The sequence below is a fragment of the Nerophis ophidion genome, unplaced genomic scaffold (genome assembly GCF_033978795.1).
Source record: "Nerophis ophidion isolate RoL-2023_Sa unplaced genomic scaffold, RoL_Noph_v1.0 HiC_scaffold_331, whole genome shotgun sequence".
NCBI classification, from domain to species: domain Eukaryota; kingdom Metazoa; phylum Chordata; class Actinopteri; order Syngnathiformes; family Syngnathidae; genus Nerophis; species Nerophis ophidion.
The window spans coordinates 1-54,543 of NW_026907252.1; the positions used below are offsets into that span (position 1 = coordinate 1).

The 54,543-nt window shown below is 49.1% G+C and overlaps 6 long non-coding RNA genes across 6 annotated transcripts; all 6 read left to right on the plus strand.

Annotated features, from left to right (window-relative positions):
• Positions 1-481: 481 nt before the first annotated feature.
• Positions 482-6,431, plus strand: LOC133548014 (uncharacterized). The gene is made up of 7 exons (XR_009805702.1): positions 482-1,158; positions 1,913-4,526; positions 4,604-4,909; positions 4,990-5,080; positions 5,170-5,295; positions 5,405-5,675; positions 5,763-6,431. It is a non-coding gene; the product is annotated as an uncharacterized LOC133548014 (long non-coding RNA).
• Positions 6,432-7,010: 579 nt separating this feature from the next.
• On the plus strand, positions 7,011-12,960 carry LOC133548012 (uncharacterized). The gene is made up of 7 exons (XR_009805700.1): positions 7,011-7,687; positions 8,442-11,055; positions 11,133-11,438; positions 11,519-11,609; positions 11,699-11,824; positions 11,934-12,204; positions 12,292-12,960. It is a non-coding gene; the product is annotated as an uncharacterized LOC133548012 (long non-coding RNA).
• Positions 12,961-13,539: 579 nt separating this feature from the next.
• LOC133548011 (uncharacterized) lies at positions 13,540-19,489 on the plus strand. The gene is made up of 7 exons (XR_009805699.1): positions 13,540-14,216; positions 14,971-17,584; positions 17,662-17,967; positions 18,048-18,138; positions 18,228-18,353; positions 18,463-18,733; positions 18,821-19,489. It is a non-coding gene; the product is annotated as an uncharacterized LOC133548011 (long non-coding RNA).
• A 579-nt stretch (positions 19,490-20,068) lies between these two features.
• On the plus strand, positions 20,069-26,018 carry LOC133548010 (uncharacterized). Its single transcript, XR_009805698.1, has 7 exons — positions 20,069-20,745; positions 21,500-24,113; positions 24,191-24,496; positions 24,577-24,667; positions 24,757-24,882; positions 24,992-25,262; positions 25,350-26,018. It is a non-coding gene; the product is annotated as an uncharacterized LOC133548010 (long non-coding RNA).
• Positions 26,019-26,597: 579 nt separating this feature from the next.
• Positions 26,598-32,547, plus strand: LOC133548013 (uncharacterized). Its single transcript, XR_009805701.1, has 7 exons — positions 26,598-27,274; positions 28,029-30,642; positions 30,720-31,025; positions 31,106-31,196; positions 31,286-31,411; positions 31,521-31,791; positions 31,879-32,547. It is a non-coding gene; the product is annotated as an uncharacterized LOC133548013 (long non-coding RNA).
• Positions 32,548-33,126: 579 nt separating this feature from the next.
• On the plus strand, positions 33,127-38,712 carry LOC133548015 (uncharacterized). The gene is made up of 7 exons (XR_009805703.1): positions 33,127-33,803; positions 34,558-37,171; positions 37,249-37,554; positions 37,635-37,725; positions 37,815-37,940; positions 38,050-38,320; positions 38,408-38,712. It is a non-coding gene; the product is annotated as an uncharacterized LOC133548015 (long non-coding RNA).
• Positions 38,713-54,543: the final 15,831 nt, after the last annotated feature.

Below are 54,543 nucleotides of genomic sequence, written 5' to 3' on the forward strand. Positions count from 1 at the left end.
GGGTTGGTGACCGCTGGCCTGATCCCGGTTGTTAAGGTGAGTTCCATGTTGGTAATGGTTTGTGGTTGGATGTCTTTATTAACATTATTTTGATGGTGCACAATTTTAATAATGTTATAAATGATTTTAGCTTTGAGGCTAAAATCGACATCCTGATTGTCAGGGGGAATTTCCCTGGGGGGGCGGTTAGTGTCAACATTCCTGGTAATGTTGGGGCGTTGACCCCGTCCAAAACCAGGTTTGTCAGTCCTGTAAGTCCTCCTGGGATTGGGAGGCTCATAGTGTGCAGGTCTGAAATTTACCCTGTTTTTTTGGGGTCTATTATGTGCAGGATATTGGAAATATTGAGGTTGGTGGCCTCTGAAAAAATTGTTTTTATTTTTTTGAAATGTATTGTGTTGATTTTCCCACCGTGGGGCACCATAACGCTTGCCACGCCGGCCGCTGTTACTCCTGTCACGAGAGGCGTTGCCCTGGCGACGTGTGTTGTTGGTGGAGTAAACATGGCGGCGTGTGTTGCGTGTGGGGTAATCGCGGCGACGTGCGTCGCGTGTAGGGTAGTCCCGGCGACGTGCGTCGCGTGTGGGGTAGTCCCGACCACGTACGTCACGTCTCTCACGCGATCGGTTGCCGTAGCGACGCGTGTCGCTGCGGAGGCGCGCCCGCTCGTCCTCCTCCTCTGCAGGATAGCCACGCAGCACCTCCGCGTAGCTCCTACGAGGCGGTTGTTGACGATGGTCCGCAAAATGATAATCTCCATCATCATAGCGGCCGTATTGTTGTTGAGGACGAGGGGGCGGAGTCATCTCGCGCCGCGATCGCTGTTTACGTCCGCGAGGACGGACGAGGACCCATTCCTCGTCATGCCACGCCGCCATTTTTCGACAACCGACAATGATATATAATATAAAATAGGTTTTGTGTGTAAAAATATAATAGGAATGAAGGTAGGTAGGTAGAAAGAAAAAATAAATCGATAGAAAAGAAATGAAATAGAAAGACTCCGGCGCGCTTCAGTGACGTCACGTCAGCGCAAACCGGATGTCCTTCGAAAAAAACCACAGAAGAAGAAGACCAGCTTCTTCGAAGGAAAAATAATAATATAAAGAAAATAAACAACTAAGGGCGGTTCTATGAAGAACGATGGAATACTCCAAGGTAAGGAGTTTAATAAATAAAATTAAATAATAAAAGCGTGTAAACTGAACGTAAATTAGCGAATCGTCGACGGACTTTTCGCCTCGTGGGAAGAGTTCCGCACGGCAAAAAAGAGAGAAAGGAGGAAAGGTAGAGAAAGTAGTGAAAAAGGTGAAAAGCTAATAAATTGCAAGTCTCTGATAATGCAACGTTTCGGCACGAATGTGCCTTCTTCAGGCTGAGACTTGTCTAAATGTAAAATAGGAAATAAAAGCGTCGGCTAGTGTGCAATGAGAGAGATGTTGCTCGTTCGATGGTTGGCTGTAGACTGAGGCTGATTGGCTGCTGAGAGTGAGGTGGAGTCGTAGCTGGCGAAAAATAAACAGAAAAGTTTTGAGCGATGCAAACTGCTCAGCTAAAATCATCCATGCAGCAATAATTGGCACCCAGTAACAGCATTGACCATGTATATGGTCTATTATATTATATATTATTATTAATAGTGAATAAATAAATAAAATAAAATAAAATAAAATTAAATAGGCAAAAATAGAAAATAATAAGATAAAAATAAGGAAAATTCACTATTAATAGCACAACAAAACTGAGCCGAGAAAAACTGTAATTGTGACTCCAAACGGAGTTCGAACAAGTCCAAAATATTTTTTTGGAGAAATTTTTTAAAGGTTTTTTAGTATTTTTTTGTATTTTTATTAGGTTTTTTGATTTTTTTGGAGATTTTAAATATTTTTGTATTTTTTTGGTATTTTTTCAGGTCGTTGGAGTACAGGGACATCCGGAGCACTCCCTGCGCCGGGTACGTCCGTGTAGCTAGGTCCATGACCCTGTAACCAAGGTAAGTATTTTAGTATTGTTTCTGTGTCTTTTTGCCGTCGTTGGAGTAAAGGACCACGTCCGTTACCCAAGGTGAGAGACATGACAATGAAGGTAAGTATTTTTGATGTTGTTGTCCTATGTTCCTTCTTTGATTTTGTTATTGTTTTTTACAGGTACTCGTGGGAAGACCAGGACCTCCGGGGCATCCCCTACGCCAGAGACGTCCGGATTCCCAGGTAAGTAGTGAGGTAAGTATTATTACCAGAAATGATGTGTATATTGGTGCGGATGAGAGGTGGAACCAGGAGGGTCCCCAATGGGCGGAGCGCGAGCCGTGTGTGGACCAGAGGCACAGGCGGGTTAGGGTTGGGGTTGGGGTTGGGGTTAGGGTTAGAGTTAGGAGTTAGGGTTAGGTATAAAGAGAAGGAGAGATGGGTAGGTGTTAGGTGTAAAGAAAAGAGAGATGGGTAGGTTTTAGGAGTGAAAAAGGAGAGTGGTTAGGGTTAGGGTAAGGGGTGGGGGAAGGGCGATAAAAGAGTGTAAAAAAAGAATATAAGAGGGGTGTGCACGGTCCGTCTATGGCCCAGCGGGCTCGCACTCACGCCTCATTGAGGCCCCCCGGATGCTCAGTCCCCAATTTGACAATCCAGAGGCGTTCCGCCCGCCTGCGTTGGGCGGTACTCCATCTGGAGTTGCTCTGGATGACGCATGCTCGGACAGAAGCCCACCCGTGCTGGATAAAATGTTGCACCAGGTGGGTGGTGGTGTTCTTCTGCCGAGTGATGTTATGTTTATGCTGGTGAAAACGGGTGGCGATGGTGTTACCCGTTTCACCCACATACATAATATGGCATCGCTGGCAGAGGATGACATACACGCAGTTTTGGGTGTGAGCGTCACCCCTGCACAGCGGCCGGAAGATCTTGCCGTTCTGGCGGTTGAGCAGCCAAGGGATGTGCCGCACGGGGGCACTGCTCCGGCTCGGGGGTGGATCTCTAGGAGAGGAGATCCGTGCCCTAACCAACAAATCACCCAGGTTGGGATTTTTACGGTAGGCAGAAACCAAGTAGTGGTCCTGAAGTCTGCCGCTAGTTTCCACGAAGGCCTTAAAATTGTCCTTAATGTTTTTGGCCACCTGTACCGCCGCAGGTGAAAAGGTCGTGATTAGTGGGATCATGGATTGACCAGGGGGAGGCTTCTTCGGGTCCAGGAAGCACCTGTGCTGCTCCCTGAGGAATGACCTAGAATATCCCCTCTTCCTCAGGGCAGCGAACAGGACCCCCATGGCCGTAACAAAGTCCTCCCGCCTGGTGCAGATCCGGTGAAATCTCAGTAACTGAGACTTGACCAAACCCGCATAGGTGTGGCGGGGGTGGAAGCTCCTTTTATGGAGGAGAGCATGGGTGTCAGTCTGTTTGAAAAATACTTTGATGTCTAGATGGTGTGTGGCGGCAAAGTCGGGGCCCTTGAAGGTGGTTGTGTCCAGGAAGTCCACAGACGTAGGGCTAGTGGTGGATTTGATGGTGATACTGGGGTTGTGAGTGTTCAAGGTGTGGAGGAACACCTCAAACTCCTGCATGGAGTGGGTCCACACCCCCCAGATATCATCTAAGTAGCGGAAATAATGTAGGGGCTTGATACTGCAGGCAGCGAGGGCGGAAGTCTCCCATTCGGCCATGAAGATGTTCGCGTAGGCTGGGGCAAACTTCTTCCCCATGGCCGTGCCCTTGATTTGTAGGTAAAAACGGCCGTAAAATTCAAAGTCATTTCTTCTGAGGTTAATATCGAGAAGCTGCAGGAGTTCTTTCTCGGGCCTGCTAACATCCCGATATTTGTGAAAAATATTTTTTACGGCTTGGATGCCTTGGTCGATGTCTATGTTGGTGTATAAGCTGTCTATGTCAATGGTGAATAGAGTGGCATCTTGGGGAATAACTAGGTTTTTGATTTTTTCGATGAAGTCGTATGTGTCCTTAAGGTAGCTGTCATGTCGGGTAGAGAGCGGGGTAAGATAGAAGTCAATATATTCTGCCGTTCTGTAAGTCTCGCTGCCGCAGTCGGAAACAATCGGCCTGCCTGGGGGAATTTCATGGGGTCGGCTCCACTTGTGTGGCTCTTTGTGTATTTTGGGGAGCAGGTAAAACCTGCGGGGCCGGGGGTCCGCTTCGCCCAAAAGGTAAGTCTTTTGTTTGTCGTTAATAAATCGTTTTTTAAGCAAATTTTTGATAATGTGGTCTGTCATGGGAATAGTTTGGGGGTAAATGGGTGTGGTCAAAGGTAAGTAATAAGTCGTGTCGTTCAACTGTCTGGTGCCCTCCCAGACATATTGAGACCTATCCATAATCACCACTGCGCTTCCCTTGTCTGCCGGTTTTATGACAATGTCTTTATTGTTTTTGAGGCTGTGGAGGGCCTCAGTTTCGTCCCGGGTGAGGTTGGGCGCCACCGTGAGGGCGCAACCCGACAGGAGCGATGGGTGTTGATCCGCCCGGACCAGCATGTGGACCTCCGGAGGTAGCAAACCCGGTGAGGGCTCCCATTCGGACCTCGAGGTGAAAGGTCGCGGCCCGAGGGACCCTTGCTTTTCATAATACACTGCCAATTTAATACTCCTATGGTATTCCTGCAGGTCGTATTTGACTTGATGGTGCCACTCGGGACTGAGGTTGACGGACGGGACAAAAGTGAGGCCTTTGTCGAGGAGGGAGCGCTGCGAGGAGGTGAGTATAAAGTGTTTTGATAAGTTTACGATGTTATTGTTGGTGGTGGTGTTGTTGTTGTTGTTGTTGTTGTTGTTGTTGTTTGTGTTTCCCCCCCGACAGGTCGGGTTTTTGGGGACGCCAAGTTTAAATGGTGCAGCCAGTGCTTCAGCATGTGCTTGGCAGTCTCCTCAGTCCAGTGCAGGTTATCCCTTCCTGTAGCAAACTCATCATGGGTGAGTGCCGGGATGAAGTGATAATTTTTGTGTATATAAGTGTTTATTTTTTGGAGGTTGTTTTTGTGTTCCTCGGGCAGGGCTTCCGAGAAATTAATCAGGGGGATAAAGATTTCGGCGTTGGGGAAGACCGTTTTGGCCACCTTGAGGGCCCTTTGAATTTGCTTAAAGGTGGTGGCCTTCGGATTTTGTTCCTTGTTATTAAGGCCGAAAGATAACACTACCATCTCCACTTCGACACTAATTTTTGTTTTTTCAAGGATGGCCTCTGCATGCCGAAAGTTGGCGCCTGGGTAGCTGTCCATCTGAAGGTCCTGGAGACGGACAGGTGGAAGACGACTGATGTTGGAGTCACCAATCACCAGGACCTTCTTGTCGACAGACAGGTGCCAATCAACTAATTTGCGCGTTGTACTAATGTGCCTGGTAGGGCCCCTACGCGGACTAATTGGTGTGTTTAACTGAGTGGTATCTGTGTCCTCTGTCGGCTGGGAGGCCGAAGTGCCGGTTCTAGGCCCTTTCCGGATTCCCGAAAAAAATTGGGACCAGCTGGGACCCGCTTCAGGAACCGGAGTACGTGGAGGAGGAGTGTCCACGAGGGGCACGTCCGGAAGAGGCGCGTCCGGGAGGGGCGCGTCCAGGAGGGAGGCCGTCGGTGAGGGTGGTCCCGGTGGGCCAGAACTAAGTTGAGACCAACTAGGAGGCGTGTCAGGGGGCAGCTGGGACCACCCTGGAGGCACCTGAGGGGATGACGCCGGCTGCTCAGGTAGGAAGTTGGAAGTGTCTGGCTGGCCAGGCGTCCCTTGTGCACTGTCCGCCACATGGACTAGAACTAATGGATTTTGTTCCCCAGATGGCGGTGGCGCGTCCGAGACCGCAGGAGGGACCCTGACTTCGGTCTCGACCCGCGAATGCGGCCCGGGTGGCGGGACCAGGGGAGCCTCGACAATGGAATTGTCGGGAGGACTGCTGCAGGGCTCCTGGGGTCGTGCCATTCTCTGGGGCCTGGATGGTGCTGTGGCCAGAGAAGAAGGTGACAAAACCGGGAAGGGGACCGGGGTGACAGGTCCCCTAGGACCCGGAACCGGTTCCACCACCGGGGACCAGTCCCCGACCACCGGATCGGTCATGGTGGACGCCGTGGCGCGCGCAGGAGCGTGCAGGGTTGGAACCGCCAGCGGCATGGTGGACACCGTGGCGCGCGCAGGAGCGTGCAGGGTTTGAACCGGCAGGGTTGGACCCGGCAGGGGCCGCAAGGGTTGCACCGGGGGGTGCACTGCATCCACCACCATTCGGGTGCTGGACGGGTCCAAGCGGACTGGTGACCCCGTCTGCTGCGATCGTGCGGGACTCCCCCCCTCGTCCACGGCACGAGCGTCGACACAGATCGAGATCACCAGACCCTCGGCCAGCCGAAGTGTCTCGGCGGTCAATCTGCGTCCCAGGTGTGTCCTGGCCCACGCCGAGGCCACCTGGAACGGGTCCTGCCAGTTTTGTCCAATAAAGACACTCAATTTACTAATTTCAGTTTGCAGCGCTTTATTGTAATGATCTCTGAGTATTTTGACTGTTGTTTGTGCCCAATTATGTGCATTGTTTTTAATTAAGGCTTCCGTGTCCGGGTTGGTGACCGCTGGCCTGATCCCGGTTGTTAAGGTGAGTTCCATGTTGGTAATGGTTTGTGGTTGGATGTCTTTATTAACATTATTTTGATGGTGCACAATTTTAATAATGTTATAAATGATTTTAGCTTTGAGGCTAAAATCGACATCCTGATTGTCAGGGGGAATTTCCCTGGGGGGGCGGTTAGTGTCAACATTCCTGGTAATGTTGGGGCGTTGACCCCGTCCAAAACCAGGTTTGTCAGTCCTGTAAGTCCTCCTGGGATTGGGAGGCTCATAGTGTGCAGGTCTGAAATTTACCCTGTTTTTTTGGGGTCTATTATGTGCAGGATATTGGAAATATTGAGGTTGGTGGCCTCTGAAAAAATTGTTTTTATTTTTTTGAAATGTATTGTGTTGATTTTCCCACCGTGGGGCACCATAACGCTTGCCACGCCGGCCGCTGTTACTCCTGTCACGAGAGGCGTTGCCCTGGCGACGTGTGTTGTTGGTGGAGTAAACATGGCGGCGTGTGTTGCGTGTGGGGTAATCGCGGCGACGTGCGTCGCGTGTAGGGTAGTCCCGGCGACGTGCGTCGCGTGTGGGGTAGTCCCGACCACGTACGTCACGTCTCTCACGCGATCGGTTGCCGTAGCGACGCGTGTCGCTGCGGAGGCGCGCCCGCTCGTCCTCCTCCTCTGCAGGATAGCCACGCAGCACCTCCGCGTAGCTCCTACGAGGCGGTTGTTGACGATGGTCCGCAAAATGATAATCTCCATCATCATAGCGGCCGTATTGTTGTTGAGGACGAGGGGGCGGAGTCATCTCGCGCCGCGATCGCTGTTTACGTCCGCGAGGACGGACGAGGACCCATTCCTCGTCATGCCACGCCGCCATTTTTCGACAACCGACAATGATATATAATATAAAATAGGTTTTGTGTGTAAAAATATAATAGGAATGAAGGTAGGTAGGTAGAAAGAAAAAATAAATCGATAGAAAAGAAATGAAATAGAAAGACTCCGGCGCGCTTCAGTGACGTCACGTCAGCGCAAACCGGATGTCCTTCGAAAAAAACCACAGAAGAAGAAGACCAGCTTCTTCGAAGGAAAAATAATAATATAAAGAAAATAAACAACTAAGGGCGGTTCTATGAAGAACGATGGAATACTCCAAGGTAAGGAGTTTAATAAATAAAATTAAATAATAAAAGCGTGTAAACTGAACGTAAATTAGCGAATCGTCGACGGACTTTTCGCCTCGTGGGAAGAGTTCCGCACGGCAAAAAAGAGAGAAAGGAGGAAAGGTAGAGAAAGTAGTGAAAAAGGTGAAAAGCTAATAAATTGCAAGTCTCTGATAATGCAACGTTTCGGCACGAATGTGCCTTCTTCAGGCTGAGACTTGTCTAAATGTAAAATAGGAAATAAAAGCGTCGGCTAGTGTGCAATGAGAGAGATGTTGCTCGTTCGATGGTTGGCTGTAGACTGAGGCTGATTGGCTGCTGAGAGTGAGGTGGAGTCGTAGCTGGCGAAAAATAAACAGAAAAGTTTTGAGCGATGCAAACTGCTCAGCTAAAATCATCCATGCAGCAATAATTGGCACCCAGTAACAGCATTGACCATGTATATGGTCTATTATATTATATATTATTATTAATAGTGAATAAATAAATAAAATAAAATAAAATAAAATTAAATAGGCAAAAATAGAAAATAATAAGATAAAAATAAGGAAAATTCACTATTAATAGCACAACAAAACTGAGCCGAGAAAAACTGTAATTGTGACTCCAAACGGAGTTCGAACAAGTCCAAAATATTTTTTTGGAGAAATTTTTTAAAGGTTTTTTAGTATTTTTTTGTATTTTTATTAGGTTTTTTGATTTTTTTGGAGATTTTAAATATTTTTGTATTTTTTTGGTATTTTTTCAGGTCGTTGGAGTACAGGGACATCCGGAGCACTCCCTGCGCCGGGTACGTCCGTGTAGCTAGGTCCATGACCCTGTAACCAAGGTAAGTATTTTAGTATTGTTTCTGTGTCTTTTTGCCGTCGTTGGAGTAAAGGACCACGTCCGTTACCCAAGGTGAGAGACATGACAATGAAGGTAAGTATTTTTGATGTTGTTGTCCTATGTTCCTTCTTTGATTTTGTTATTGTTTTTTACAGGTACTCGTGGGAAGACCAGGACCTCCGGGGCATCCCCTACGCCAGAGACGTCCGGATTCCCAGGTAAGTAGTGAGGTAAGTATTATTACCAGAAATGATGTGTATATTGGTGCGGATGAGAGGTGGAACCAGGAGGGTCCCCAATGGGCGGAGCGCGAGCCGTGTGTGGACCAGAGGCACAGGCGGGTTAGGGTTGGGGTTGGGGTTGGGGTTAGGGTTAGAGTTAGGAGTTAGGGTTAGGTATAAAGAGAAGGAGAGATGGGTAGGTGTTAGGTGTAAAGAAAAGAGAGATGGGTAGGTTTTAGGAGTGAAAAAGGAGAGTGGTTAGGGTTAGGGTAAGGGGTGGGGGAAGGGCGATAAAAGAGTGTAAAAAAAGAATATAAGAGGGGTGTGCACGGTCCGTCTATGGCCCAGCGGGCTCGCACTCACGCCTCATTGAGGCCCCCCGGATGCTCAGTCCCCAATTTGACAATCCAGAGGCGTTCCGCCCGCCTGCGTTGGGCGGTACTCCATCTGGAGTTGCTCTGGATGACGCATGCTCGGACAGAAGCCCACCCGTGCTGGATAAAATGTTGCACCAGGTGGGTGGTGGTGTTCTTCTGCCGAGTGATGTTATGTTTATGCTGGTGAAAACGGGTGGCGATGGTGTTACCCGTTTCACCCACATACATAATATGGCATCGCTGGCAGAGGATGACATACACGCAGTTTTGGGTGTGAGCGTCACCCCTGCACAGCGGCCGGAAGATCTTGCCGTTCTGGCGGTTGAGCAGCCAAGGGATGTGCCGCACGGGGGCACTGCTCCGGCTCGGGGGTGGATCTCTAGGAGAGGAGATCCGTGCCCTAACCAACAAATCACCCAGGTTGGGATTTTTACGGTAGGCAGAAACCAAGTAGTGGTCCTGAAGTCTGCCGCTAGTTTCCACGAAGGCCTTAAAATTGTCCTTAATGTTTTTGGCCACCTGTACCGCCGCAGGTGAAAAGGTCGTGATTAGTGGGATCATGGATTGACCAGGGGGAGGCTTCTTCGGGTCCAGGAAGCACCTGTGCTGCTCCCTGAGGAATGACCTAGAATATCCCCTCTTCCTCAGGGCAGCGAACAGGACCCCCATGGCCGTAACAAAGTCCTCCCGCCTGGTGCAGATCCGGTGAAATCTCAGTAACTGAGACTTGACCAAACCCGCATAGGTGTGGCGGGGGTGGAAGCTCCTTTTATGGAGGAGAGCATGGGTGTCAGTCTGTTTGAAAAATACTTTGATGTCTAGATGGTGTGTGGCGGCAAAGTCGGGGCCCTTGAAGGTGGTTGTGTCCAGGAAGTCCACAGACGTAGGGCTAGTGGTGGATTTGATGGTGATACTGGGGTTGTGAGTGTTCAAGGTGTGGAGGAACACCTCAAACTCCTGCATGGAGTGGGTCCACACCCCCCAGATATCATCTAAGTAGCGGAAATAATGTAGGGGCTTGATACTGCAGGCAGCGAGGGCGGAAGTCTCCCATTCGGCCATGAAGATGTTCGCGTAGGCTGGGGCAAACTTCTTCCCCATGGCCGTGCCCTTGATTTGTAGGTAAAAACGGCCGTAAAATTCAAAGTCATTTCTTCTGAGGTTAATATCGAGAAGCTGCAGGAGTTCTTTCTCGGGCCTGCTAACATCCCGATATTTGTGAAAAATATTTTTTACGGCTTGGATGCCTTGGTCGATGTCTATGTTGGTGTATAAGCTGTCTATGTCAATGGTGAATAGAGTGGCATCTTGGGGAATAACTAGGTTTTTGATTTTTTCGATGAAGTCGTATGTGTCCTTAAGGTAGCTGTCATGTCGGGTAGAGAGCGGGGTAAGATAGAAGTCAATATATTCTGCCGTTCTGTAAGTCTCGCTGCCGCAGTCGGAAACAATCGGCCTGCCTGGGGGAATTTCATGGGGTCGGCTCCACTTGTGTGGCTCTTTGTGTATTTTGGGGAGCAGGTAAAACCTGCGGGGCCGGGGGTCCGCTTCGCCCAAAAGGTAAGTCTTTTGTTTGTCGTTAATAAATCGTTTTTTAAGCAAATTTTTGATAATGTGGTCTGTCATGGGAATAGTTTGGGGGTAAATGGGTGTGGTCAAAGGTAAGTAATAAGTCGTGTCGTTCAACTGTCTGGTGCCCTCCCAGACATATTGAGACCTATCCATAATCACCACTGCGCTTCCCTTGTCTGCCGGTTTTATGACAATGTCTTTATTGTTTTTGAGGCTGTGGAGGGCCTCAGTTTCGTCCCGGGTGAGGTTGGGCGCCACCGTGAGGGCGCAACCCGACAGGAGCGATGGGTGTTGATCCGCCCGGACCAGCATGTGGACCTCCGGAGGTAGCAAACCCGGTGAGGGCTCCCATTCGGACCTCGAGGTGAAAGGTCGCGGCCCGAGGGACCCTTGCTTTTCATAATACACTGCCAATTTAATACTCCTATGGTATTCCTGCAGGTCGTATTTGACTTGATGGTGCCACTCGGGACTGAGGTTGACGGACGGGACAAAAGTGAGGCCTTTGTCGAGGAGGGAGCGCTGCGAGGAGGTGAGTATAAAGTGTTTTGATAAGTTTACGATGTTATTGTTGGTGGTGGTGTTGTTGTTGTTGTTGTTGTTGTTGTTGTTGTTTGTGTTTCCCCCCCGACAGGTCGGGTTTTTGGGGACGCCAAGTTTAAATGGTGCAGCCAGTGCTTCAGCATGTGCTTGGCAGTCTCCTCAGTCCAGTGCAGGTTATCCCTTCCTGTAGCAAACTCATCATGGGTGAGTGCCGGGATGAAGTGATAATTTTTGTGTATATAAGTGTTTATTTTTTGGAGGTTGTTTTTGTGTTCCTCGGGCAGGGCTTCCGAGAAATTAATCAGGGGGATAAAGATTTCGGCGTTGGGGAAGACCGTTTTGGCCACCTTGAGGGCCCTTTGAATTTGCTTAAAGGTGGTGGCCTTCGGATTTTGTTCCTTGTTATTAAGGCCGAAAGATAACACTACCATCTCCACTTCGACACTAATTTTTGTTTTTTCAAGGATGGCCTCTGCATGCCGAAAGTTGGCGCCTGGGTAGCTGTCCATCTGAAGGTCCTGGAGACGGACAGGTGGAAGACGACTGATGTTGGAGTCACCAATCACCAGGACCTTCTTGTCGACAGACAGGTGCCAATCAACTAATTTGCGCGTTGTACTAATGTGCCTGGTAGGGCCCCTACGCGGACTAATTGGTGTGTTTAACTGAGTGGTATCTGTGTCCTCTGTCGGCTGGGAGGCCGAAGTGCCGGTTCTAGGCCCTTTCCGGATTCCCGAAAAAAATTGGGACCAGCTGGGACCCGCTTCAGGAACCGGAGTACGTGGAGGAGGAGTGTCCACGAGGGGCACGTCCGGAAGAGGCGCGTCCGGGAGGGGCGCGTCCAGGAGGGAGGCCGTCGGTGAGGGTGGTCCCGGTGGGCCAGAACTAAGTTGAGACCAACTAGGAGGCGTGTCAGGGGGCAGCTGGGACCACCCTGGAGGCACCTGAGGGGATGACGCCGGCTGCTCAGGTAGGAAGTTGGAAGTGTCTGGCTGGCCAGGCGTCCCTTGTGCACTGTCCGCCACATGGACTAGAACTAATGGATTTTGTTCCCCAGATGGCGGTGGCGCGTCCGAGACCGCAGGAGGGACCCTGACTTCGGTCTCGACCCGCGAATGCGGCCCGGGTGGCGGGACCAGGGGAGCCTCGACAATGGAATTGTCGGGAGGACTGCTGCAGGGCTCCTGGGGTCGTGCCATTCTCTGGGGCCTGGATGGTGCTGTGGCCAGAGAAGAAGGTGACAAAACCGGGAAGGGGACCGGGGTGACAGGTCCCCTAGGACCCGGAACCGGTTCCACCACCGGGGACCAGTCCCCGACCACCGGATCGGTCATGGTGGACGCCGTGGCGCGCGCAGGAGCGTGCAGGGTTGGAACCGCCAGCGGCATGGTGGACACCGTGGCGCGCGCAGGAGCGTGCAGGGTTTGAACCGGCAGGGTTGGACCCGGCAGGGGCCGCAAGGGTTGCACCGGGGGGTGCACTGCATCCACCACCATTCGGGTGCTGGACGGGTCCAAGCGGACTGGTGACCCCGTCTGCTGCGATCGTGCGGGACTCCCCCCCTCGTCCACGGCACGAGCGTCGACACAGATCGAGATCACCAGACCCTCGGCCAGCCGAAGTGTCTCGGCGGTCAATCTGCGTCCCAGGTGTGTCCTGGCCCACGCCGAGGCCACCTGGAACGGGTCCTGCCAGTTTTGTCCAATAAAGACACTCAATTTACTAATTTCAGTTTGCAGCGCTTTATTGTAATGATCTCTGAGTATTTTGACTGTTGTTTGTGCCCAATTATGTGCATTGTTTTTAATTAAGGCTTCCGTGTCCGGGTTGGTGACCGCTGGCCTGATCCCGGTTGTTAAGGTGAGTTCCATGTTGGTAATGGTTTGTGGTTGGATGTCTTTATTAACATTATTTTGATGGTGCACAATTTTAATAATGTTATAAATGATTTTAGCTTTGAGGCTAAAATCGACATCCTGATTGTCAGGGGGAATTTCCCTGGGGGGGCGGTTAGTGTCAACATTCCTGGTAATGTTGGGGCGTTGACCCCGTCCAAAACCAGGTTTGTCAGTCCTGTAAGTCCTCCTGGGATTGGGAGGCTCATAGTGTGCAGGTCTGAAATTTACCCTGTTTTTTTGGGGTCTATTATGTGCAGGATATTGGAAATATTGAGGTTGGTGGCCTCTGAAAAAATTGTTTTTATTTTTTTGAAATGTATTGTGTTGATTTTCCCACCGTGGGGCACCATAACGCTTGCCACGCCGGCCGCTGTTACTCCTGTCACGAGAGGCGTTGCCCTGGCGACGTGTGTTGTTGGTGGAGTAAACATGGCGGCGTGTGTTGCGTGTGGGGTAATCGCGGCGACGTGCGTCGCGTGTAGGGTAGTCCCGGCGACGTGCGTCGCGTGTGGGGTAGTCCCGACCACGTACGTCACGTCTCTCACGCGATCGGTTGCCGTAGCGACGCGTGTCGCTGCGGAGGCGCGCCCGCTCGTCCTCCTCCTCTGCAGGATAGCCACGCAGCACCTCCGCGTAGCTCCTACGAGGCGGTTGTTGACGATGGTCCGCAAAATGATAATCTCCATCATCATAGCGGCCGTATTGTTGTTGAGGACGAGGGGGCGGAGTCATCTCGCGCCGCGATCGCTGTTTACGTCCGCGAGGACGGACGAGGACCCATTCCTCGTCATGCCACGCCGCCATTTTTCGACAACCGACAATGATATATAATATAAAATAGGTTTTGTGTGTAAAAATATAATAGGAATGAAGGTAGGTAGGTAGAAAGAAAAAATAAATCGATAGAAAAGAAATGAAATAGAAAGACTCCGGCGCGCTTCAGTGACGTCACGTCAGCGCAAACCGGATGTCCTTCGAAAAAAACCACAGAAGAAGAAGACCAGCTTCTTCGAAGGAAAAATAATAATATAAAGAAAATAAACAACTAAGGGCGGTTCTATGAAGAACGATGGAATACTCCAAGGTAAGGAGTTTAATAAATAAAATTAAATAATAAAAGCGTGTAAACTGAACGTAAATTAGCGAATCGTCGACGGACTTTTCGCCTCGTGGGAAGAGTTCCGCACGGCAAAAAAGAGAGAAAGGAGGAAAGGTAGAGAAAGTAGTGAAAAAGGTGAAAAGCTAATAAATTGCAAGTCTCTGATAATGCAACGTTTCGGCACGAATGTGCCTTCTTCAGGCTGAGACTTGTCTAAATGTAAAATAGGAAATAAAAGCGTCGGCTAGTGTGCAATGAGAGAGATGTTGCTCGTTCGATGGTTGGCTGTAGACTGAGGCTGATTGGCTGCTGAGAGTGAGGTGGAGTCGTAGCTGGCGAAAAATAAACAGAAAAGTTTTGAGCGATGCAAACTGCTCAGCTAAAATCATCCATGCAGCAATAATTGGCACCCAGTAACAGCATTGACCATGTATATGGTCTATTATATTATATATTATTATTAATAGTGAATAAATAAATAAAATAAAATAAAATAAAATTAAATAGGCAAAAATAGAAAATAATAAGATAAAAATAAGGAAAATTCACTATTAATAGCACAACAAAACTGAGCCGAGAAAAACTGTAATTGTGACTCCAAACGGAGTTCGAACAAGTCCAAAATATTTTTTTGGAGAAATTTTTTAAAGGTTTTTTAGTATTTTTTTGTATTTTTATTAGGTTTTTTGATTTTTTTGGAGATTTTAAATATTTTTGTATTTTTTTGGTATTTTTTCAGGTCGTTGGAGTACAGGGACATCCGGAGCACTCCCTGCGCCGGGTACGTCCGTGTAGCTAGGTCCATGACCCTGTAACCAAGGTAAGTATTTTAGTATTGTTTCTGTGTCTTTTTGCCGTCGTTGGAGTAAAGGACCACGTCCGTTACCCAAGGTGAGAGACATGACAATGAAGGTAAGTATTTTTGATGTTGTTGTCCTATGTTCCTTCTTTGATTTTGTTATTGTTTTTTACAGGTACTCGTGGGAAGACCAGGACCTCCGGGGCATCCCCTACGCCAGAGACGTCCGGATTCCCAGGTAAGTAGTGAGGTAAGTATTATTACCAGAAATGATGTGTATATTGGTGCGGATGAGAGGTGGAACCAGGAGGGTCCCCAATGGGCGGAGCGCGAGCCGTGTGTGGACCAGAGGCACAGGCGGGTTAGGGTTGGGGTTGGGGTTGGGGTTAGGGTTAGAGTTAGGAGTTAGGGTTAGGTATAAAGAGAAGGAGAGATGGGTAGGTGTTAGGTGTAAAGAAAAGAGAGATGGGTAGGTTTTAGGAGTGAAAAAGGAGAGTGGTTAGGGTTAGGGTAAGGGGTGGGGGAAGGGCGATAAAAGAGTGTAAAAAAAGAATATAAGAGGGGTGTGCACGGTCCGTCTATGGCCCAGCGGGCTCGCACTCACGCCTCATTGAGGCCCCCCGGATGCTCAGTCCCCAATTTGACAATCCAGAGGCGTTCCGCCCGCCTGCGTTGGGCGGTACTCCATCTGGAGTTGCTCTGGATGACGCATGCTCGGACAGAAGCCCACCCGTGCTGGATAAAATGTTGCACCAGGTGGGTGGTGGTGTTCTTCTGCCGAGTGATGTTATGTTTATGCTGGTGAAAACGGGTGGCGATGGTGTTACCCGTTTCACCCACATACATAATATGGCATCGCTGGCAGAGGATGACATACACGCAGTTTTGGGTGTGAGCGTCACCCCTGCACAGCGGCCGGAAGATCTTGCCGTTCTGGCGGTTGAGCAGCCAAGGGATGTGCCGCACGGGGGCACTGCTCCGGCTCGGGGGTGGATCTCTAGGAGAGGAGATCCGTGCCCTAACCAACAAATCACCCAGGTTGGGATTTTTACGGTAGGCAGAAACCAAGTAGTGGTCCTGAAGTCTGCCGCTAGTTTCCACGAAGGCCTTAAAATTGTCCTTAATGTTTTTGGCCACCTGTACCGCCGCAGGTGAAAAGGTCGTGATTAGTGGGATCATGGATTGACCAGGGGGAGGCTTCTTCGGGTCCAGGAAGCACCTGTGCTGCTCCCTGAGGAATGACCTAGAATATCCCCTCTTCCTCAGGGCAGCGAACAGGACCCCCATGGCCGTAACAAAGTCCTCCCGCCTGGTGCAGATCCGGTGAAATCTCAGTAACTGAGACTTGACCAAACCCGCATAGGTGTGGCGGGGGTGGAAGCTCCTTTTATGGAGGAGAGCATGGGTGTCAGTCTGTTTGAAAAATACTTTGATGTCTAGATGGTGTGTGGCGGCAAAGTCGGGGCCCTTGAAGGTGGTTGTGTCCAGGAAGTCCACAGACGTAGGGCTAGTGGTGGATTTGATGGTGATACTGGGGTTGTGAGTGTTCAAGGTGTGGAGGAACACCTCAAACTCCTGCATGGAGTGGGTCCACACCCCCCAGATATCATCTAAGTAGCGGAAATAATGTAGGGGCTTGATACTGCAGGCAGCGAGGGCGGAAGTCTCCCATTCGGCCATGAAGATGTTCGCGTAGGCTGGGGCAAACTTCTTCCCCATGGCCGTGCCCTTGATTTGTAGGTAAAAACGGCCGTAAAATTCAAAGTCATTTCTTCTGAGGTTAATATCGAGAAGCTGCAGGAGTTCTTTCTCGGGCCTGCTAACATCCCGATATTTGTGAAAAATATTTTTTACGGCTTGGATGCCTTGGTCGATGTCTATGTTGGTGTATAAGCTGTCTATGTCAATGGTGAATAGAGTGGCATCTTGGGGAATAACTAGGTTTTTGATTTTTTCGATGAAGTCGTATGTGTCCTTAAGGTAGCTGTCATGTCGGGTAGAGAGCGGGGTAAGATAGAAGTCAATATATTCTGCCGTTCTGTAAGTCTCGCTGCCGCAGTCGGAAACAATCGGCCTGCCTGGGGGAATTTCATGGGGTCGGCTCCACTTGTGTGGCTCTTTGTGTATTTTGGGGAGCAGGTAAAACCTGCGGGGCCGGGGGTCCGCTTCGCCCAAAAGGTAAGTCTTTTGTTTGTCGTTAATAAATCGTTTTTTAAGCAAATTTTTGATAATGTGGTCTGTCATGGGAATAGTTTGGGGGTAAATGGGTGTGGTCAAAGGTAAGTAATAAGTCGTGTCGTTCAACTGTCTGGTGCCCTCCCAGACATATTGAGACCTATCCATAATCACCACTGCGCTTCCCTTGTCTGCCGGTTTTATGACAATGTCTTTATTGTTTTTGAGGCTGTGGAGGGCCTCAGTTTCGTCCCGGGTGAGGTTGGGCGCCACCGTGAGGGCGCAACCCGACAGGAGCGATGGGTGTTGATCCGCCCGGACCAGCATGTGGACCTCCGGAGGTAGCAAACCCGGTGAGGGCTCCCATTCGGACCTCGAGGTGAAAGGTCGCGGCCCGAGGGACCCTTGCTTTTCATAATACACTGCCAATTTAATACTCCTATGGTATTCCTGCAGGTCGTATTTGACTTGATGGTGCCACTCGGGACTGAGGTTGACGGACGGGACAAAAGTGAGGCCTTTGTCGAGGAGGGAGCGCTGCGAGGAGGTGAGTATAAAGTGTTTTGATAAGTTTACGATGTTATTGTTGGTGGTGGTGTTGTTGTTGTTGTTGTTGTTGTTGTTGTTGTTTGTGTTTCCCCCCCGACAGGTCGGGTTTTTGGGGACGCCAAGTTTAAATGGTGCAGCCAGTGCTTCAGCATGTGCTTGGCAGTCTCCTCAGTCCAGTGCAGGTTATCCCTTCCTGTAGCAAACTCATCATGGGTGAGTGCCGGGATGAAGTGATAATTTTTGTGTATATAAGTGTTTATTTTTTGGAGGTTGTTTTTGTGTTCCTCGGGCAGGGCTTCCGAGAAATTAATCAGGGGGATAAAGATTTCGGCGTTGGGGAAGACCGTTTTGGCCACCTTGAGGGCCCTTTGAATTTGCTTAAAGGTGGTGGCCTTCGGATTTTGTTCCTTGTTATTAAGGCCGAAAGATAACACTACCATCTCCACTTCGACACTAATTTTTGTTTTTTCAAGGATGGCCTCTGCATGCCGAAAGTTGGCGCCTGGGTAGCTGTCCATCTGAAGGTCCTGGAGACGGACAGGTGGAAGACGACTGATGTTGGAGTCACCAATCACCAGGACCTTCTTGTCGACAGACAGGTGCCAATCAACTAATTTGCGCGTTGTACTAATGTGCCTGGTAGGGCCCCTACGCGGACTAATTGGTGTGTTTAACTGAGTGGTATCTGTGTCCTCTGTCGGCTGGGAGGCCGAAGTGCCGGTTCTAGGCCCTTTCCGGATTCCCGAAAAAAATTGGGACCAGCTGGGACCCGCTTCAGGAACCGGAGTACGTGGAGGAGGAGTGTCCACGAGGGGCACGTCCGGAAGAGGCGCGTCCGGGAGGGGCGCGTCCAGGAGGGAGGCCGTCGGTGAGGGTGGTCCCGGTGGGCCAGAACTAAGTTGAGACCAACTAGGAGGCGTGTCAGGGGGCAGCTGGGACCACCCTGGAGGCACCTGAGGGGATGACGCCGGCTGCTCAGGTAGGAAGTTGGAAGTGTCTGGCTGGCCAGGCGTCCCTTGTGCACTGTCCGCCACATGGACTAGAACTAATGGATTTTGTTCCCCAGATGGCGGTGGCGCGTCCGAGACCGCAGGAGGGACCCTGACTTCGGTCTCGACCCGCGAATGCGGCCCGGGTGGCGGGACCAGGGGAGCCTCGACAATGGAATTGTCGGGAGGACTGCTGCAGGGCTCCTGGGGTCGTGCCATTCTCTGGGGCCTGGATGGTGCTGTGGCCAGAGAAGAAGGTGACAAAACCGGGAAGGGGACCGGGGTGACAGGTCCCCTAGGACCCGGAACCGGTTCCACCACCGGGGACCAGTCCCCGACCACCGGATCGGTCATGGTGGACGCCGTGGCGCGCGCAGGAGCGTGCAGGGTTGGAACCGCCAGCGGCATGGTGGACACCGTGGCGCGCGCAGGAGCGTGCAGGGTTTGAACCGGCAGGGTTGGACCCGGCAGGGGCCGCAAGGGTTGCACCGGGGGGTGCACTGCATCCACCACCATTCGGGTGCTGGACGGGTCCAAGCGGACTGGTGACCCCGTCTGCTGCGATCGTGCGGGACTCCCCCCCTCGTCCACGGCACGAGCGTCGACACAGATCGAGATCACCAGACCCTCGGCCAGCCGAAGTGTCTCGGCGGTCAATCTGCGTCCCAGGTGTGTCCTGGCCCACGCCGAGGCCACCTGGAACGGGTCCTGCCAGTTTTGTCCAATAAAGACACTCAATTTACTAATTTCAGTTTGCAGCGCTTTATTGTAATGATCTCTGAGTATTTTGACTGTTGTTTGTGCCCAATTATGTGCATTGTTTTTAATTAAGGCTTCCGTGTCCGGGTTGGTGACCGCTGGCCTGATCCCGGTTGTTAAGGTGAGTTCCATGTTGGTAATGGTTTGTGGTTGGATGTCTTTATTAACATTATTTTGATGGTGCACAATTTTAATAATGTTATAAATGATTTTAGCTTTGAGGCTAAAATCGACATCCTGATTGTCAGGGGGAATTTCCCTGGGGGGGCGGTTAGTGTCAACATTCCTGGTAATGTTGGGGCGTTGACCCCGTCCAAAACCAGGTTTGTCAGTCCTGTAAGTCCTCCTGGGATTGGGAGGCTCATAGTGTGCAGGTCTGAAATTTACCCTGTTTTTTTGGGGTCTATTATGTGCAGGATATTGGAAATATTGAGGTTGGTGGCCTCTGAAAAAATTGTTTTTATTTTTTTGAAATGTATTGTGTTGATTTTCCCACCGTGGGGCACCATAACGCTTGCCACGCCGGCCGCTGTTACTCCTGTCACGAGAGGCGTTGCCCTGGCGACGTGTGTTGTTGGTGGAGTAAACATGGCGGCGTGTGTTGCGTGTGGGGTAATCGCGGCGACGTGCGTCGCGTGTAGGGTAGTCCCGGCGACGTGCGTCGCGTGTGGGGTAGTCCCGACCACGTACGTCACGTCTCTCACGCGATCGGTTGCCGTAGCGACGCGTGTCGCTGCGGAGGCGCGCCCGCTCGTCCTCCTCCTCTGCAGGATAGCCACGCAGCACCTCCGCGTAGCTCCTACGAGGCGGTTGTTGACGATGGTCCGCAAAATGATAATCTCCATCATCATAGCGGCCGTATTGTTGTTGAGGACGAGGGGGCGGAGTCATCTCGCGCCGCGATCGCTGTTTACGTCCGCGAGGACGGACGAGGACCCATTCCTCGTCATGCCACGCCGCCATTTTTCGACAACCGACAATGATATATAATATAAAATAGGTTTTGTGTGTAAAAATATAATAGGAATGAAGGTAGGTAGGTAGAAAGAAAAAATAAATCGATAGAAAAGAAATGAAATAGAAAGACTCCGGCGCGCTTCAGTGACGTCACGTCAGCGCAAACCGGATGTCCTTCGAAAAAAACCACAGAAGAAGAAGACCAGCTTCTTCGAAGGAAAAATAATAATATAAAGAAAATAAACAACTAAGGGCGGTTCTATGAAGAACGATGGAATACTCCAAGGTAAGGAGTTTAATAAATAAAATTAAATAATAAAAGCGTGTAAACTGAACGTAAATTAGCGAATCGTCGACGGACTTTTCGCCTCGTGGGAAGAGTTCCGCACGGCAAAAAAGAGAGAAAGGAGGAAAGGTAGAGAAAGTAGTGAAAAAGGTGAAAAGCTAATAAATTGCAAGTCTCTGATAATGCAACGTTTCGGCACGAATGTGCCTTCTTCAGGCTGAGACTTGTCTAAATGTAAAATAGGAAATAAAAGCGTCGGCTAGTGTGCAATGAGAGAGATGTTGCTCGTTCGATGGTTGGCTGTAGACTGAGGCTGATTGGCTGCTGAGAGTGAGGTGGAGTCGTAGCTGGCGAAAAATAAACAGAAAAGTTTTGAGCGATGCAAACTGCTCAGCTAAAATCATCCATGCAGCAATAATTGGCACCCAGTAACAGCATTGACCATGTATATGGTCTATTATATTATATATTATTATTAATAGTGAATAAATAAATAAAATAAAATAAAATAAAATTAAATAGGCAAAAATAGAAAATAATAAGATAAAAATAAGGAAAATTCACTATTAATAGCACAACAAAACTGAGCCGAGAAAAACTGTAATTGTGACTCCAAACGGAGTTCGAACAAGTCCAAAATATTTTTTTGGAGAAATTTTTTAAAGGTTTTTTAGTATTTTTTTGTATTTTTATTAGGTTTTTTGATTTTTTTGGAGATTTTAAATATTTTTGTATTTTTTTGGTATTTTTTCAGGTCGTTGGAGTACAGGGACATCCGGAGCACTCCCTGCGCCGGGTACGTCCGTGTAGCTAGGTCCATGACCCTGTAACCAAGGTAAGTATTTTAGTATTGTTTCTGTGTCTTTTTGCCGTCGTTGGAGTAAAGGACCACGTCCGTTACCCAAGGTGAGAGACATGACAATGAAGGTAAGTATTTTTGATGTTGTTGTCCTATGTTCCTTCTTTGATTTTGTTATTGTTTTTTACAGGTACTCGTGGGAAGACCAGGACCTCCGGGGCATCCCCTACGCCAGAGACGTCCGGATTCCCAGGTAAGTAGTGAGGTAAGTATTATTACCAGAAATGATGTGTATATTGGTGCGGATGAGAGGTGGAACCAGGAGGGTCCCCAATGGGCGGAGCGCGAGCCGTGTGTGGACCAGAGGCACAGGCGGGTTAGGGTTGGGGTTGGGGTTGGGGTTAGGGTTAGAGTTAGGAGTTAGGGTTAGGTATAAAGAGAAGGAGAGATGGGTAGGTGTTAGGTGTAAAGAAAAGAGAGATGGGTAGGTTTTAGGAGTGAAAAAGGAGAGTGGTTAGGGTTAGGGTAAGGGGTGGGGGAAGGGCGATAAAAGAGTGTAAAAAAAGAATATAAGAGGGGTGTGCACGGTCCGTCTATGGCCCAGCGGGCTCGCACTCACGCCTCATTGAGGCCCCCCGGATGCTCAGTCCCCAATTTGACAATCCAGAGGCGTTCCGCCCGCCTGCGTTGGGCGGTACTCCATCTGGAGTTGCTCTGGATGACGCATGCTCGGACAGAAGCCCACCCGTGCTGGATAAAATGTTGCACCAGGTGGGTGGTGGTGTTCTTCTGCCGAGTGATGTTATGTTTATGCTGGTGAAAACGGGTGGCGATGGTGTTACCCGTTTCACCCACATACATAATATGGCATCGCTGGCAGAGGATGACATACACGCAGTTTTGGGTGTGAGCGTCACCCCTGCACAGCGGCCGGAAGATCTTGCCGTTCTGGCGGTTGAGCAGCCAAGGGATGTGCCGCACGGGGGCACTGCTCCGGCTCGGGGGTGGATCTCTAGGAGAGGAGATCCGTGCCCTAACCAACAAATCACCCAGGTTGGGATTTTTACGGTAGGCAGAAACCAAGTAGTGGTCCTGAAGTCTGCCGCTAGTTTCCACGAAGGCCTTAAAATTGTCCTTAATGTTTTTGGCCACCTGTACCGCCGCAGGTGAAAAGGTCGTGATTAGTGGGATCATGGATTGACCAGGGGGAGGCTTCTTCGGGTCCAGGAAGCACCTGTGCTGCTCCCTGAGGAATGACCTAGAATATCCCCTCTTCCTCAGGGCAGCGAACAGGACCCCCATGGCCGTAACAAAGTCCTCCCGCCTGGTGCAGATCCGGTGAAATCTCAGTAACTGAGACTTGACCAAACCCGCATAGGTGTGGCGGGGGTGGAAGCTCCTTTTATGGAGGAGAGCATGGGTGTCAGTCTGTTTGAAAAATACTTTGATGTCTAGATGGTGTGTGGCGGCAAAGTCGGGGCCCTTGAAGGTGGTTGTGTCCAGGAAGTCCACAGACGTAGGGCTAGTGGTGGATTTGATGGTGATACTGGGGTTGTGAGTGTTCAAGGTGTGGAGGAACACCTCAAACTCCTGCATGGAGTGGGTCCACACCCCCCAGATATCATCTAAGTAGCGGAAATAATGTAGGGGCTTGATACTGCAGGCAGCGAGGGCGGAAGTCTCCCATTCGGCCATGAAGATGTTCGCGTAGGCTGGGGCAAACTTCTTCCCCATGGCCGTGCCCTTGATTTGTAGGTAAAAACGGCCGTAAAATTCAAAGTCATTTCTTCTGAGGTTAATATCGAGAAGCTGCAGGAGTTCTTTCTCGGGCCTGCTAACATCCCGATATTTGTGAAAAATATTTTTTACGGCTTGGATGCCTTGGTCGATGTCTATGTTGGTGTATAAGCTGTCTATGTCAATGGTGAATAGAGTGGCATCTTGGGGAATAACTAGGTTTTTGATTTTTTCGATGAAGTCGTATGTGTCCTTAAGGTAGCTGTCATGTCGGGTAGAGAGCGGGGTAAGATAGAAGTCAATATATTCTGCCGTTCTGTAAGTCTCGCTGCCGCAGTCGGAAACAATCGGCCTGCCTGGGGGAATTTCATGGGGTCGGCTCCACTTGTGTGGCTCTTTGTGTATTTTGGGGAGCAGGTAAAACCTGCGGGGCCGGGGGTCCGCTTCGCCCAAAAGGTAAGTCTTTTGTTTGTCGTTAATAAATCGTTTTTTAAGCAAATTTTTGATAATGTGGTCTGTCATGGGAATAGTTTGGGGGTAAATGGGTGTGGTCAAAGGTAAGTAATAAGTCGTGTCGTTCAACTGTCTGGTGCCCTCCCAGACATATTGAGACCTATCCATAATCACCACTGCGCTTCCCTTGTCTGCCGGTTTTATGACAATGTCTTTATTGTTTTTGAGGCTGTGGAGGGCCTCAGTTTCGTCCCGGGTGAGGTTGGGCGCCACCGTGAGGGCGCAACCCGACAGGAGCGATGGGTGTTGATCCGCCCGGACCAGCATGTGGACCTCCGGAGGTAGCAAACCCGGTGAGGGCTCCCATTCGGACCTCGAGGTGAAAGGTCGCGGCCCGAGGGACCCTTGCTTTTCATAATACACTGCCAATTTAATACTCCTATGGTATTCCTGCAGGTCGTATTTGACTTGATGGTGCCACTCGGGACTGAGGTTGACGGACGGGACAAAAGTGAGGCCTTTGTCGAGGAGGGAGCGCTGCGAGGAGGTGAGTATAAAGTGTTTTGATAAGTTTACGATGTTATTGTTGGTGGTGGTGTTGTTGTTGTTGTTGTTGTTGTTGTTGTTGTTTGTGTTTCCCCCCCGACAGGTCGGGTTTTTGGGGACGCCAAGTTTAAATGGTGCAGCCAGTGCTTCAGCATGTGCTTGGCAGTCTCCTCAGTCCAGTGCAGGTTATCCCTTCCTGTAGCAAACTCATCATGGGTGAGTGCCGGGATGAAGTGATAATTTTTGTGTATATAAGTGTTTATTTTTTGGAGGTTGTTTTTGTGTTCCTCGGGCAGGGCTTCCGAGAAATTAATCAGGGGGATAAAGATTTCGGCGTTGGGGAAGACCGTTTTGGCCACCTTGAGGGCCCTTTGAATTTGCTTAAAGGTGGTGGCCTTCGGATTTTGTTCCTTGTTATTAAGGCCGAAAGATAACACTACCATCTCCACTTCGACACTAATTTTTGTTTTTTCAAGGATGGCCTCTGCATGCCGAAAGTTGGCGCCTGGGTAGCTGTCCATCTGAAGGTCCTGGAGACGGACAGGTGGAAGACGACTGATGTTGGAGTCACCAATCACCAGGACCTTCTTGTCGACAGACAGGTGCCAATCAACTAATTTGCGCGTTGTACTAATGTGCCTGGTAGGGCCCCTACGCGGACTAATTGGTGTGTTTAACTGAGTGGTATCTGTGTCCTCTGTCGGCTGGGAGGCCGAAGTGCCGGTTCTAGGCCCTTTCCGGATTCCCGAAAAAAATTGGGACCAGCTGGGACCCGCTTCAGGAACCGGAGTACGTGGAGGAGGAGTGTCCACGAGGGGCACGTCCGGAAGAGGCGCGTCCGGGAGGGGCGCGTCCAGGAGGGAGGCCGTCGGTGAGGGTGGTCCCGGTGGGCCAGAACTAAGTTGAGACCAACTAGGAGGCGTGTCAGGGGGCAGCTGGGACCACCCTGGAGGCACCTGAGGGGATGACGCCGGCTGCTCAGGTAGGAAGTTGGAAGTGTCTGGCTGGCCAGGCGTCCCTTGTGCACTGTCCGCCACATGGACTAGAACTAATGGATTTTGTTCCCCAGATGGCGGTGGCGCGTCCGAGACCGCAGGAGGGACCCTGACTTCGGTCTCGACCCGCGAATGCGGCCCGGGTGGCGGGACCAGGGGAGCCTCGACAATGGAATTGTCGGGAGGACTGCTGCAGGGCTCCTGGGGTCGTGCCATTCTCTGGGGCCTGGATGGTGCTGTGGCCAGAGAAGAAGGTGACAAAACCGGGAAGGGGACCGGGGTGACAGGTCCCCTAGGACCCGGAACCGGTTCCACCACCGGGGACCAGTCCCCGACCACCGGATCGGTCATGGTGGACGCCGTGGCGCGCGCAGGAGCGTGCAGGGTTGGAACCGCCAGCGGCATGGTGGACACCGTGGCGCGCGCAGGAGCGTGCAGGGTTTGAACCGGCAGGGTTGGACCCGGCAGGGGCCGCAAGGGTTGCACCGGGGGGTGCACTGCATCCACCACCATTCGGGTGCTGGACGGGTCCAAGCGGACTGGTGACCCCGTCTGCTGCGATCGTGCGGGACTCCCCCCCTCGTCCACGGCACGAGCGTCGACACAGATCGAGATCACCAGACCCTCGGCCAGCCGAAGTGTCTCGGCGGTCAATCTGCGTCCCAGGTGTGTCCTGGCCCACGCCGAGGCCACCTGGAACGGGTCCTGCCAGTTTTGTCCAATAAAGACACTCAATTTACTAATTTCAGTTTGCAGCGCTTTATTGTAATGATCTCTGAGTATTTTGACTGTTGTTTGTGCCCAATTATGTGCATTGTTTTTAATTAAGGCTTCCGTGTCCGGGTTGGTGACCGCTGGCCTGATCCCGGTTGTTAAGGTGAGTTCCATGTTGGTAATGGTTTGTGGTTGGATGTCTTTATTAACATTATTTTGATGGTGCACAATTTTAATAATGTTATAAATGATTTTAGCTTTGAGGCTAAAATCGACATCCTGATTGTCAGGGGGAATTTCCCTGGGGGGGCGGTTAGTGTCAACATTCCTGGTAATGTTGGGGCGTTGACCCCGTCCAAAACCAGGTTTGTCAGTCCTGTAAGTCCTCCTGGGATTGGGAGGCTCATAGTGTGCAGGTCTGAAATTTACCCTGTTTTTTTGGGGTCTATTATGTGCAGGATATTGGAAATATTGAGGTTGGTGGCCTCTGAAAAAATTGTTTTTATTTTTTTGAAATGTATTGTGTTGATTTTCCCACCGTGGGGCACCATAACGCTTGCCACGCCGGCCGCTGTTACTCCTGTCACGAGAGGCGTTGCCCTGGCGACGTGTGTTGTTGGTGGAGTAAACATGGCGGCGTGTGTTGCGTGTGGGGTAATCGCGGCGACGTGCGTCGCGTGTAGGGTAGTCCCGGCGACGTGCGTCGCGTGTGGGGTAGTCCCGACCACGTACGTCACGTCTCTCACGCGATCGGTTGCCGTAGCGACGCGTGTCGCTGCGGAGGCGCGCCCGCTCGTCCTCCTCCTCTGCAGGATAGCCACGCAGCACCTCCGCGTAGCTCCTACGAGGCGGTTGTTGACGATGGTCCGCAAAATGATAATCTCCATCATCATAGCGGCCGTATTGTTGTTGAGGACGAGGGGGCGGAGTCATCTCGCGCCGCGATCGCTGTTTACGTCCGCGAGGACGGACGAGGACCCATTCCTCGTCATGCCACGCCGCCATTTTTCGACAACCGACAATGATATATAATATAAAATAGGTTTTGTGTGTAAAAATATAATAGGAATGAAGGTAGGTAGGTAGAAAGAAAAAATAAATCGATAGAAAAGAAATGAAATAGAAAGACTCCGGCGCGCTTCAGTGACGTCACGTCAGCGCAAACCGGATGTCCTTCGAAAAAAACCACAGAAGAAGAAGACCAGCTTCTTCGAAGGAAAAATAATAATATAAAGAAAATAAACAACTAAGGGCGGTTCTATGAAGAACGATGGAATACTCCAAGGTAAGGAGTTTAATAAATAAAATTAAATAATAAAAGCGTGTAAACTGAACGTAAATTAGCGAATCGTCGACGGACTTTTCGCCTCGTGGGAAGAGTTCCGCACGGCAAAAAAGAGAGAAAGGAGGAAAGGTAGAGAAAGTAGTGAAAAAGGTGAAAAGCTAATAAATTGCAAGTCTCTGATAATGCAACGTTTCGGCACGAATGTGCCTTCTTCAGGCTGAGACTTGTCTAAATGTAAAATAGGAAATAAAAGCGTCGGCTAGTGTGCAATGAGAGAGATGTTGCTCGTTCGATGGTTGGCTGTAGACTGAGGCTGATTGGCTGCTGAGAGTGAGGTGGAGTCGTAGCTGGCGAAAAATAAACAGAAAAGTTTTGAGCGATGCAAACTGCTCAGCTAAAATCATCCATGCAGCAATAATTGGCACCCAGTAACAGCATTGACCATGTATATGGTCTATTATATTATATATTATTATTAATAGTGAATAAATAAATAAAATAAAATAAAATAAAATTAAATAGGCAAAAATAGAAAATAATAAGATAAAAATAAGGAAAATTCACTATTAATAGCACAACAAAACTGAGCCGAGAAAAACTGTAATTGTGACTCCAAACGGAGTTCGAACAAGTCCAAAATATTTTTTTGGAGAAATTTTTTAAAGGTTTTTTAGTATTTTTTTGTATTTTTATTAGGTTTTTTGATTTTTTTGGAGATTTTAAATATTTTTGTATTTTTTTGGTATTTTTTCAGGTCGTTGGAGTACAGGGACATCCGGAGCACTCCCTGCGCCGGGTACGTCCGTGTAGCTAGGTCCATGACCCTGTAACCAAGGTAAGTATTTTAGTATTGTTTCTGTGTCTTTTTGCCGTCGTTGGAGTAAAGGACCACGTCCGTTACCCAAGGTGAGAGACATGACAATGAAGGTAAGTATTTTTGATGTTGTTGTCCTATGTTCCTTCTTTGATTTTGTTATTGTTTTTTACAGGTACTCGTGGGAAGACCAGGACCTCCGGGGCATCCCCTACGCCAGAGACGTCCGGATTCCCAGGTAAGTAGTGAGGTAAGTATTATTACCAGAAATGATGTGTATATTGGTGCGGATGAGAGGTGGAACCAGGAGGGTCCCCAATGGGCGGAGCGCGAGCCGTGTGTGGACCAGAGGCACAGGCGGGTTAGGGTTGGGGTTGGGGTTGGGGTTAGGGTTAGAGTTAGGAGTTAGGGTTAGGTATAAAGAGAAGGAGAGATGGGTAGGTGTTAGGTGTAAAGAAAAGAGAGATGGGTAGGTTTTAGGAGTGAAAAAGGAGAGTGGTTAGGGTTAGGGTAAGGGGTGGGGGAAGGGCGATAAAAGAGTGTAAAAAAAGAATATAAGAGGGGTGTGCACGGTCCGTCTATGGCCCAGCGGGCTCGCACTCACGCCTCATTGAGGCCCCCCGGATGCTCAGTCCCCAATTTGACAATCCAGAGGCGTTCCGCCCGCCTGCGTTGGGCGGTACTCCATCTGGAGTTGCTCTGGATGACGCATGCTCGGACAGAAGCCCACCCGTGCTGGATAAAATGTTGCACCAGGTGGGTGGTGGTGTTCTTCTGCCGAGTGATGTTATGTTTATGCTGGTGAAAACGGGTGGCGATGGTGTTACCCGTTTCACCCACATACATAATATGGCATCGCTGGCAGAGGATGACATACACGCAGTTTTGGGTGTGAGCGTCACCCCTGCACAGCGGCCGGAAGATCTTGCCGTTCTGGCGGTTGAGCAGCCAAGGGATGTGCCGCACGGGGGCACTGCTCCGGCTCGGGGGTGGATCTCTAGGAGAGGAGATCCGTGCCCTAACCAACAAATCACCCAGGTTGGGATTTTTACGGTAGGCAGAAACCAAGTAGTGGTCCTGAAGTCTGCCGCTAGTTTCCACGAAGGCCTTAAAATTGTCCTTAATGTTTTTGGCCACCTGTACCGCCGCAGGTGAAAAGGTCGTGATTAGTGGGATCATGGATTGACCAGGGGGAGGCTTCTTCGGGTCCAGGAAGCACCTGTGCTGCTCCCTGAGGAATGACCTAGAATATCCCCTCTTCCTCAGGGCAGCGAACAGGACCCCCATGGCCGTAACAAAGTCCTCCCGCCTGGTGCAGATCCGGTGAAATCTCAGTAACTGAGACTTGACCAAACCCGCATAGGTGTGGCGGGGGTGGAAGCTCCTTTTATGGAGGAGAGCATGGGTGTCAGTCTGTTTGAAAAATACTTTGATGTCTAGATGGTGTGTGGCGGCAAAGTCGGGGCCCTTGAAGGTGGTTGTGTCCAGGAAGTCCACAGACGTAGGGCTAGTGGTGGATTTGATGGTGATACTGGGGTTGTGAGTGTTCAAGGTGTGGAGGAACACCTCAAACTCCTGCATGGAGTGGGTCCACACCCCCCAGATATCATCTAAGTAGCGGAAATAATGTAGGGGCTTGATACTGCAGGCAGCGAGGGCGGAAGTCTCCCATTCGGCCATGAAGATGTTCGCGTAGGCTGGGGCAAACTTCTTCCCCATGGCCGTGCCCTTGATTTGTAGGTAAAAACGGCCGTAAAATTCAAAGTCATTTCTTCTGAGGTTAATATCGAGAAGCTGCAGGAGTTCTTTCTCGGGCCTGCTAACATCCCGATATTTGTGAAAAATATTTTTTACGGCTTGGATGCCTTGGTCGATGTCTATGTTGGTGTATAAGCTGTCTATGTCAATGGTGAATAGAGTGGCATCTTGGGGAATAACTAGGTTTTTGATTTTTTCGATGAAGTCGTATGTGTCCTTAAGGTAGCTGTCATGTCGGGTAGAGAGCGGGGTAAGATAGAAGTCAATATATTCTGCCGTTCTGTAAGTCTCGCTGCCGCAGTCGGAAACAATCGGCCTGCCTGGGGGAATTTCATGGGGTCGGCTCCACTTGTGTGGCTCTTTGTGTATTTTGGGGAGCAGGTAAAACCTGCGGGGCCGGGGGTCCGCTTCGCCCAAAAGGTAAGTCTTTTGTTTGTCGTTAATAAATCGTTTTTTAAGCAAATTTTTGATAATGTGGTCTGTCATGGGAATAGTTTGGGGGTAAATGGGTGTGGTCAAAGGTAAGTAATAAGTCGTGTCGTTCAACTGTCTGGTGCCCTCCCAGACATATTGAGACCTATCCATAATCACCACTGCGCTTCCCTTGTCTGCCGGTTTTATGACAATGTCTTTATTGTTTTTGAGGCTGTGGAGGGCCTCAGTTTCGTCCCGGGTGAGGTTGGGCGCCACCGTGAGGGCGCAACCCGACAGGAGCGATGGGTGTTGATCCGCCCGGACCAGCATGTGGACCTCCGGAGGTAGCAAACCCGGTGAGGGCTCCCATTCGGACCTCGAGGTGAAAGGTCGCGGCCCGAGGGACCCTTGCTTTTCATAATACACTGCCAATTTAATACTCCTATGGTATTCCTGCAGGTCGTATTTGACTTGATGGTGCCACTCGGGACTGAGGTTGACGGACGGGACAAAAGTGAGGCCTTTGTCGAGGAGGGAGCGCTGCGAGGAGGTGAGTATAAAGTGTTTTGATAAGTTTACGATGTTATTGTTGGTGGTGGTGTTGTTGTTGTTGTTGTTGTTGTTGTTGTTGTTTGTGTTTCCCCCCCGACAGGTCGGGTTTTTGGGGACGCCAAGTTTAAATGGTGCAGCCAGTGCTTCAGCATGTGCTTGGCAGTCTCCTCAGTCCAGTGCAGGTTATCCCTTCCTGTAGCAAACTCATCATGGGTGAGTGCCGGGATGAAGTGATAATTTTTGTGTATATAAGTGTTTATTTTTTGGAGGTTGTTTTTGTGTTCCTCGGGCAGGGCTTCCGAGAAATTAATCAGGGGGATAAAGATTTCGGCGTTGGGGAAGACCGTTTTGGCCACCTTGAGGGCCCTTTGAATTTGCTTAAAGGTGGTGGCCTTCGGATTTTGTTCCTTGTTATTAAGGCCGAAAGATAACACTACCATCTCCACTTCGACACTAATTTTTGTTTTTTCAAGGATGGCCTCTGCATGCCGAAAGTTGGCGCCTGGGTAGCTGTCCATCTGAAGGTCCTGGAGACGGACAGGTGGAAGACGACTGATGTTGGAGTCACCAATCACCAGGACCTTCTTGTCGACAGACAGGTGCCAATCAACTAATTTGCGCGTTGTACTAATGTGCCTGGTAGGGCCCCTACGCGGACTAATTGGTGTGTTTAACTGAGTGGTATCTGTGTCCTCTGTCGGCTGGGAGGCCGAAGTGCCGGTTCTAGGCCCTTTCCGGATTCCCGAAAAAAATTGGGACCAGCTGGGACCCGCTTCAGGAACCGGAGTACGTGGAGGAGGAGTGTCCACGAGGGGCACGTCCGGAAGAGGCGCGTCCGGGAGGGGCGCGTCCAGGAGGGAGGCCGTCGGTGAGGGTGGTCCCGGTGGGCCAGAACTAAGTTGAGACCAACTAGGAGGCGTGTCAGGGGGCAGCTGGGACCACCCTGGAGGCACCTGAGGGGATGACGCCGGCTGCTCAGGTAGGAAGTTGGAAGTGTCTGGCTGGCCAGGCGTCCCTTGTGCACTGTCCGCCACATGGACTAGAACTAATGGATTTTGTTCCCCAGATGGCGGTGGCGCGTCCGAGACCGCAGGAGGGACCCTGACTTCGGTCTCGACCCGCGAATGCGGCCCGGGTGGCGGGACCAGGGGAGCCTCGACAATGGAATTGTCGGGAGGACTGCTGCAGGGCTCCTGGGGTCGTGCCATTCTCTGGGGCCTGGATGGTGCTGTGGCCAGAGAAGAAGGTGACAAAACCGGGAAGGGGACCGGGGTGACAGGTCCCCTAGGACCCGGAACCGGTTCCACCACCGGGGACCAGTCCCCGACCACCGGATCGGTCATGGTGGACGCCGTGGCGCGCGCAGGAGCGTGCAGGGTTGGAACCGCCAGCGGCATGGTGGACACCGTGGCGCGCGCAGGAGCGTGCAGGGTTTGAACCGGCAGGGTTGGACCCGGCAGGGGCCGCAAGGGTTGCACCGGGGGGTGCACTGCATCCACCACCATTCGGGTGCTGGACGGGTCCAAGCGGACTGGTGACCCCGTCTGCTGCGATCGTGCGGGACTCCCCCCCTCGTCCACGGCACGAGCGTCGACACAGATCGAGATCACCAGACCCTCGGCCAGCCGAAGTGTCTCGGCGGTCAATCTGCGTCCCAGGTGTGTCCTGGCCCACGCCGAGGCCACCTGGAACGGGTCCTGCCAGTTTTGTCCAATAAAGACACTCAATTTACTAATTTCAGTTTGCAGCGCTTTATTGTAATGATCTCTGAGTATTTTGACTGTTGTTTGTGCCCAATTATGTGCATTGTTTTTAATTAAGGCTTCCGTGTCCGGGTTGGTGACCGCTGGCCTGATCCCGGTTGTTAAGGTGAGTTCCATGTTGGTAATGGTTTGTGGTTGGATGTCTTTATTAACATTATTTTGATGGTGCACAATTTTAATAATGTTATAAATGATTTTAGCTTTGAGGCTAAAATCGACATCCTGATTGTCAGGGGGAATTTCCCTGGGGGGGCGGTTAGTGTCAACATTCCTGGTAATGTTGGGGCGTTGACCCCGTCCAAAACCAGGTTTGTCAGTCCTGTAAGTCCTCCTGGGATTGGGAGGCTCATAGTGTGCAGGTCTGAAATTTACCCTGTTTTTTTGGGGTCTATTATGTGCAGGATATTGGAAATATTGAGGTTGGTGGCCTCTGAAAAAATTGTTTTTATTTTTTTGAAATGTATTGTGTTGATTTTCCCACCGTGGGGCACCATAACGCTTGCCACGCCGGCCGCTGTTACTCCTGTCACGAGAGGCGTTGCCCTGGCGACGTGTGTTGTTGGTGGAGTAAACATGGCGGCGTGTGTTGCGTGTGGGGTAATCGCGGCGACGTGCGTCGCGTGTAGGGTAGTCCCGGCGACGTGCGTCGCGTGTGGGGTAGTCCCGACCACGTACGTCACGTCTCTCACGCGATCGGTTGCCGTAGCGACGCGTGTCGCTGCGGAGGCGCGCCCGCTCGTCCTCCTCCTCTGCAGGATAGCCACGCAGCACCTCCGCGTAGCTCCTACGAGGCGGTTGTTGACGATGGTCCGCAAAATGATAATCTCCATCATCATAGCGGCCGTATTGTTGTTGAGGACGAGGGGGCGGAGTCATCTCGCGCCGCGATCGCTGTTTACGTCCGCGAGGACGGACGAGGACCCATTCCTCGTCATGCCACGCCGCCATTTTTCGACAACCGACAATGATATATAATATAAAATAGGTTTTGTGTGTAAAAATATAATAGGAATGAAGGTAGGTAGGTAGAAAGAAAAAATAAATCGATAGAAAAGAAATGAAATAGAAAGACTCCGGCGCGCTTCAGTGACGTCACGTCAGCGCAAACCGGATGTCCTTCGAAAAAAACCACAGAAGAAGAAGACCAGCTTCTTCGAAGGAAAAATAATAATATAAAGAAAATAAACAACTAAGGGCGGTTCTATGAAGAACGATGGAATACTCCAAGGTAAGGAGTTTAATAAATAAAATTAAATAATAAAAGCGTGTAAACTGAACGTAAATTAGCGAATCGTCGACGGACTTTTCGCCTCGTGGGAAGAGTTCCGCACGGCAAAAAAGAGAGAAAGGAGGAAAGGTAGAGAAAGTAGTGAAAAAGGTGAAAAGCTAATAAATTGCAAGTCTCTGATAATGCAACGTTTCGGCACGAATGTGCCTTCTTCAGGCTGAGACTTGTCTAAATGTAAAATAGGAAATAAAAGCGTCGGCTAGTGTGCAATGAGAGAGATGTTGCTCGTTCGATGGTTGGCTGTAGACTGAGGCTGATTGGCTGCTGAGAGTGAGGTGGAGTCGTAGCTGGCGAAAAATAAACAGAAAAGTTTTGAGCGATGCAAACTGCTCAGCTAAAATCATCCATGCAGCAATAATTGGCACCCAGTAACAGCATTGACCATGTATATGGTCTATTATATTATATATTATTATTAATAGTGAATAAATAAATAAAATAAAATAAAATAAAATTAAATAGGCAAAAATAGAAAATAATAAGATAAAAATAAGGAAAATTCACTATTAATAGCACAACAAAACTGAGCCGAGAAAAACTGTAATTGTGACTCCAAACGGAGTTCGAACAAGTCCAAAATATTTTTTTGGAGAAATTTTTTAAAGGTTTTTTAGTATTTTTTTGTATTTTTATTAGGTTTTTTGATTTTTTTGGAGATTTTAAATATTTTTGTATTTTTTTGGTATTTTTTCAGGTCGTTGGAGTACAGGGACATCCGGAGCACTCCCTGCGCCGGGTACGTCCGTGTAGCTAGGTCCATGACCCTGTAACCAAGGTAAGTATTTTAGTATTGTTTCTGTGTCTTTTTGCCGTCGTTGGAGTAAAGGACCACGTCCGTTACCCAAGGTGAGAGACATGACAATGAAGGTAAGTATTTTTGATGTTGTTGTCCTATGTTCCTTCTTTGATTTTGTTATTGTTTTTTACAGGTACTCGTGGGAAGACCAGGACCTCCGGGGCATCCCCTACGCCAGAGACGTCCGGATTCCCAGGTAAGTAGTGAGGTAAGTATTATTACCAGAAATGATGTGTATATTGGTGCGGATGAGAGGTGGAACCAGGAGGGTCCCCAATGGGCGGAGCGCGAGCCGTGTGTGGACCAGAGGCACAGGCGGGTTAGGGTTGGGGTTGGGGTTGGGGTTAGGGTTAGAGTTAGGAGTTAGGGTTAGGTATAAAGAGAAGGAGAGATGGGTAGGTGTTAGGTGTAAAGAAAAGAGAGATGGGTAGGTTTTAGGAGTGAAAAAGGAGAGTGGTTAGGGTTAGGGTAAGGGGTGGGGGAAGGGCGATAAAAGAGTGTAAAAAAAGAATATAAGAGGGGTGTGCACGGTCCGTCTATGGCCCAGCGGGCTCGCACTCACGCCTCATTGAGGCCCCCCGGATGCTCAGTCCCCAATTTGACAATCCAGAGGCGTTCCGCCCGCCTGCGTTGGGCGGTACTCCATCTGGAGTTGCTCTGGATGACGCATGCTCGGACAGAAGCCCACCCGTGCTGGATAAAATGTTGCACCAGGTGGGTGGTGGTGTTCTTCTGCCGAGTGATGTTATGTTTATGCTGGTGAAAACGGGTGGCGATGGTGTTACCCGTTTCACCCACATACATAATATGGCATCGCTGGCAGAGGATGACATACACGCAGTTTTGGGTGTGAGCGTCACCCCTGCACAGCGGCCGGAAGATCTTGCCGTTCTGGCGGTTGAGCAGCCAAGGGATGTGCCGCACGGGGGCACTGCTCCGGCTCGGGGGTGGATCTCTAGGAGAGGAGATCCGTGCCCTAACCAACAAATCACCCAGGTTGGGATTTTTACGGTAGGCAGAAACCAAGTAGTGGTCCTGAAGTCTGCCGCTAGTTTCCACGAAGGCCTTAAAATTGTCCTTAATGTTTTTGGCCACCTGTACCGCCGCAGGTGAAAAGGTCGTGATTAGTGGGATCATGGATTGACCAGGGGGAGGCTTCTTCGGGTCCAGGAAGCACCTGTGCTGCTCCCTGAGGAATGACCTAGAATATCCCCTCTTCCTCAGGGCAGCGAACAGGACCCCCATGGCCGTAACAAAGTCCTCCCGCCTGGTGCAGATCCGGTGAAATCTCAGTAACTGAGACTTGACCAAACCCGCATAGGTGTGGCGGGGGTGGAAGCTCCTTTTATGGAGGAGAGCATGGGTGTCAGTCTGTTTGAAAAATACTTTGATGTCTAGATGGTGTGTGGCGGCAAAGTCGGGGCCCTTGAAGGTGGTTGTGTCCAGGAAGTCCACAGACGTAGGGCTAGTGGTGGATTTGATGGTGATACTGGGGTTGTGAGTGTTCAAGGTGTGGAGGAACACCTCAAACTCCTGCATGGAGTGGGTCCACACCCCCCAGATATCATCTAAGTAGCGGAAATAATGTAGGGGCTTGATACTGCAGGCAGCGAGGGCGGAAGTCTCCCATTCGGCCATGAAGATGTTCGCGTAGGCTGGGGCAAACTTCTTCCCCATGGCCGTGCCCTTGATTTGTAGGTAAAAACGGCCGTAAAATTCAAAGTCATTTCTTCTGAGGTTAATATCGAGAAGCTGCAGGAGTTCTTTCTCGGGCCTGCTAACATCCCGATATTTGTGAAAAATATTTTTTACGGCTTGGATGCCTTGGTCGATGTCTATGTTGGTGTATAAGCTGTCTATGTCAATGGTGAATAGAGTGGCATCTTGGGGAATAACTAGGTTTTTGATTTTTTCGATGAAGTCGTATGTGTCCTTAAGGTAGCTGTCATGTCGGGTAGAGAGCGGGGTAAGATAGAAGTCAATATATTCTGCCGTTCTGTAAGTCTCGCTGCCGCAGTCGGAAACAATCGGCCTGCCTGGGGGAATTTCATGGGGTCGGCTCCACTTGTGTGGCTCTTTGTGTATTTTGGGGAGCAGGTAAAACCTGCGGGGCCGGGGGTCCGCTTCGCCCAAAAGGTAAGTCTTTTGTTTGTCGTTAATAAATCGTTTTTTAAGCAAATTTTTGATAATGTGGTCTGTCATGGGAATAGTTTGGGGGTAAATGGGTGTGGTCAAAGGTAAGTAATAAGTCGTGTCGTTCAACTGTCTGGTGCCCTCCCAGACATATTGAGACCTATCCATAATCACCACTGCGCTTCCCTTGTCTGCCGGTTTTATGACAATGTCTTTATTGTTTTTGAGGCTGTGGAGGGCCTCAGTTTCGTCCCGGGTGAGGTTGGGCGCCACCGTGAGGGCGCAACCCGACAGGAGCGATGGGTGTTGATCCGCCCGGACCAGCATGTGGACCTCCGGAGGTAGCAAACCCGGTGAGGGCTCCCATTCGGACCTCGAGGTGAAAGGTCGCGGCCCGAGGGACCCTTGCTTTTCATAATACACTGCCAATTTAATACTCCTATGGTATTCCTGCAGGTCGTATTTGACTTGATGGTGCCACTCGGGACTGAGGTTGACGGACGGGACAAAAGTGAGGCCTTTGTCGAGGAGGGAGCGCTGCGAGGAGGTGAGTATAAAGTGTTTTGATAAGTTTACGATGTTATTGTTGGTGGTGGTGTTGTTGTTGTTGTTGTTGTTGTTGTTGTTGTTTGTGTTTCCCCCCCGACAGGTCGGGTTTTTGGGGACGCCAAGTTTAAATGGTGCAGCCAGTGCTTCAGCATGTGCTTGGCAGTCTCCTCAGTCCAGTGCAGGTTATCCCTTCCTGTAGCAAACTCATCATGGGTGAGTGCCGGGATGAAGTGATAATTTTTGTGTATATAAGTGTTTATTTTTTGGAGGTTGTTTTTGTGTTCCTCGGGCAGGGCTTCCGAGAAATTAATCAGGGGGATAAAGATTTCGGCGTTGGGGAAGACCGTTTTGGCCACCTTGAGGGCCCTTTGAATTTGCTTAAAGGTGGTGGCCTTCGGATTTTGTTCCTTGTTATTAAGGCCGAAAGATAACACTACCATCTCCACTTCGACACTAATTTTTGTTTTTTCAAGGATGGCCTCTGCATGCCGAAAGTTGGCGCCTGGGTAGCTGTCCATCTGAAGGTCCTGGAGACGGACAGGTGGAAGACGACTGATGTTGGAGTCACCAATCACCAGGACCTTCTTGTCGACAGACAGGTGCCAATCAACTAATTTGCGCGTTGTACTAATGTGCCTGGTAGGGCCCCTACGCGGACTAATTGGTGTGTTTAACTGAGTGGTATCTGTGTCCTCTGTCGGCTGGGAGGCCGAAGTGCCGGTTCTAGGCCCTTTCCGGATTCCCGAAAAAAATTGGGACCAGCTGGGACCCGCTTCAGGAACCGGAGTACGTGGAGGAGGAGTGTCCACGAGGGGCACGTCCGGAAGAGGCGCGTCCGGGAGGGGCGCGTCCAGGAGGGAGGCCGTCGGTGAGGGTGGTCCCGGTGGGCCAGAACTAAGTTGAGACCAACTAGGAGGCGTGTCAGGGGGCAGCTGGGACCACCCTGGAGGCACCTGAGGGGATGACGCCGGCTGCTCAGGTAGGAAGTTGGAAGTGTCTGGCTGGCCAGGCGTCCCTTGTGCACTGTCCGCCACATGGACTAGAACTAATGGATTTTGTTCCCCAGATGGCGGTGGCGCGTCCGAGACCGCAGGAGGGACCCTGACTTCGGTCTCGACCCGCGAATGCGGCCCGGGTGGCGGGACCAGGGGAGCCTCGACAATGGAATTGTCGGGAGGACTGCTGCAGGGCTCCTGGGGTCGTGCCATTCTCTGGGGCCTGGATGGTGCTGTGGCCAGAGAAGAAGGTGACAAAACCGGGAAGGGGACCGGGGTGACAGGTCCCCTAGGACCCGGAACCGGTTCCACCACCGGGGACCAGTCCCCGACCACCGGATCGGTCATGGTGGACGCCGTGGCGCGCGCAGGAGCGTGCAGGTTAGGGTTAGGGTTAGGGTTAGGGTTAGGGTTAGGGTTAGGGTTAGGGTTAGGGTTAGGGTTAGGGTTAGGGTTAGGGTTAGGGTTAGGGTTAGGGTTAGGGTTAGGGTTAGGGTTAGGGTTAGGGTTAGGGTTAGGGTTAGGGTTAGGGTTAGGGTTAGGGTTAGGGTTAGGGTTAGGGTTAGGGTTAGGGTTAGGGTTAGGGTTAGGGTTAGGGTTAGGGTTAGGGTTAGGGTTAGGGTTAGGGTTAGGGTTAGGGTTAGGGTTAGGGTTAGGGTTAGGGTTAGGGTTAGGGTTAGGGTTAGGGTTAGGGTTAGGGTTAGGGTTAGGGTTAGGGTTAGGGTTAGGGTTAGGGTTAGGGTTAGGGTTAGGGTTAGGGTTAGGGTTAGGGTTAGGGTTAGGGTTAGGGTTAGGGTTAGGGTTTAGGGTTAGGGTTAGGGTTAGGGTTAGGGTTAGGTTTAGAGGAGGGTGTGAAAAATAGAGAGATAGAGAGAGAGAGAGAGAAAGAAAAAGGGGGGGAGGGGTGTGTGCACTGTCCATCTATCCCCCCGCCAAGGTGACGCCCACGCCAAACACGGGAACCCCCGAGGACCCTGCAAGAGGCACATCAACACATAAGGGCAGGTCAGACATATGCAAATGAGCCAAAATAGTGCAAATCAGACATATGTAGGTGAGACACATTTTTTCACCTGTTTTGTCACAATAATTTTACCAGATTGTTTACTGGAGTAGGGCACCCCATGTGGGATAGGCCAGTCCACTGTCGGAACCACCGTGTCAGCACATCGGTGAGGTCGGTGCTGGGCTGTCGCTCTGGTTCGACAGGGATGGTATACGAGCTGTATTCAGGAGGCCGGATCAGTTCAGCACTCGTGCGCTTCAACCTCTCCGTCCCAAGTCGCCTGCAGGTGGGAGGGGGTTCATAATAAGTCCGGTTTCGTACCTGGGGGGGCCGGGGTCCCACGGTCCAAGGTCTCCGGTCGATCACGGGACGTCTGCAGGGTAACCCTTTACTGCCGTATTCTTGCGTCACAGAAGGGGGGCAGGTAGCCTCAGCGTGTATCGTGGACGGTTGTGGAGTCGTGGGAACAGCCGGTGCCGCGCCGGTAGAAGGACGGAACTCGCCATGGATCTCCGCCTGGGCCCGAGGTTTCGGGGGTGGATCGGGGGGAGTCGCCGGTGTGACGTCATCGGTCGGTCCTGATGGTGTTGCTCGTCCTGCGTCATCCTGGTCTCCAGTCGTGGTAGCCATGTGGGGGTCAGGTGACACCAGCGAAGTGATTTGGGTCTCCGCATGTTTGAGGGTGTCAAGAGTCAATTTTGAGCCCAACTTTTTCTTGGCCCAATTGGAAGCGATGAAGAAAGCGGACCTCCATTTTGAATCAATTTGGGTGGTCAGTTTGTCCATTTCAATTTTTATGGAATTTAAATAATGCTTCCTTAATATGCCAATTGTTGTGTCAGCCCAATTGTTTGCATTCACTGAGATCAAAGCCTGCGTGCCGGCATTGTTTTGTGCAGGCTTGATCATGATAGTCAGTGTTTGAACCATTCTTTTGATGGTTGGTGGCCAATTATGATTATTAATATTTTTTTGATGATGCATCATAATTATGATGTTTTGCATGCATCTAGTTTGGAGGCCAAAATGATTGTCTTGGGGGCTACCTCCCTGGTGTGTTCTGTAGCCTAAATGGCCGCTCTTGTGTGGCCCAGAGTCAAAGTCAGGACCATGTGGTTGTGGGCTAACAGTTAGCATTAATGGCGGCCGTCCGAAGGCCCTGTCCCGGGTCGATTGATTTGACCCAAATAGCGGCTGCATCCGCACAAATTCGGACATTATATTGATAAAAGATAAGCTACAGTGATGGGAGGTAGCCAAAATGTGCACATGGGCAGTAAAAATAGAAAAATATAATCCAAGGAAAAAGTCCAAAATTTCGAAAAAATAGCACTATTTATTTACAAACTATGACACATCCATGCAACGTTTCGGTAAGAATAACCTTCATCAGGCGTGATGTGCCATAGAAAAGGAAAGAGGAAATAAAAGTTAAATGCTTACAGAGTGCGGGAGTCTTCTCTCATCGATCACAAGCAGCAAAGTGAAGTCAGGTGAACTTTTTGTTTTTTTCACACAAACATTCAACAGGCGTTTATAAATAGGTCAATGCTGCCATCTGGTGGACAAAGCCGCTCATCACAATGCAGTGCCTTATTTGCCTGAATAAAACTGTAAAATGTAACAAATGATGACAAATAATGATAAATAAAATACAGGAAAAACACCTTAGATATTCTTTGTCCCATTGGGAGTTTCAAAAGACAATCTAGGTGGCAGAGAACTTGATCCAGGAGCCTGTTGTTTTACCACAGTCAGAATGAATTATTAATTATTAATTGTTATGCCTTAAGCCTTGAATTATTGTGCACAATTACAAACAAGGTTAGGGTTAGGATGAGAATAGGGCCAGGGCTATGATAGGGCCAGGACTATGGTTAGGTTTAGGAAAAAGTTCTCTGCAGCCCATGTGCACTAGAATGCACCTTAGTTATGAATGTCCAGCATGGATTATCAAATAGCATAACTAGGTGCGAGAGAAAACTGTGACCCTAGAAAAGTTGTACAACAAGTTTTAAAAGGGTGGTGAAATAGTACAGTATCTCTGTAGTCCCAAGACAAAAAGTGACAATTGAATTGAATATGACAATTGTGCCTGTGTGATGTTTACAGGACTTGGATATGTTGTCAATTAACCTGTGGATTGTTTACAGGAATTGAATGTGTTGTGAATTAACCTGTTAAATTTTTACAGGAATTGGATATGCTATTAATTGACCTGTGTAATGTTTACAGGAATCATTTTTGTTAATTATTAACCTGTGCATGTTTACAGGAATGATTTATGTTAATTGTTCACCTGTGCAATTTTTACAGGAATTTGGTAGTGGAGGCCCCCAACAGAGACCCCAGAGGGACCCACGCAAAGCAAGGCGCCAACCCAGCGACGGGGGGGAGGCACGGGCTGATTAGGTTTAGAGGAGGGTGTGAAAAATAGAGAGATAGAGAGAGAGAGAGAGAAAGAAAAAGGGGGGGAGGGGTGTGTGCACTGTCCATCTATCCCCCCGCCAAGGTGACGCCCACGCCAAACACGGGAACCCCCGAGGACCCTGCAAGAGGCACATCAACACATAAGGGCAGGTCAGACATATGCAAATGAGCCAAAATAGTGCAAATCAGACATATGTAGGTGAGACACATTTTTTCACCTGTTTTGTCACAATAATTTTACCAGATTGTTTACTGGAGTAGGGCACCCCATGTGGGATAGGCCAGTCCACTGTCGGAACCACCGTGTCAGCACATCGGTGAGGTCGGTGCTGGGCTGTCGCTCTGGTTCGACAGGGATGGTATACGAGCTGTATTCAGGAGGCCGGATCAGTTCAGCACTCGTGCGCTTCAACCTCTCCGTCCCAAGTCGCCTGCAGGTGGGAGGGGGTTCATAATAAGTCCGGTTTCGTACCTGGGGGGGCCGGGGTCCCACGGTCCAAGGTCTCCGGTCGATCACGGGACGTCTGCAGGGTAACCCTTTACTGCCGTATTCTTGCGTCACAGAAGGGGGGCAGGTAGCCTCAGCGTGTATCGTGGACGGTTGTGGAGTCGTGGGAACAGCCGGTGCCGCGCCGGTAGAAGGACGGAACTCGCCATGGATCTCCGCCTGGGCCCGAGGTTTCGGGGGTGGATCGGGGGGAGTCGCCGGTGTGACGTCATCGGTCGGTCCTGATGGTGTTGCTCGTCCTGCGTCATCCTGGTCTCCAGTCGTGGTAGCCATGTGGGGGTCAGGTGACACCAGCGAAGTGATTTGGGTCTCCGCATGTTTGAGGGTGTCAAGAGTCAATTTTGAGCCCAACTTTTTCTTGGCCCAATTGGAAGCGATGAAGAAAGCGGACCTCCATTTTGAATCAATTTGGGTGGTCAGTTTGTCCATTTCAATTTTTATGGAATTTAAATAATGCTTCCTTAATATGCCAATTGTTGTGTCAGCCCAATTGTTTGCATTCACTGAGATCAAAGCCTGCGTGCCGGCATTGTTTTGTGCAGGCTTGATCATGATAGTCAGTGTTTGAACCATTCTTTTGATGGTTGGTGGCCAATTATGATTATTAATATTTTTTTGATGATGCATCATAATTATGATGTTTTGCATGCATCTAGTTTGGAGGCCAAAATGATTGTCTTGGGGGCTACCTCCCTGGTGTGTTCTGTAGCCTAAATGGCCGCTCTTGTGTGGCCCAGAGTCAAAGTCAGGACCATGTGGTTGTGGGCTAACAGTTAGCATTAATGGCGGCCGTCCGAAGGCCCTGTCCCGGGTCGATTGATTTGACCCAAATAGCGGCTGCATCCGCACAAATTCGGACATTATATTGATAAAAGATAAGCTACAGTGATGGGAGGTAGCCAAAATGTGCACATGGGCAGTAAAAATAGAAAAATATAATCCAAGGAAAAAGTCCAAAATTTCGAAAAAATAGCACTATTTATTTACAAACTATGACACATCCATGCAACGTTTCGGTAAGAATAACCTTCATCAGGCGTGATGTGCCATAGAAAAGGAAAGAGGAAATAAAAGTTAAATGCTTACAGAGTGCGGGAGTCTTCTCTCATCGATCACAAGCAGCAAAGTGAAGTCAGGTGAACTTTTTGTTTTTTTCACACAAACATTCAACAGGCGTTTATAAATAGGTCAATGCTGCCATCTGGTGGACAAAGCCGCTCATCACAATGCAGTGCCTTATTTGCCTGAATAAAACTGTAAAATGTAACAAATGATGACAAATAATGATAAATAAAATACAGGAAAAACACCTTAGATATTCTTTGTCCCATTGGGAGTTTCAAAAGACAATCTAGGTGGCAGAGAACTTGATCCAGGAGCCTGTTGTTTTACCACAGTCAGAATGAATTATTAATTATTAATTGTTATGCCTTAAGCCTTGAATTATTGTGCACAATTACAAACAAGGTTAGGGTTAGGATGAGAATAGGGCCAGGGCTATGATAGGGCCAGGACTATGGTTAGGTTTAGGAAAAAGTTCTCTGCAGCCCATGTGCACTAGAATGCACCTTAGTTATGAATGTCCAGCATGGATTATCAAATAGCATAACTAGGTGCGAGAGAAAACTGTGACCCTAGAAAAGTTGTACAACAAGTTTTAAAAGGGTGGTGAAATAGTACAGTATCTCTGTAGTCCCAAGACAAAAAGTGACAATTGAATTGAATATGACAATTGTGCCTGTGTGATGTTTACAGGACTTGGATATGTTGTCAATTAACCTGTGGATTGTTTACAGGAATTGAATGTGTTGTGAATTAACCTGTTAAATTTTTACAGGAATTGGATATGCTATTAATTGACCTGTGTAATGTTTACAGGAATCATTTTTGTTAATTATTAACCTGTGCATGTTTACAGGAATGATTTATGTTAATTGTTCACCTGTGCAATTTTTACAGGAATTTGGTAGTGGAGGCCCCCAACAGAGACCCCAGAGGGACCCACGCAAAGCAAGGCGCCAACCCAGCGACGGGGGGGAGGCACGGGCTGATTAGGTTTAGAGGAGGGTGTGAAAAATAGAGAGATAGAGAGAGAGAGAGAGAAAGAAAAAGGGGGGGAGGGGTGTGTGCACTGTCCATCTATCCCCCCGCCAAGGTGACGCCCACGCCAAACACGGGAACCCCCGAGGACCCTGCAAGAGGCACATCAACACATAAGGGCAGGTCAGACATATGCAAATGAGCCAAAATAGTGCAAATCAGACATATGTAGGTGAGACACATTTTTTCACCTGTTTTGTCACAATAATTTTACCAGATTGTTTACTGGAGTAGGGCACCCCATGTGGGATAGGCCAGTCCACTGTCGGAACCACCGTGTCAGCACATCGGTGAGGTCGGTGCTGGGCTGTCGCTCTGGTTCGACAGGGATGGTATACGAGCTGTATTCAGGAGGCCGGATCAGTTCAGCACTCGTGCGCTTCAACCTCTCCGTCCCAAGTCGCCTGCAGGTGGGAGGGGGTTCATAATAAGTCCGGTTTCGTACCTGGGGGGGCCGGGGTCCCACGGTCCAAGGTCTCCGGTCGATCACGGGACGTCTGCAGGGTAACCCTTTACTGCCGTATTCTTGCGTCACAGAAGGGGGGCAGGTAGCCTCAGCGTGTATCGTGGACGGTTGTGGAGTCGTGGGAACAGCCGGTGCCGCGCCGGTAGAAGGACGGAACTCGCCATGGATCTCCGCCTGGGCCCGAGGTTTCGGGGGTGGATCGGGGGGAGTCGCCGGTGTGACGTCATCGGTCGGTCCTGATGGTGTTGCTCGTCCTGCGTCATCCTGGTCTCCAGTCGTGGTAGCCATGTGGGGGTCAGGTGACACCAGCGAAGTGATTTGGGTCTCCGCATGTTTGAGGGTGTCAAGAGTCAATTTTGAGCCCAACTTTTTCTTGGCCCAATTGGAAGCGATGAAGAAAGCGGACCTCCATTTTGAATCAATTTGGGTGGTCAGTTTGTCCATTTCAATTTTTATGGAATTTAAATAATGCTTCCTTAATATGCCAATTGTTGTGTCAGCCCAATTGTTTGCATTCACTGAGATCAAAGCCTGCGTGCCGGCATTGTTTTGTGCAGGCTTGATCATGATAGTCAGTGTTTGAACCATTCTTTTGATGGTTGGTGGCCAATTATGATTATTAATATTTTTTTGATGATGCATCATAATTATGATGTTTTGCATGCATCTAGTTTGGAGGCCAAAATGATTGTCTTGGGGGCTACCTCCCTGGTGTGTTCTGTAGCCTAAATGGCCGCTCTTGTGTGGCCCAGAGTCAAAGTCAGGACCATGTGGTTGTGGGCTAACAGTTAGCATTAATGGCGGCCGTCCGAAGGCCCTGTCCCGGGTCGATTGATTTGACCCAAATAGCGGCTGCATCCGCACAAATTCGGACATTATATTGATAAAAGATAAGCTACAGTGATGGGAGGTAGCCAAAATGTGCACATGGGCAGTAAAAATAGAAAAATATAATCCAAGGAAAAAGTCCAAAATTTCGAAAAAATAGCACTATTTATTTACAAACTATGACACATCCATGCAACGTTTCGGTAAGAATAACCTTCATCAGGCGTGATGTGCCATAGAAAAGGAAAGAGGAAATAAAAGTTAAATGCTTACAGAGTGCGGGAGTCTTCTCTCATCGATCACAAGCAGCAAAGTGAAGTCAGGTGAACTTTTTGTTTTTTTCACACAAACATTCAACAGGCGTTTATAAATAGGTCAATGCTGCCATCTGGTGGACAAAGCCGCTCATCACAATGCAGTGCCTTATTTGCCTGAATAAAACTGTAAAATGTAACAAATGATGACAAATAATGATAAATAAAATACAGGAAAAACACCTTAGATATTCTTTGTCCCATTGGGAGTTTCAAAAGACAATCTAGGTGGCAGAGCACTTGATCCAGGAGCCTGTTGTTTTACCACAGTCAGAATGAATTATTAATTATTAATTGTTATGCCTTAAGCCTTGAATTATTGTGCACAATTACAAACAAGGTTAGGGTTAGGATGAGAATAGGGCCAGGGCTATGATAGGGCCAGGACTATGGTTAGGTTTAGGAAAAAGTTCTCTGCAGCCCATGTGCACTAGAATGCACCTTAGTTATGAATGTCCAGCATGGATTATCAAATAGCATAACTAGGTGCGAGAGAAAACTGTGACCCTAGAAAAGTTGTACAACAAGTTTTAAAAGGGTGGTGAAATAGTACAGTATCTCTGTAGTCCCAAGACAAAAAGTGACAATTGAATTGAATATGACAATTGTGCCTGTGTGATGTTTACAGGACTTGGATATGTTGTCAATTAACCTGTGGATTGTTTACAGGAATTGAATGTGTTGTGAATTAACCTGTTAAATTTTTACAGGAATTGGATATGCTATTAATTGACCTGTGTAATGTTTACAGGAATCATTTTTGTTAATTATTAACCTGTGCATGTTTACAGGAATGATTTATGTTAATTGTTCACCTGTGCAATTTTTACAGGAATTTGGTAGTGGAGGCCCCCAACAGAGACCCCAGAGGGACCCACGCAAAGCAAGGCGCCAACCCAGCGACGGGGGGGAGGCACGGGCTGATTAGGTTTAGAGGAGGGTGTGAAAAATAGAGAGATAGAGAGAGAGAGAGAGAAAGAAAAAGGGGGGGAGGGGTGTGTGCACTGTCCATCTATCCCCCCGCCAAGGTGACGCCCACGCCAAACACGGGAACCCCCGAGGACCCTGCAAGAGGCACATCAACACATAAGGGCAGGTCAGACATATGCAAATGAGCCAAAATAGTGCAAATCAGACATATGTAGGTGAGACACATTTTTTCACCTGTTTTGTCACAATAATTTTACCAGATTGTTTACTGGAGTAGGGCACCCCATGTGGGATAGGCCAGTCCACTGTCGGAACCACCGTGTCAGCACATCGGTGAGGTCGGTGCTGGGCTGTCGCTCTGGTTCGACAGGGATGGTATACGAGCTGTATTCAGGAGGCCGGATCAGTTCAGCACTCGTGCGCTTCAACCTCTCCGTCCCAAGTCGCCTGCAGGTGGGAGGGGGTTCATAATAAGTCCGGTTTCGTACCTGGGGGGGCCGGGGTCCCACGGTCCAAGGTCTCCGGTCGATCACGGGACGTCTGCAGGGTAACCCTTTACTGCCGTATTCTTGCGTCACAGAAGGGGGGCAGGTAGCCTCAGCGTGTATCGTGGACGGTTGTGGAGTCGTGGGAACAGCCGGTGCCGCGCCGGTAGAAGGACGGAACTCGCCATGGATCTCCGCCTGGGCCCGAGGTTTCGGGGGTGGATCGGGGGGAGTCGCCGGTGTGACGTCATCGGTCGGTCCTGATGGTGTTGCTCGTCCTGCGTCATCCTGGTCTCCAGTCGTGGTAGCCATGTGGGGGTCAGGTGACACCAGCGAAGTGATTTGGGTCTCCGCATGTTTGAGGGTGTCAAGAGTCAATTTTGAGCCCAACTTTTTCTTGGCCCAATTGGAAGCGATGAAGAAAGCGGACCTCCATTTTGAATCAATTTGGGTGGTCAGTTTGTCCATTTCAATTTTTATGGAATTTAAATAATGCTTCCTTAATATGCCAATTGTTGTGTCAGCCCAATTGTTTGCATTCACTGAGATCAAAGCCTGCGTGCCGGCATTGTTTTGTGCAGGCTTGATCATGATAGTCAGTGTTTGAACCATTCTTTTGATGGTTGGTGGCCAATTATGATTATTAATATTTTTTTGATGATGCATCATAATTATGATGTTTTGCATGCATCTAGTTTGGAGGCCAAAATGATTGTCTTGGGGGCTACCTCCCTGGTGTGTTCTGTAGCCTAAATGGCCGCTCTTGTGTGGCCCAGAGTCAAAGTCAGGACCATGTGGTTGTGGGCTAACAGTTAGCATTAATGGCGGCCGTCCGAAGGCCCTGTCCCGGGTCGATTGATTTGACCCAAATAGCGGCTGCATCCGCACAAATTCGGACATTATATTGATAAAAGATAAGCTACAGTGATGGGAGGTAGCCAAAATGTGCACATGGGCAGTAAAAATAGAAAAATATAATCCAAGGAAAAAGTCCAAAATTTCGAAAAAATAGCACTATTTATTTACAAACTATGACACATCCATGCAACGTTTCGGTAAGAATAACCTTCATCAGGCGTGATGTGCCATAGAAAAGGAAAGAGGAAATAAAAGTTAAATGCTTACAGAGTGCGGGAGTCTTCTCTCATCGATCACAAGCAGCAAAGTGAAGTCAGGTGAACTTTTTGTTTTTTTCACACAAACATTCAACAGGCGTTTATAAATAGGTCAATGCTGCCATCTGGTGGACAAAGCCGCTCATCACAATGCAGTGCCTTATTTGCCTGAATAAAACTGTAAAATGTAACAAATGATGACAAATAATGATAAATAAAATACAGGAAAAACACCTTAGATATTCTTTGTCCCATTGGGAGTTTCAAAAGACAATCTAGGTGGCAGAGAACTTGATCCAGGAGCCTGTTGTTTTACCACAGTCAGAATGAATTATTAATTATTAATTGTTATGCCTTAAGCCTTGAATTATTGTGCACAATTACAAACAAGGTTAGGGTTAGGATGAGAATAGGGCCAGGGCTATGATAGGGCCAGGACTATGGTTAGGTTTAGGAAAAAGTTCTCTGCAGCCCATGTGCACTAGAATGCACCTTAGTTATGAATGTCCAGCATGGATTATCAAATAGCATAACTAGGTGCGAGAGAAAACTGTGACCCTAGAAAAGTTGTACAACAAGTTTTAAAAGGGTGGTGAAATAGTACAGTATCTCTGTAGTCCCAAGACAAAAAGTGACAATTGAATTGAATATGACAATTGTGCCTGTGTGATGTTTACAGGACTTGGATATGTTGTCAATTAACCTGTGGATTGTTTACAGGAATTGAATGTGTTGTGAATTAACCTGTTAAATTTTTACAGGAATTGGATATGCTATTAATTGACCTGTGTAATGTTTACAGGAATCATTTTTGTTAATTATTAACCTGTGCATGTTTACAGGAATGATTTATGTTAATTGTTCACCTGTGCAATTTTTACAGGAATTTGGTAGTGGAGGCCCCCAACAGAGACCCCAGAGGGACCCACGCAAAGCAAGGCGCCAACCCAGCGACGGGGGGGAGGCACGGGCTGATTAGGTTTAGAGGAGGGTGTGAAAAATAGAGAGATAGAGAGAGAGAGAGAGAAAGAAAAAGGGGGGGAGGGGTGTGTGCACTGTCCATCTATCCCCCCGCCAAGGTGACGCCCACGCCAAACACGGGAACCCCCGAGGACCCTGCAAGAGGCACATCAACACATAAGGGCAGGTCAGACATATGCAAATGAGCCAAAATAGTGCAAATCAGACATATGTAGGTGAGACACATTTTTTCACCTGTTTTGTCACAATAATTTTACCAGATTGTTTACTGGAGTAGGGCACCCCATGTGGGATAGGCCAGTCCACTGTCGGAACCACCGTGTCAGCACATCGGTGAGGTCGGTGCTGGGCTGTCGCTCTGGTTCGACAGGGATGGTATACGAGCTGTATTCAGGAGGCCGGATCAGTTCAGCACTCGTGCGCTTCAACCTCTCCGTCCCAAGTCGCCTGCAGGTGGGAGGGGGTTCATAATAAGTCCGGTTTCGTACCTGGGGGGGCCGGGGTCCCACGGTCCAAGGTCTCCGGTCGATCACGGGACGTCTGCAGGGTAACCCTTTACTGCCGTATTCTTGCGTCACAGAAGGGGGGCAGGTAGCCTCAGCGTGTATCGTGGACGGTTGTGGAGTCGTGGGAACAGCCGGTGCCGCGCCGGTAGAAGGACGGAACTCGCCATGGATCTCCGCCTGGGCCCGAGGTTTCGGGGGTGGATCGGGGGGAGTCGCCGGTGTGACGTCATCGGTCGGTCCTGATGGTGTTGCTCGTCCTGCGTCATCCTGGTCTCCAGTCGTGGTAGCCATGTGGGGGTCAGGTGACACCAGCGAAGTGATTTGGGTCTCCGCATGTTTGAGGGTGTCAAGAGTCAATTTTGAGCCCAACTTTTTCTTGGCCCAATTGGAAGCGATGAAGAAAGCGGACCTCCATTTTGAATCAATTTGGGTGGTCAGTTTGTCCATTTCAATTTTTATGGAATTTAAATAATGCTTCCTTAATATGCCAATTGTTGTGTCAGCCCAATTGTTTGCATTCACTGAGATCAAAGCCTGCGTGCCGGCATTGTTTTGTGCAGGCTTGATCATGATAGTCAGTGTTTGAACCATTCTTTTGATGGTTGGTGGCCAATTATGATTATTAATATTTTTTTGATGATGCATCATAATTATGATGTTTTGCATGCATCTAGTTTGGAGGCCAAAATGATTGTCTTGGGGGCTACCTCCCTGGTGTGTTCTGTAGCCTAAATGGCCGCTCTTGTGTGGCCCAGAGTCAAAGTCAGGACCATGTGGTTGTGGGCTAACAGTTAGCATTAATGGCGGCCGTCCGAAGGCCCTGTCCCGGGTCGATTGATTTGACCCAAATAGCGGCTGCATCCGCACAAATTCGGACATTATATTGATAAAAGATAAGCTACAGTGATGGGAGGTAGCCAAAATGTGCACATGGGCAGTAAAAATAGAAAAATATAATCCAAGGAAAAAGTCCAAAATTTCGAAAAAATAGCACTATTTATTTACAAACTATGACACATCCATGCAACGTTTCGGTAAGAATAACCTTCATCAGGCGTGATGTGCCATAGAAAAGGAAAGAGGAAATAAAAGTTAAATGCTTACAGAGTGCGGGAGTCTTCTCTCATCGATCACAAGCAGCAAAGTGAAGTCAGGTGAACTTTTTGTTTTTTTCACACAAACATTCAACAGGCGTTTATAAATAGGTCAATGCTGCCATCTGGTGGACAAAGCCGCTCATCACAATGCAGTGCCTTATTTGCCTGAATAAAACTGTAAAATGTAACAAATGATGACAAATAATGATAAATAAAATACAGGAAAAACACCTTAGATATTCTTTGTCCCATTGGGAGTTTCAAAAGACAATCTAGGTGGCAGAGAACTTGATCCAGGAGCCTGTTGTTTTACCACAGTCAGAATGAATTATTAATTATTAATTGTTATGCCTTAAGCCTTGAATTATTGTGCACAATTACAAACAAGGTTAGGGTTAGGATGAGAATAGGGCCAGGGCTATGATAGGGCCAGGACTATGGTTAGGTTTAGGAAAAAGTTCTCTGCAGCCCATGTGCACTAGAATGCACCTTAGTTATGAATGTCCAGCATGGATTATCAAATAGCATAACTAGGTGCGAGAGAAAACTGTGACCCTAGAAAAGTTGTACAACAAGTTTTAAAAGGGTGGTGAAATAGTACAGTATCTCTGTAGTCCCAAGACAAAAAGTGACAATTGAATTGAATATGACAATTGTGCCTGTGTGATGTTTACAGGACTTGGATATGTTGTCAATTAACCTGTGGATTGTTTACAGGAATTGAATGTGTTGTGAATTAACCTGTTAAATTTTTACAGGAATTGGATATGCTATTAATTGACCTGTGTAATGTTTACAGGAATCATTTTTGTTAATTATTAACCTGTGCATGTTTACAGGAATGATTTATGTTAATTGTTCACCTGTGCAATTTTTACAGGAATTTGGTAGTGGAGGCCCCCAACAGAGACCCCAGAGGGACCCACGCAAAGCAAGGCGCCAACCCAGCGACGGGGGGGAGGCACGGGCTGATTAGGTTTAGAGGAGGGTGTGAAAAATAGAGAGATAGAGAGAGAGAGAGAGAAAGAAAAAGGGGGGGAGGGGTGTGTGCACTGTCCATCTATCCCCCCGCCAAGGTGACGCCCACGCCAAACACGGGAACCCCCGAGGACCCTGCAAGAGGCACATCAACACATAAGGGCAGGTCAGACATATGCAAATGAGCCAAAATAGTGCAAATCAGACATATGTAGGTGAGACACATTTTTTCACCTGTTTTGTCACAATAATTTTACCAGATTGTTTACTGGAGTAGGGCACCCCATGTGGGATAGGCCAGTCCACTGTCGGAACCACCGTGTCAGCACATCGGTGAGGTCGGTGCTGGGCTGTCGCTCTGGTTCGACAGGGATGGTATACGAGCTGTATTCAGGAGGCCGGATCAGTTCAGCACTCGTGCGCTTCAACCTCTCCGTCCCAAGTCGCCTGCAGGTGGGAGGGGGTTCATAATAAGTCCGGTTTCGTACCTGGGGGGGCCGGGGTCCCACGGTCCAAGGTCTCCGGTCGATCACGGGACGTCTGCAGGGTAACCCTTTACTGCCGTATTCTTGCGTCACAGAAGGGGGGCAGGTAGCCTCAGCGTGTATCGTGGACGGTTGTGGAGTCGTGGGAACAGCCGGTGCCGCGCCGGTAGAAGGACGGAACTCGCCATGGATCTCCGCCTGGGCCCGAGGTTTCGGGGGTGGATCGGGGGGAGTCGCCGGTGTGACGTCATCGGTCGGTCCTGATGGTGTTGCTCGTCCTGCGTCATCCTGGTCTCCAGTCGTGGTAGCCATGTGGGGGTCAGGTGACACCAGCGAAGTGATTTGGGTCTCCGCATGTTTGAGGGTGTCAAGAGTCAATTTTGAGCCCAACTTTTTCTTGGCCCAATTGGAAGCGATGAAGAAAGCGGACCTCCATTTTGAATCAATTTGGGTGGTCAGTTTGTCCATTTCAATTTTTATGGAATTTAAATAATGCTTCCTTAATATGCCAATTGTTGTGTCAGCCCAATTGTTTGCATTCACTGAGATCAAAGCCTGCGTGCCGGCATTGTTTTGTGCAGGCTTGATCATGATAGTCAGTGTTTGAACCATTCTTTTGATGGTTGGTGGCCAATTATGATTATTAATATTTTTTTGATGATGCATCATAATTATGATGTTTTGCATGCATCTAGTTTGGAGGCCAAAATGATTGTCTTGGGGGCTACCTCCCTGGTGTGTTCTGTAGCCTAAATGGCCGCTCTTGTGTGGCCCAGAGTCAAAGTCAGGACCATGTGGTTGTGGGCTAACAGTTAGCATTAATGGCGGCCGTCCGAAGGCCCTGTCCCGGGTCGATTGATTTGACCCAAATAGCGGCTGCATCCGCACAAATTCGGACATTATATTGATAAAAGATAAGCTACAGTGATGGGAGGTAGCCAAAATGTGCACATGGGCAGTAAAAATAGAAAAATATAATCCAAGGAAAAAGTCCAAAATTTCGAAAAAATAGCACTATTTATTTACAAACTATGACACATCCATGCAACGTTTCGGTAAGAATAACCTTCATCAGGCGTGATGTGCCATAGAAAAGGAAAGAGGAAATAAAAGTTAAATGCTTACAGAGTGCGGGAGTCTTCTCTCATCGATCACAAGCAGCAAAGTGAAGTCAGGTGAACTTTTTGTTTTTTTCACACAAACATTCAACAGGCGTTTATAAATAGGTCAATGCTGCCATCTGGTGGACAAAGCCGCTCATCACAATGCAGTGCCTTATTTGCCTGAATAAAACTGTAAAATGTAACAAATGATGACAAATAATGATAAATAAAATACAGGAAAAACACCTTAGATATTCTTTGTCCCATTGGGAGTTTCAAAAGACAATCTAGGTGGCAGAGAACTTGATCCAGGAGCCTGTTGTTTTACCACAGTCAGAATGAATTATTAATTATTAATTGTTATGCCTTAAGCCTTGAATTATTGTGCACAATTACAAACAAGGTTAGGGTTAGGATGAGAATAGGGCCAGGGCTATGATAGGGCCAGGACTATGGTTAGGTTTAGGAAAAAGTTCTCTGCAGCCCATGTGCACTAGAATGCACCTTAGTTATGAATGTCCAGCATGGATTATCAAATAGCATAACTAGGTGCGAGAGAAAACTGTGACCCTAGAAAAGTTGTACAACAAGTTTTAAAAGGGTGGTGAAATAGTACAGTATCTCTGTAGTCCCAAGACAAAAAGTGACAATTGAATTGAATATGACAATTGTGCCTGTGTGATGTTTACAGGACTTGGATATGTTGTCAATTAACCTGTGGATTGTTTACAGGAATTGAATGTGTTGTGAATTAACCTGTTAAATTTTTACAGGAATTGGATATGCTATTAATTGACCTGTGTAATGTTTACAGGAATCATTTTTGTTAATTATTAACCTGTGCATGTTTACAGGAATGATTTATGTTAATTGTT